Source organism: Cebus imitator, unplaced genomic scaffold, assembly GCF_001604975.1.
Source record: "Cebus imitator isolate Cc_AM_T3 unplaced genomic scaffold, Cebus_imitator-1.0 Scaffold18, whole genome shotgun sequence".
In the NCBI taxonomy this organism is placed as follows: domain Eukaryota; kingdom Metazoa; phylum Chordata; class Mammalia; order Primates; family Cebidae; genus Cebus; species Cebus imitator.
This window is the reverse complement of record NW_016107333.1, coordinates 3,114,122-3,185,555: the sequence shown is the minus strand read 5'-3', so window position 1 is coordinate 3,185,555 and position 71,434 is coordinate 3,114,122. Positions and strand designations below refer to the sequence as shown.

General features: G+C 48.2%; 1 protein-coding gene and 1 long non-coding RNA gene across 2 annotated transcripts in view; both read left to right on the top strand.

Annotated features, from left to right (window-relative positions):
* The first annotated feature begins 20,286 nt into the window (after positions 1-20,286).
* On the top strand, positions 20,287-37,245 carry LOC108291618. Its single transcript, XR_001819969.2, has 3 exons — positions 20,287-20,413; positions 32,751-32,848; positions 36,068-37,245. It is a non-coding gene; the product is annotated as an uncharacterized LOC108291618 (long non-coding RNA).
* Positions 37,246-66,796: 29,551 nt separating this feature from the next.
* Positions 66,797-71,434, top strand: part of SLC32A1 (solute carrier family 32 member 1) — a 5,161-nt gene continuing 523 nt past the window's right edge. Inside the window, exons 1-2 of the mRNA XM_017512035.2 lie at positions 66,797-67,676; positions 70,041-71,434. The exon at positions 70,041-71,434 is cut by the window's right edge and continues 523 nt beyond it. Of these exons, the coding sequence (XP_017367524.1) occupies positions 67,287-67,676; positions 70,041-71,228 (1,578 nt within the window). The 5' untranslated portion in view covers positions 66,797-67,286 and the 3' untranslated portion in view covers positions 71,229-71,434. The remainder of the gene's footprint in view (positions 67,677-70,040) is intronic.

Genomic DNA, 71,434 nt, shown 5'->3' with positions numbered 1-71,434 from the left:
CCTTGCCAAAACCTACATTTTCTGACACCTTGATCTTGGGTTTCCTGCTTCTAGAACTGTGAGAAAATAAGTTTCCATTGTTTAAGCCATCCTGTGGTGTTTGATATAAGAGTCTCAGCAAACTAATACAAGCTAATCCTAGCACTTTGGGAGTCCAAGGTGAGAATCACTTGAGTCCAAAAGTTCAAGACCAGCCAGGGCAACATAGAAGACCCTGTCTCTACAATTAAAAAAAATTAAAACTTAGCTGGATGTGGTGGCACATGCCTGTGGTCCCTGTTACTCAGAAGGCTGAGGTGGAGGATCATTTGAGCCCAGGAGGTCAAGGTTGCAGTGAGTCATGGTCACACCATTGCACTCTAGCCTGGGTGATGGAGAAAGATACTATCAAAAAAAAAAAAAAAAAAAAACGCTATGGTCGCCGGGCGCGGTGGCTCAAGCCTGTAATCCCAGCACTTTGGGAGGCCGAGGCAGGTGGATCACGAGGTCAAGAGATCGAGACCATCCTGGTCAACATGGTGAAACCCCGTCTCTACTAAAAATACAAAAAATTAGCTGGGCATGGTGGCGCGTGCCTGTAATCCCAGCTACTCAGGAGGCTGAGGCAGGAGAATTGCCTGAACCCAGGAGGCGGAGGTTGCGGTGAGCCGAGATCACGCCATTGCACTCCAGCCTGGGTAACAAGAGCGAAACTCCGTCTCAAAACAAACAAACAAACAAACAAACAAACAAAAAAAAACCCGCTATGGTCAGTTACTGCTCAAGGCTGCTTTGGGGGTGGTCATTTCCCTGCATATCCAGCCCGTGTGTGTTGGGGGGAAGACCCCCTCCTTGGAACTTGCTGGAGCACACTTAAGTCACAAGCTTGAGAGATTTGGATTGGATAGACAGTATTACCTCACTAATTTAGAAATTCAATTAACTAGAGTTACATTCTCAGTAATTTCCACAAACCCATGAGGTTAATGTAGGGTGCCATGTGCCTCATTTGACCTTTGATCCCTCAGTCCTTCTCCCAGCCCCTAGCTCCCCAACTCCAGCCTCCCTTTGCTGCAAGGCACCGTGTCCCCAGGAGACACCGTCGAAGGGGTTTCACACCCACCACGGCCCCTCATCACTAGCAGGGGCCACCCAGAAGCCTAGCCCTAACTCGCATGAAGCAGAGACAGCCCCCTCCCAGCCATTCTGCCTGCCTCCTTGTTCCTCCTCCCCTCCCCTCTTTGGCCCCAATGTCCTCTGAATGTGCTGTCTGCTCCTGCATCAGAGCCTCTGCGTGCATTGGTCCCTCTTCTTAGAATGCACTCCCACCTCTCCAGTTTCTGCCTGTTGAAAAGTTTCACCATGCAATCAACAAAAACGTCTATCGAGAGCCAGGCACTGGGGATGCAACATTGAATCAACACAACACAGAACTTCCTTTTGGAGTTTGCACTCGGGTAGAAAAAGAAATCAGTCATCACACAAATGTTTCTGTACTTACAATACAGTAAATGCGATGAAGGACAGGGAGCCACTAACACATGGCGGGGCGGGGGGGACTGGACTGGGTCTGGAGTTTCCCAGGAGGTTTCTGGGGCAGTGACATCCAGCTGAGACTTGAGAGGCGAGCGGGTAGAAGGGCATTCCGGATAGAGGGACAGCATGTTGGCGCTGAGATGGATTCTGCACAGCTGGGGTGGCTGGAGTTGAGAGAGGGCAGGTGGGCAGGGGCTGCAAATGGACCCTGAGAGATTTGGGAAGACAGGAAAGGTTTCAATCTACCAAGTCTCCCTGCCTGGGAATTCTGAGGCCACCCTAGGTTTACCCTCAGCTCCCCTAAATCCAGCCCCCAAATCCTCCTTTAGGAGACTGTGTTGCTCATCTGCTCCAGAGACTGGCTTGAGACTCACTGTCCCAGGCACTCCAAAGGGGTCTCATACATTCTTCAAGGCCTAATTCAAGTTCCTTCTCTCTGAGAAGCTTTCTAAGCTGAAGTCAGAAGAGACCTCCACCTCCCAAGTCCTCTTTAGCTCTTGGCTCTTTGGCATCTGAGAGCCCTGGGATGGGGGTGAATATGCCTTAGTCTGCCACTTTGAGCCAAGAGTTCAAAGCTGCAGTGAGCTATGATCACATCACTGCACTCCACCCACCCTGGGCGACAGAACAGGACTCTGAGTCTTAAAAAAAAAAAAAAGAACCCTACACTCTATGGCCTCCTGACTTAGACCTGCTTTAGCCCCTAAGGAGAGCTAAAGAGCCAAGAGCAATGGCTAGCATCTCCTGTGTCCCAGCGTAGACCAGGAACTGTGGGAAGAGCTTTTCAGGCTTCCTCCCTTTCAACTCCATGAAGTGGGTTTCCTCCTGCTTTGCAGACCTGGATGCCCCATTTCCTCTTGGCCTGGGTGCTGCAGAGACCAGCCCCTGGGCCTGGCTGGCTTCTGTCTTCTTCACCATGCTTGGTAAAGGAAGTGAAGTACAAGGGCAGCCTAGGCTCTGGCTCCAGGGACAGTGGAGGACGCTGCCTGGTACACCTGGCTGTGGGCAGGTGTGGGCCAGCACCTCCAAGGGCCCATCATTCCTGTCTGCCTCTCACACTTGGAGATCACAGGGTATGTCAAATTGAAGCTTTTAGGGATCCATAAGGGACTTCATCCACAGACTTGCAGGGAATGAGGGTGAGAGGGGTGTGGGGTCCTCTTGTCTTGGTGTTTCAAGGCTGGGGTGATAGAAAGGACAAATGATTCCTGGCAAACCCATGCTGCTGTCCCCTGCCCCCTTCCCAGGGCCGCTGAGACGGTGGGAGATGCCTTCTATTGAGAACTCCCCACCCCCATCCCCAACCACTTTGCATTCTAGGGGAGGGGAGTGGGAGCCACCAGTTATTGTTCCTGAATACTGGCTGGCAGGAGGCCCAGGGAGGGGGGTCCCCAATAGAAAATCTGCAGCTGTCTGTCTTTAAGGTAAAATTACCGTAATTACCCCAATTACTAAATCCATCAAGAGCTTTGGACCGGAGGCCTGGAGAACAATTGGGCCCTGATGGATATGAGGAGTATGAGTCACGGGGGTGGGGGCACAAAGCACATGGGATGAAGGGGAGTGGGGGCGGCAGCTGATGTTAAACCATGGGTGGGGATGGGGAAAGGCAGAGAGATTATGATTAGCCAAGACCCCACTTTCCTCCATCAATGAGACTTTTCTTCTCCATTGGAAAGAAAAAAATACCCGAAATTCTGCCTGCCTTTTCCTTTCACAGAATCCTGCACCCTGGTTGGGCGTCGTGACTCACACCAGGAATCCCAGCACTTTGGGAAGCTGAAATGGAAGGATGGCTTGAGGCCAGGAGTTTGAGACCAGCCTGGGCAACAGAGGGAGACCCCATTTCTTCAAGAAATTTAAAAATCAGCGTGGCGTGGTGGCACATATATAGCTATAGTCCCAGCTACCCCGGAGGCTGAAGTGGGAGGATCACTAGAGCCCAGGAGTTCAAAGCTGCACTGAGCTACGACTGCACCACTGCACTCAGCCTGGGCCACAGAACAGGACTCTGTCTCTTAAAAAAACCAAAAGAACCCTACACTCTATGGCCCCCTGACTTAGACCCGCTTTAGCCTCTAAAGAGAGCTAAAAGTTCAAGAGCCAGGAGCAATGGCTAGCATCTCCTGCGTCCCAGCATGGACCAGGAACTGCGGGAAGAGGTTTTCAGTTTTTCTCCTTTTCAACTCCATGAAGTGAGTTTCCTCCTGCTTCACAGACCTGGGTGCTTTGGAGACCAGCCCCTGGGCCTGGTTGGCTTCTGTCTTCTTCACCATGCTTGGTAAAGGAAGTGAAGTACAAGGCTGGCAGATTAGGTGGATTACTGGGAAAAGCATCTAACAGGACATGTCCCTTCTTTTCATTTCTATTAGAATTTCACTACATTAGAAGAGCAGTTAAAACATTCAGATTCTTCCTCTCAGTTGATCTGGATTTGTAGTCTAAGGAAATAATCTCTAATTGTGGAAAGGCTAGATCATGAAGATAATTCTTTCAGCATTGTTTATTGCTGGCTGCACAGTTTAAGAGAAGGCCCAGTCTGCCAATGTCTCTGTACTCCATTGCCAGAAGGAGTTTTGTCTGCAGGACCCCAAGAATAGAAAAAAGAGAGAGATCCCCTTGGCAGAAGTAGACTTAGACTGGAGTTGGGAGGCACATCTGGGTTTCCACAGAAGACACTGGGACCAAAGCCTCCATGAATTATAAAATTTAACTATGACCTGGCTTGTCCTTGGTGCCTGTATCTCCAAGGTGACTCTGCAGGGCTTATAGGTGTTGGTCTAGGATTTAGGATGTCAGGGTCCAGGCCAAATAGCATCCTAACTCATCATAACTAATATGGTTAACATGGAAAACTGTGAAACAATTTAATGTCAAAACATAGAGGCCAGCGTGGTGGCTCATGCCTGTAATCCTAGCACTTTGGGAGGCTAGTCTGGAGGATGGCTTGAGCTCAGGAGTTTGAGACCAGCCTGAGCAACATAGTGAGACCTCGTCTCTACCAAAAGTCCGAAAGCTAGTCTGGCATGGTGGTGTGCACCTGCAGTCCCAGCTACTCAGGAGGTGGAAGGAGGATCACTTGAATCTCTGAGTTTTAGGATACAGGGGGCTATAATTGTGCCCCTGCACTCCAGCCTGGGTGGCAGAGTGAAACCCTATCTCAAAAAAGAATGGAAAAGTAATGAAAAAAAAATAAAGCAAAACATAGAGAGACTGGCTGAATAGATGAAATTTTGTGCAGGCTTTTAAAATAATGAGTAAAAATATTCCTTTGAAATCTGGGAAATTACAATAGAATGTTTATTGTAATGCTGGTTTTTTGTTTTTTGTTTTAAGACAATGTCTCACTCTACTGCCCAGCCTGGAGTACAGTGGTACAATCACTGCTCACTGCAGCCTCGAACTCCTGGGCTCCAGTGATCCTCCTGCCTTAGCTCCCTGAGTAGCTGGGACTACAGGCATGCACCGCCACACCCAGCTAATTTTTAAATTTTTCGTAGAGATGGGGTCTACCTCTGTTGCCCAGGCTGGTCTTGAACTCCTGGGCTCATGTGATCCTCCCATCTCGGCCTCCCAAAGTGCTGGGATTACAGGTATAAGCAACCATACCCAGCCAATAATGCTGGTTTTAAATTTTTTATTTTATATATTTTAATTTTTTTGGAGACAGTGTCTTGCTCTGTCACCTGGGCATGAGTGCAGTGGTGTGATCATAGTTCACTCTAAACTCAAACTCCTGTGCTCAAGGGATCCTCCTGCTTCAGCCTCCCAAGTAGCTAGGACTACAGGTATACACCACCATACCCCACTATTTAAAATAAAAATTCCCTCTTGTAGAGACAGGGTCTTGCTATTTTGCCCAGGGTGGTCTTAAAATCCTGGCCTCAAGGGATCTTCCCACCTCAGCCTCCCAAAGTGCTGGGATTATAGGCTGGTTCACCACGCCTGGACTGTAACGCTCTTTTAATAGTGAAAAGCTGAGACTGAGTGTGGTGGCTCATGCTTGTAATCCCAGCACTTTGGGAGGCCTAGGCAGGAGGATCACTTGAGCTCAGGAGTTTGAAATCAGCTGAGCAACAAAGTGGGAACTCCATCTCTACCAAAAAAAATTAAAAATTGGCCTCAGATGGTACAGTTGGTACCCAACTGTGGTCCTAGCTATTCAGGAGGCTGAGGTGGGAGGATCCCTTGAGCCCAGGAGGTCGAGGCTGCAGTGAGCCATTATTGTGCCACTGCACTCCAGCCTGAGTGACAGAATGAGACCCTGTCTCAAAAAAAAAAAATAGTGTAAAGTTTAAAACAATGTAAATATTCAAAAATTGGAGATCCATTGAGAAAAGTAGGGTTCACCTATGCGATAGAATTATGTGTGCTGTTAATAGTCATTAAACGTGATAAAACAACAAAAAAGCAGTGGTGCAGAAAGATACTCATAACACTTCAAAGTAAAACACTTTATTATGAAAAATTTCAAACAAAAGTTAAAAGAATTATAAACACCTCTATACCCACTACCTTGATTCTACAATTAACACTTTATTATTTTTGCTTTAAAATACACCTGACCATCTATCCATCCATTTTTTAAAAATACATTTTAAAGGTAACTTGCCATTAAGTTCAAAGTAAGTTATTCACCCATAAACACTTCAGCATGTAATGATATATATTTTACTGGGCATAACTTATATGCAATAAACGACATCTATTTGGGCCCATAAGTACACACTCATGAAACCTTCACCATAATCAAGATATGGAATAATTGTATCACCTCCAGAAAATTTCCTCATGCCCTTTAGCAATTCATCTCTTTCTCTCTTCCTGTCCCCAGGAACAGAGAAACATAGGGGCCACATGGTGGCTCCTGATATGTCTTTCTCCCTAAGTGAGGAGACCAGTGTTCCACCCGGGTCTCCAGGAAACCACTGATGTGCTATTTGTCACTAGAGATTTGCTTGCATTTTCTAGAATTTTATATCCATGAAAGAATGTAGATGCACTCTTCTTTGTTCTGGCTTCTTTCACTCAGCAAAATGCATTTGTGATTCATCCACACTGTTATGTAAACAGTAGCCAGCTTTTTATGGTTGAGTAGTATTCCGTTATTTGGATGTGAATGTTTATTCATTAGTCTTGTTGGTGACATTTGAGTTGTTTTCAGTTTGGGGCTATCAAAAATAAACTTTCTATGAATATCTGTATACAAATCTGTATATATAAGTATGTTTTCATTTTTTTCTGGGGTAAATACCTAGAGGTACGGCTGGGCGAGGTGGCTCATGCCTGTAATCTCAGCACTTTGGGAAGCCGAGGAGGGCAGATCATCTGAGGTCAGGAGTTCAAGACCAGCCTGACCAATGTGGTGAAACCCCACCTTATACTAAAAATACAAAAATTAGCTGGGCATGGTGGTGGTGGATGTTTGTAATCTCAGCTACTTGGGAGGCTGAGGCAGGAAAATCGTGTGAACCAGGGAGTTGGAGGTTGCAGTGAGCAGAGATCACGCCACTGTACTCCACTCTGGCGACAGAACAAGACTCCATCTCTAAATAAATAAATAAATAAAACAAACCAATTAAACAAAATACAAGTTGAAATTTAAAATGAAATGTTCTCATGGTGTCCTCTGTCTACAGCCCTGTGATGGGACCTGGGGATACTGCCATAAACCAGACAGAACTAGCTGCCCTTCAGAGCTTCCAAGGCAGCCACACAAGTTGCTCTTTTTTGAAATTTCATGATTTCCTCTTAAATATTCACATGAAATTGACATTTTACTTCCCTCTGTAGCTGTGCTGGTTTTGTAATTTTAAAATGATGTTTTTCATGACAATATGAATGGAATTAACGTCACTACTGGATTGCCCAGTTGAAATGGCTCAAACAGCAAATGTTATGGTATGTATATTTTTATTGTGGTAAAATATACATAACAAGAACCTTACCATTTTAACCATTTCCGAGTGCACAGTTCAGTGGCATTAAGGCTATTCACATTGTTGTGCAACCGTCACCACCTCCAAAACGTTTTCATCTTCCCAAACAGAAACTCTGTACCCATTAAACTTGAACTCTGCTTCCTTCCCTGCCCCCACCCCTGGGAGCCATCCTTGTACTTTCTGTTCATTGTTTTCTATTTTTTATTTTTTTAAATTTTTTTGAGAGGGAGTCTCGCTGTATTTCCCAGGCTGGAGTGCAGTGGCACAATCTTGGCTCACTGCAGCCTCCGACTCCTGGGTTCAAGAAATTCTCCTGCCTAAGCCTCCTGAGTAGCTAGGACTATAGGTGCGGGCCACCACATCCAGCTAGTTTTTTGTATTTTTAGTAGAGATGAGGTCTCACCATGTTGGCCAGGCTGGTCTTGAACTCCTGACCTCAAGTGATCTGCCCACCTCAGCCTCCCAAAGTGCTCAGATTATGGGTGTGAGCCACCATGCCCAGCCTGTACTTTCTGTTTCTAGGTATCTCATATAAGTGGAATCATATAAAATGTGTCCTTTTGTGTCTGGCTTATTTCCTTTAGCATACTGTCTTCACGTTTCATCCATGTTGTAGCATGTAACAGAACGTCACCCCATTTTATGGCTGCATAATACTCCATTGTACGTATATCCCAATTTTCGTTGAATCCACTAATTCTCTGTAGACATGTAGGTCATTTCCACCTTTTGTCTATTGTGAGTAATGCTGCTATGAACGTAGGTGTACAAATGTCTGTTTAAATGCCTGTTTTCCCTTCTTTTGGGTAGATACCCAAAAGTGAAATTGCTGAATCACATGGTTAGTCTATGATTAATTTTTTTAAGAAAACACCATGGTTATACTATACATTTTACCACAAAAAATATTTAAGTCCAACATTAACTGTCACGTTTTTTTCCTGTAGATTTCTTTGAATAATGTGGACATTCCAGGAAGGGGCACCTGTGGCTTCTGGCACTTTCTGGTACTCTGCCAGGTCACTGACATACCTCTTTGAAAAGTATGGCTATCACATTCATTCCACAAATATTGGCTGGGTATCTGCTATGTGCCAGGAACTCTACTAGATGATATGAAGATGAACAAAACTGGACAGAACCCCGGCCTTCATGCCCTTCCTGCCCATAGTGGAGGTAGAGATCGATCACGACATCTCTGTCCCGAGGCACTAAAGGCCCAGCAGCCCATTCTGGGAAGCAGCATTTCAGTTGGCAGTGGGGATGCTTCTTGGTGGGCTGGCCCAAATCCCAGTGTCCCTTTGCTTTTCTGAGCCTCGGTTTTCTCATCTGTCAAATGGGAGTGATCACTTTCCCTCAACCTCTTATTGTGGCAGGATGGGGTTCTCTGTTCCTCTCACCCTCTTCTTACCTCCCTCCTCTGTGAGACCAGCAAAGGCAGATTTTCAACACAATTTTGCAGATGAGTAGACTGAAGATCAGGAAGACAGGGCAGAGTCTTCACCAGCATCTTTCCCAGGATGGTCTCTGTCCCTCACTAAGTCACTGGATCTGCCTCCCCAGCCTGGGGGCACTGCCACCCCTCCAGCTGGGCTCCTACCGAGTGCCAGTCAATATGTCCTGGTGTCTGAGGGCAAAGACTAGAAGTCAGGCAGGACCCTCCCAGGGCAACTCCTTTTTACCTGTGTCGTCCCACCAGGCGGTGCTCCCTGGGCTCCAGTGGGGACGGGCAGGACCTTGCCCTCCAGGGCACTCCGCTTCCCCAGCCTTCAAACGAGTTCCCTGCCCGTGTTGCACTCTGTCCAGTTGGAGCACGGGTCCCAGAGCCCCACAGACCTGGGCTTAGCTCTTAGCTGATCTGTGAGACCTTAGCTGGGGGTCTCTAAGTCTCATTGTCTTTGCCTATAAAACCACTCCCTCAGGTGGATAAGGAAACTGTGCTCACCTGGTGGAACACTGCTGCATTCACCAACTCAGGCTGCCATAACAAAACACCACAGCCTGAGTGGCTTATGCAACAGAAAATGTATTTCCTCCCAGTTGTGAAGGCTGGAAGTCCAAGGTCAAGGTGCCAGCAGGACTGGTTTCTCCTGAGATCTCTCACCTGGGCCCGCAGATGTGTCTTCACATGGCTTTTTCTCTGTGTGCATGCATTCCTGCTGTCCCTCCCTCTTCCTATAAGGACACCTGTCCTATGAACCAGGGCCCCAAACTTACAATGTTCCTTTCACCTAATTACCTCGTTAAAGGTCCTATCTCCAAATGCACTCACCTTGGGGGTTAGGCTTCAACCTACAAATTCTGAGGGGGTGAGGAAGACACAATTCAGTCTATAACTACTCAGCAATTAAAAGGAACAAGCCAATGATGAGCAAGAGAAGCCAGACACGAAACGTAGACACTGTCTGATTCCATTTATATGAAATGCTGGAAAAGTCAGAACGAATCTACAGTGACAGAAAGCACAGCTGTGGTTGCCTGGGGCTGGGGGAGGGGAGGATTCTTGGGGCAGTCCGTGGGAGGACTAACTCCAAGGGGGCTTTCTAGGGGTGATGAAAATGTTGCCTCTTGATTGTGGTCATGGTTGCATGGAAATATGCCTTTGTCAGAACTCATTGAACTGGATGCTGAAAATAATATGTAAATTATTCTTTGCTAAAATAGAATTAAAAACCCTACCTCAAAGGGTTAAAAAATAAGACTCAAGTTAGGTGGCTGTTAGGAGTAAAGGAGTGAATGCCTGCAAAGTGCTTAGCTTGGAGCCTGGCAGGTGTATGTGTGCAAGCAAATGGTAACCATGGTAACCTGAAAACAAGACTTTTGCCCAGTGAGCGGGGCAAGAAAGAGAAATAAACACAGAGGGCAAGGGGTGGGGAGCGACGCTTCTTCCAGGCCCAGAGCAGACCTGCGGGGGCTGTGATCTCAGCCTCCTGGAGTCAGCGGGTCACTCTCCTGGCCCAGGGGAGGATTCCCATAATGCCCCTCAGCATCTTTTGGGTCCTAGGGGCAGCCACCTGCAACTTAACCTCTGCTCAGCCCTGATCCTGTTTTGTTTCATTTTGTTTTTCCATTCATTCATTCACTGGACATGCACACTGGACCACCACCTAGCACAGCAAAAGGCATCAACAGCTGTTTCTGTTTACTGAATGCATCTTACGTACTCAGTGCTGGCCATTTTAGGCTGAACCAAATGAAAGAGTTGAGATTCCACAGTTTTTACCCACAGAACACAGCTTACTACGGTTCAACCTAATACATCATCTTTTTCATCGTTATGACAAGTCTGTAGAGTAGATATGATTATTCCCATTTTGTGGCTGAGAAGATGAAGTTCACAGAGGTGAAGTGCCTGGCCCAAGGTCACACAGCTGTGAGTGGCTGGACTTGAACACAGGTCTGACTCTGAATCCCATATGTTACATGTTCCTTGTCTTTAAGGTGTACTGGTCTAGTGTAGGGATGAACACATTCAATATGGCCCCAGCGTCTCACCCCCTCGCTCACTGAATCCCCCTCAGCAGGCTGCCCTCAGCTGTTCAGACACTGGACGTGAGTCTCCTTGGTCTTCCAATGATGCCAAAGTCCTGCCGCCCTACAAACAGCTCCCTGCCCACCAGGACATCTTGCCTTCTCCAGGCCTGCTTCTCCCCGGACCTCGGGGGTTGTGTGATCAATGCTGGCTGGTTCCTGCTGAAGCTATACTTGTGTGTCTCCGTTGCCCCAGGAGTTGGCCTCATTCTGCCCATCTTGTCCTCACTCCAGGCCCTCCTCTTCTTAAAGACTCCCTCTGAGTTCAGGTTTGTCTTTAATTCACAGCTCATTAGCAGATCAAAGAGGACAAAGACACCCTGAGTCTAAGGGACCCTCAGGCAGCCCCCTCCTCACACTGTAACAAGGTGCCCCCTTGGCAGGAGACAAGGGGATCCCCCTGGCTGCTCTTTGTGAAGCAAGGAGAGGGGGCTGGGACCTGGCTCCAGGCTCCCCCATTTATAACAGGGCCAGAGGTTCAGCTGGCAGGGCTGAGGCAAAGGCACTGGGAAGCTGTCAGCCCCTCCTCCAGAGCCTGAGCAGGACAAGGACAGTTAATTCCTCTGGTGTTATCAGCTGGGCACAGGCTCTGGTTGCATAGCAACCCAGATTGCTCTCTGCCTTTAGTGCTCCAAAAAAAATGCATTTTCTCCAACTCCATGAAATGGAAATGGGCCTTGGGCAGCCCAGGCTCCCTTCCCCTAAGTGTGGCTCATTTATAGGAAGCCCCAACCCATACCCTGCTGTGGGATTCCCCACGCTTAAGGCCTTCATCCCCCTCTTGCCTCACCCATACCAGGCTGGGGGTAGGAATTCACCTATCACCCTACTGCTGCAGTGTGGAGCTGGGTCAGAGGTGAAGTCTCAATTTGTTCAAGGGGATACTGGACAGGCCTGGGATCTGGGTAACAGGGCATGAACTAGGGGGGCCCAGCCAGTTCTGGCAATGCAATTTACTTATTCATTCACGAAGAAATGTTTATTGAGCACCTACTGGGTCCCATACTCAGATTTGGTGGGTTAAAGATGGCTGCCAATTCTTTGCCACCCCTTCCATGGAGAAGTGGAGTCTATTTCCCTTCTTCTTAAATTGGGGCTGGTTCTGTGGTTGGTCTGGCCAGTGGAATGTGACAGTAGTGACACTGTATAACTCCAAGACTGAGCCGTAAGAAATCAGCAGATTCCGCCGGGCGCGGTGGCTCAAGCCTGTAATCCCAGCACTTTGGGAGGCCGAGGCGGGTGGATCACGAGGTCAAGAGATCGAGACCATCCTGGTCAACATGGTGAAACCCCGTCTCTACTAAAAATACAAAAAATTAGCTGGGCATGGTGGCGCGTGCCTGTAATCCCAGCTACTCAGGAGGCTGAGGCAGGAGAATTGCTTGAACCCAGGAGGCGGAGGTTGCGGTGAGCCGAGATCGCGCCATTGCACTCCAGCCTGGGTAACAAGAGCGAAACTCCGTCTCCCAAAAAAAAAAAAAAAAAAAAAAAAAAAAAAACCGCCAAAAAAAAAAAAAAAAAAAAAAAAAAAAAAGAAATCAGCAGATTCTACCTTTACAGCTTGAAATGCTCCTTCTTGGAACCCAATCACCATGTGTGAAGAAGTCTAAGCAGCCATGTGGAGTGGCCCTCTGTAAGTCTGTATCATTTGCCAGTTGCTTGGGTAAGGCCATATGATATCATATGAAGCAGGAGAATCCTCCAGCTGAACCCTGACCAAGTCCTTGACCCACAGAATCATAAGCAAACTTTGGAGTAGCTTATTATACGATAACAGATAATCAAAACACCAGGAGAGCTTAGTTTTCATTCATAGAGTCTCAAATATCAACACACATGGTTTAAGTACCTGATGCATGCTAGGCCCTTGCCAAGCTCCAAAGCAAAAGGCCACTCACGCTGGGGAGCTGGAGGCATCAGGAGATGACACAGAGTCAGAGAGCAGAACCAAGAGCCCAGAGATAAGAGCAGACAATTAAATGGAAACCACCTACAGTTAAAGGGGTCACAAATGAAGGTAGGAAAGGCAGTTTCAGTTGCTGCTCAGACCACACAGTGTTAAATTCAGGTAACAACTCTGCATATTTGGAAGGATTCTGAGGTAAAGTCCTAGCTCTGGGGTGATGGATTCATGGTGTCTACAGTGGGTGGGGAGAGGAGAATTCAGGGACTTGTGTCATGCCTGTGCTTCTTGAGCCCATGCTGTCTGCTGGCGTCTGGGACTAACTCTTCTGCACCTGTATTGGAAATAGATGTCGGAAATAGATGCTCGGTGCCACAAAGAAAAATTAGCACTGAGACAAAGGATCTTTCAGCAATGCAATTTTTACTTCCTGTACCGCAAGAAGGGCACTCTCACTAGCCATCATGCCATGAGAGTACATGAACAAAGGAAAACACACAAATTTATCCCTTACCCATTTGGGGTCATCCTTACTGCTGTATGTGATCTCCATTGGCTGAGGCCAGACCTCACAATCTAAATTAAAACCTGACTGGCTCACAACTTAAAACTTTTCTAAACAGGTAAAAGCAATGGAGAGCTGGGACATGCCTGTGAGCACGTCCAGCACAGATATCTTGGTTAAAGTACAAGGACATAGAATGTACTATGTGCCTGTAAGCATGTTTAACAGCTACATAGGATCAGACTTAACAAAGAATTATTATGATTTAACAAGAAAGGAAACTTTAAAAAGGAGCTTTTCTACTTCCCACAACCTGTTTAGACAAGGAGAGCGGCTGGAAACAGGTTGTTCAGGCAGGATTTGTGGGGGCTGGAGCAGAGAGGACCCTAGGTAGGTATTCATACTTTTCAAACTGGAGTTACAGACCTCCTTATAGACCCGCAGGACAGCTGCAGACGGTTTGTTTTTAGTTTAGTTTAGTTTAGTTCAGTTTTTTTTTTTTTTTTAATGTCTCCTAATCAATTTAGTTCAAAAGTCCATCATCTTGTTCTGCGTTCTTGGGTCAGACATTCACCTGGCTCTTTTTTTTTGAGACGGAGTTTTGAGATGGAGTTTTGCTCTTGCGCCCAATGGCACAATCTTGTTCACCGCAACCTCCACCTCCCGGGTTCAAGCGATTCTCCAGCCTCAGCCTCCCGAGTAGCTGGGAATACAGGTGCTCACCACCATACCCAGCTAATTTTTGTATTTTTTGTAGAAACGGGGTTTCACCATGTTGGCTAGGCTGGTCTCGAACTCCTGACCTTAGGTGATCCACCCACCTCGGCCTCCCAAAGTGCTGGGATTACAGGCGTGAGCCATACCCGGCCTCTTTTTGTTTTAAATTTTTGTTTTAATACTGATGTTTGGGATCTACCCACCCACCCCCTTTGCGCCTGCGCGTCACTATGTTACAACTCCTCAGGTGATTCTAACATGCAGCCACAGTTGAGGAAATAGCTGCCTAACCTTTGGAGACACACAGCTGAGAAAAGGAAAGTTTCGATTCTCAAGAAGCAGTCTAAGTTTGGGGTGGGGAGTCGGGGGTAAGTAGGAGGCAGTTGTGTGCTGATAAATGTTTCTGTGTTCAGGAAAAAGAAGCCTGATTTCTAGCATTTGCTGATTTCTGTGATGTAAATACTTTCATTATGGCTGATTTCAAGCCATCAACTCCATGTAACTGAATGCTGGGTTGGGACGAGAGGCACAATGGGCACACCACATCACCAGAGGCAGGCACAGCCACAGCTCATGACAAGGCTGGGTGAGAAGGGCTCTAATTACTTTGCACTGGGCCAGGATCAGACCAGCAGGCTTGGCACCACATGGGAGCTGGTGAAAGGTGCGGAAGCTCAGGTTCACTCTGGACCAACTGAATCAGCATTTGCGCTTTAACCGATCTCCAGGCGATTCGTAAGCACGTTCAAATTTGAGAAACTCCGCTCCAATAAATAGATCTGTAAAAACCTTTTCTGAGTCCAGGTATGGTGACTCATATCTGTAATTCCAGTACTCTGGGAGGCCAAGGTGGGAGGATCACATGAGGCTCAGAGTTGAAAACCAGCCTGGACAACAACATACTGAGAAAACCTGTATCTACAATAAAAGGAAAAAAAAATTAGCTGGGTGTGGTGGTGCATGCCTGTAGTCCCAGCTACTCAGGAGGCTAAGGTGGGAGGATCCCTTGAGCCCAAGAGTTTGAGGCTGCAATGATCAATGATTATGGCAGTGTACCTCAGTGTAGGCAACAGAGTGAAACCCTAAAGAAAGAAAGAAAGAGAGAGAGAGGAAGGAAGGGAGGGAGGGAGGGAGGGAGAGGCGGGCGAGAGAGAGAGAGAGAGAGAGAGAGAGCCCGCGAGAGCAAGCAGATGGAAGTAACCATACCTAGAAGGGTCAGAGAAGCCTTCCTAAGAAGAGTGGCATAAGAATTGGGTTTCAAAGGATGAATAGGAGTTTCCCGTACAGATAAGAGGTAAAGATGGGAAAAGGAATTGTTGAGAGGGATCAGTATGGACAAAGGTATGGAGTGGGGAAAAGGTGGTGCGGAGAGGGCATGAGGTGCAATGGCAGGAGGGAAGGGTGGAGAACTGGGTTCCCAAAGTGTGGCCACCTGATCAGCAGCATCTGCACACTGGAAACTCATGAGAAATGCAAATTATGAGGCTCTCTCCTAAACCTACTAAATCAGAAATTCTGGGGGCAGGACTAGAATCTGTGTTTTTTTTTTTTTTTTGAGACGGAGTCTCACTCTGTCTCCCAGGCTAGAGTGCAGTTGCTCACTGCAACCTCTGCCTCCCGGGTTCAAGTGATTCTCCTGCCTCAGACTCCCGAGTAGCTAAGATTACAGGCTTGCGCCACCAGGTCTGGCTAATTTTTGTATTTTTAGCACAGATGGGGTTTCACCATGTTGGCCAGACTGGTCTCCAACTCCTGACCTCAGGTGATCCTCCTGCCTTTGGCCTCCCAAAGTGCTGGGATTACAGGGGTGAGCCACCACACCTGGCCTAGAATCTGTATTTTAACGAGTCCTTCAGGTAATTCTGACTCACTCAAGTTTGAGAACTTCTGGGCTAGAAAGAGCCAGAGCGTCCAATGCATTCTGCGTGGTTTTCAGGTCTAGGATTTCAGGCCTTGTCTTTCGTGGAGACCCCTTGATAGGTCACCCCTTGACAGGAGCTTACAGCTCAAGGGCTGCTCTTTTCCTTGGTCCCTTTTGGCCTCACCTGACACTAATGTCTGTCCTGGTCTCTCTCCCACTGGAGGACACTTCTGCCATGTGTTACAGCATCCGTCACGACACAATTGTGGGCACTTCCCTTATCCATGTGCTTGGGTTGTGTACAAGTGTCACATCAAATCACTCCTACAGTTAGTTCAGGCCTAAGTCCTGATTCCTTTTTTTTTTTTTTGAGACAAAGTCTTGCTCTGTCACCCAGGCTGGAGTGCCGTGGCATGATCTCACTGCAACTTCTGGCTTCCAGGTTCAAGCGATTCTCCTGACTCAGCCTCCCAAGTATCTGGAATTACAGGTGCAGGCCATCACAACCAGCTAATTTTTGTATTTTTAGTGGAGACAGGTTTCACCACGTTGGCCAGGATGGTCTCAAACTCCTGACCTCAACCTCAGAGTCCTGATTTCTGAGAGACAGACAATGGCATATGCGTGACTGACCAGTGGGCTCTGCTGAGCACCGATGCGTTTGCTGATGGGACAGTTATGGAGAAGAAATCCCCTGAAAGCATCCTCCACCTCGAACTCATACTCACTGGTGACCTTGGCTGAAATGCCACTTTCTCTGCATGGCCCTCTCCCAGCCAGCCACTCCCCATCACTGTGTCTCCACAGCATCCTCAGCCCTCCGCATGACCTCTCAAGCTGTTCTCTAATCGCTTGGCTGTCACTCCAGCACAAGGCCAGGACCTTGTACATCTTGGAGTGACATCCCAAGCACACTGCCTGATGTCACCCCCATTCCAGCAGCTCACTCTGATTGAGCACTTACTTCTTGCAAGCATCATGCCATGAGCTTTACCCGAGCTGTGTCATTTAAACCTGAGAACTGCCCTATGAGATGGGTACTATTGTTGTCATTCCGGTTTTACAGATGCGGAGACTGAGGCACAGAAAATAAAATACACTGCCCAATGCCACATGGCTGGTGAGCCGCAGGCAGACTGCCTCCAATAGATAAACACATATTGTTGTTTTTGTGTTTGTTGCAGGAAGGGAGGGAAAATGGGAGGGAAAAGTGAGATTTCCTGAGCATCCTTATTACCCATGAGGTTCACAGTGCCCTCCCAGATTCCTGGCTATTGTCCCTTCACTTTGAGGGACATTGGGGAAGGACCTGGAATTACTGACCCTTGTCTGGGACCAGTGGCTGCTTTATTTAGGGCACAATGAGCCCGTGTCTCTGCCGTGATTCAGCCATGGGCCCAGGGATCTCCAGGGAGAGGGGACTGTCCGCAGGCCCTGGCTAGCAACTCTCCACTAAGAGAGCTTTTCAGCTCCGGCTCTCTCAGCTGCTAGCTGCTGTGGCCATTAGCGCTGAAATTAGCATTGTAATTGCCTTTTAACTATTCATAGCTATGAAAGAGATCAGACTGGCTCCGCCTCTCCCTCCCTGCCTAGAGAGTAGCATTGGCTTCCCTCCCTGGGTCTAGGGATCACTCCCTGTCCACACTCCCAAAAAGGGTACTTCACACCCCTGAGCCTGTTTCTTCGTCCTTCAAGTGAGGGTGATAATCCAAGCTTCAAAGGCTTATTGTGATGCATTGTAAGGATACGTATTCAAGTCCACGCCATAGGAGGGGTTAGTGCTCAGGTCCTCTTGACTCTGAGCTTAGGGCTCTTCCTGTCCCACCATGTCAATCCTTAAAATTTGCCTTTCCCTGCCAATAATGGCTTGATTATTTGTAGGCTGGGCAATCATGCTTGTAATCCCAGCATTTAGGGAGGCCAAAGGCAAAGAATCACTTGAAGCCAGGAGTTGGAGACCAGTCTGGGGAACATATCAAGACCCCATCTTTCCAAACAATTTTAAAAATTAGATGGGCATAGTGGCGTGTTCCTGTACTCTCAGCTACTCAGGAGGCTAAGGTGGGAGGATTACTTGAGCCTGGAAGTTACAGGTTGCAATGAGCCGAGATCACAAACTCTGTACTCCAGACTGGACAATAGAATGAGATCCGTCTGTTATAGGTAGAATTTTTGATGCTGCAAAAGAAGTAGCACTTGAATATAAATTTCCTCAGCAAGGCACTACTTCTGTAGAAGGGTGTGGCTCACAGATGGAATAATGGTGAGCACACACCTGAACAGGGAGGGGCGGGGGTACTTATGCCTGACGGGGGTCACCCCTATTGGCTAGTGTTAGACCGCACAAGCTAGGCTAATCTTGATTGGCTATTTAAAAGAGAGCAGGGGTCTGAGCTGGAGTGGCAGGGTGGGTGGCTTGGCGGGAAGGATGGTTAAGGGCGGGTCAGAACAGGTAGCCAGGGGTGACCTAGGTCAAAGAAGGTGACTGAAGCAGGTGACCGGGATGAGTCAGGACGGAGCTGGGGGCTGGGGGAACAGATGTGAACTACTGATTAGAACCAGTGGAGAAGGTTGCTTACTGGAACTACAAGGAAGTTAAACTTTAAAATAGATAATTAAAGAATAAGAGAGCTGAACATACTGATTCTTTGAAGAGAAACTTGGGGTTCAGTATGTCTAATATGTCTCAAATAAAAACACAATCATATGAGCTGACAGTAGACAAGACCTTGCCTAAAAACGTTCAGTTTTGCCATCATAATTAGAAGATTTTTACTATAAAATAATCAGGCCTCAATGAAGAGAGGGGACTTACTCCAAATGGGTTGCAACTACCGGGTCATCTAGTTTGTCTCTTAAAAATATGAACACTAACTTTTGAGATGCAGTAGTGGTTGAAGGGACTGATGATGAAGCCCAGCTGCCTGGTTCCAGTCCAGTTCTGCCACTCCCCCCAGGGTGACCTTAGGCCAGTTACTTAACCTCTCTGTGCTTCGGCTTCCTACTCTGCAAAATGAGGATAACAATGCCTTTTCTATGTGTGTGTTCTGAGGTGTGAATCAGTCAATGTACGTGAAGCACCTGGCACAGCAGTAAGACATAGTGAGAGCCAGGTGAGTGTTTGCTCTTATTATTCATTAGGCATCTTTATTCACCTGCTTGTGTGGCTTCTAAACTGCAGTTTGGGGAGAGGCTTCCGCAATCATCATCAGCAAATTGTTTTTGGGCGAGTTACCATCACATGGACGCACAGTGCTTTCTTACCCTCAGTTTCCACTTGAGTCTGAGTCAGACCAGGAGGGGAGAGCCCCAGGTTGACTCCCTTTAAGATGCAAAAACTGAGGCTTGAGAAAATCAAGTGACTTTCCCAAGACACAGATTATAAAAAGAGGGGCCTGGCCTTGAATTCAAGTCTGCTATGCTGGGAACCAAGTAGCAGGCCCTTCAGCTGGCCCTGCATCTTCTCTGTCCTCCCCATAACCCCGTTTAATGCAAACACCATATTCTTCCCTCCAGACCGAGGCATGATACCTAGCAGTGCTTGAAAGCACAAACAAGCTGAGATTGTTGTGAGGATGAACTGAACTAACATTTATATGACCAGTACAGGGCATGATAAGTGCTAAGTTAGTAATATTTATGATGATGACTATCACTATTATTATTTTGTGACAGGGTCTCACTCTGTTGCCCAGGCTAGACTGCAGTGGTGCACTTAAGGCTCACTGCAGCTTCCACCTTCCAGGCTCAAGTGATCCCCCCTCCTCAGCCTCCTGGGTAGCTTAGACTACAGGCACATGCCACCACACCCAGCTAGTTTATTTATTTTTTTGTAGGGAAGAGGTCTCACTGGGCTGCCCAGGCTGCTCTCAAGCTTCTGGGCTCAAGGGATCCTCGTGCCTCAGCCTCCCGAAGTGTTGGAATTACAGGTGTGAGTCACCTCGCCTGGCCTGTTCTTATTTAGCTCAGAAAATCAGCCCTAATGACCTCACCGGATACACCACTTCCAGCCCTACACAATTTAGGCCTGATTCCTGCTTTAAATATGTAAATGCTGCTGTGAGAAAGACGTCCTTGGGAGGGAGAAGGGATGGGGGTCAGAACCTAAGACTTGCCAGGCACTCAGATGAGGACTTGGGAAAGCTGTGAAGAGGAGGTCCCTGCCTGATCTTATGAAGTTTATGGAAAACTACCTGATTACAGGATTTAATTCACGCCTTGAAAAAGAAGGCAATGAACAGGACGCTACCATACAGAATAACGGAGGGGTGGGAGCTCCACTTCTGATTAGAAGGTCAGGGAGGACCTCTTGGAGGCGGTAATAGTTAAGCTGAGAACTGAAGGAGCCAGTATGTAAAGACTGGGTCGACAGCTTTCCAAGGCAGAGGGAATCAGGAAAATGATGGGCTTGTCGGAGGAACAGAAAGGACAACGAACTTGTGAGTCACACTAAGGGACGCCGTGGTGCGGGATGAGGCTGGCGCCCGATCACTAGGGTCTTATCGGCCACGGTGAGGAGTCAGGGTTTCATGCGCCCATGGAGTCAGAAAAAATGGCCCAACGCCAGTGCCCTAAGTCCGGAAACATTCAAAGCTGGGCCCAGGGTGGCGGGGTCCGGGGCCTTTGGGGGCTCGAGAAGGACGTTACGTTCAGGGCTACAGGGTGCAGTCCTGGGGCCCATACCCCTAACCTCCAGCCTAGGGCCGGCAGCGCTCGACCCCTTTTCCGCGCGGGCCCTAAGCTCAGCTCCCTCTCAGCTCCCCGTGTGCCCGCAAGCGGGAGGGAGGGAAGACTAGCGCGCCCTGTCGGCGGTGTCGCCGCTTTCCGCCATTGTTTAGTCGCGGTGCTTTCATTTCTCTGCAATCAACAATTTTCTGCTCGGCTCCGCGCCGACCCACGAAAGCGGTGCTCTTCCTCGCCCCCCTGATGACCGCAGAGCGGGAGCCGAGCAGCTGCTCTGCAAGTAAGCGCCAGGCGCCCGCTGCCGCCCACCCACGCCAGGCCCCGCCCCGCTCCAGGCCACGCCCATTAACACAGGCCCCGCCCCTACACAGCCAGGAGTTCCCGCTTCACTCCCAGATCCCCGCTGCGCCCCGCCCGCTGGCCGCGCAGGCGCAACCAGCACGGCGACTGCCGGTGGTCGGGTGTTTCCGTGCCCCGAGCGCACCGCTCGCCCAGCTGCGGATCATCATCGCCCTTTTGTTCTCGGTCGCCCGCTCGCCCCGCGCTAGGAATGCTAACTGTAGGCGCCGCCAGCCCCCTTTTCCTGCTTCCCTGGGTCGGAGTGGGAAGGGAGTTTTAAATTGAATTGTGCTCAGTCTGACTCCTAGCCCAGTCTTCCCAGCGCCATCCGTTCCTTCATCCACTGCGGACACCCATATCTAAGGTTCGGGGATGATTTCCGGGGCACCCTCAAACCCAGCCCGAGGGATCCGGGAAGGCCTCCTGGAGGAGAGTCCACGAGGCCCGGTGCCGAGGATGGGATGGGGTTAGATCTTGGAGGGCTTTGAATTCCCGGCAAAGGATCTGGGATGGTTCTTGAGGCCAGCAGGGATTTTCAGGGAGATTGGGGGTGGGGGTGGGCAGGGGGTCTTGGTCACTTGTGTTTTACAAAAGTCCCTTTGGCTCTGGGAGGCGGAGACTGAGACTGGAGGCCGGGGGACCAGGGAGGAAAAGGTTACTGCCGTGGTCCAGGTGGGAAAAGATGTCGGTGAGGTCTTGTGGGGCAGAACGCAGGAGAAGACTATTGAGGGAGTAAAATGTACAGAACCAGTGGCCAGTTAAGTTTAGGGGTGAAGGGGAAAATGAGGACACGCCTAGGATTCTGACTTCCGTGACCATATGTGGGGGGCGTCTCTCTGAGAAGCGGGGAAGGAATGAGGGTTGCTGGGTTGAGCAGATGACGGAGCCCTCCTTCTCCCATCCGCTTCCTAACATTGTACTTTCCACACGTGCGTGAGTACGCCCTCATTTCACCCATGCCTCTGTTCAGCGGCCCCTCCTCTGAGAGGCCTTCGCTGACCACCTTTTGTAAGACACTCCTCGTCCTCTTACCCTAGCCACTATTTCTTCCCAGCCCTGACAGCCTAAAGTTGTATTTGGATTTGTTTGTTGGTTTCTTTTCTGTCTGCCCCACAAGACTGTGAGCTCCTTGAGGACGGGCTTTTGCTTGGTTCTTTGCAGTATTTCCAGGACCTGGAGCACCGTTGCCTAGTCTCTGCTGAAAGAAAGAAAAAAGAGAGACAGAGAGAAAGGAGAGGGGAGAGGGGACAGAAGAGAGGAAGAGAATAAGGAAAGAAAGAAAGAGGCAGTGCAGGGTCCAGGCCTTGCTGGTTCATCACTGCATTCCAAGCTCAGCACTAAATAGCAATTTGTTCAATAAATGCATGAAGGGATGGATAGTTGCTTCACAACCTAGTAGATAAAATCTAGGCCGAGTGTAGTGGTTCACGCCTATAATCCCAGCACTTTGGGAGGCCAAGGTGGTGGATCACTCGAAGTCAGGAGTTCAAGACCAGCCTAGCCAACGTGGTAAAACCCCATCTCTACAAAAAATACAAAAATTAGCCAGGTGTGGTGACGTGCACCTTTAGTCCCAGCTACTCAGGAGACTGAGGCAGGAGAATCACTTGAACTCAGGAGGCAGAGGTTGCAATGAGCTGAGATTGCACCACTGCACTTCAGCCTGGGTGACAGAGCAAGACTGTCTCAAAACAAAACAGTCTAATAGATAAAATCTAGAGTCAAAATGTGAGCCGCAGTACCATGAGATACCATCAGGATAATGGATCAATGATAGCCCATGTTTGTTGAGTGCCTCATTCACACCAGGGCTGTGCTACCTGCACGGGTTATCTCAGTTAGTGCTCATGACAACCCTGTGAAGCAAGGACTTTTGGTGGCTCTGTTCACTCACATGAGGAAAATGAGGCCCAGAGAGGTTGAATAATGTGCCCAAATTCACACAGCTAGTAAACAGCAGGGCCAGGATCTGAACCAAAGTTGGTAGCACTATTACCAAGTCACAGCACAGCACATGGAGGCTATGTCTTGGTGGAAAGGGTCAAAAGTATTCTCACAGCCATCCCAAGGCTCCTCCTAACTTAGGTGATTTCTTCTCAAGGGGTCAGAGGCTCCATGTTGCCCCAGCCAGGCTCAGAACAGCAGCAGAAGTCTGGCTGTGTAGAGAGGTGCTGATACGAAGTCCACCTGACCAGTCCCGGACTGTGAGACCAGCACTTCATGTATGTTACAACATTCAGTCTTTACAGCAAACTTGGTGAGGCCCTTGCTATAGTCATTCCCATTTTCCAGATGGAGAAAGTGAGGCATAGTGAGGTAAACCAGCTTACCTAGGGCCACTCAGATATTGTGTGGGACAGCTGGTGTCCAAACACAGGCAGGCTGATTCCAGATCCCACTTCTGTGCTTCCTTTAAGCTGACCACAGCAGGAGGCTGGGTGTGGCCAGGCCAGCTCAGGCTGGCCATTCTCTGTGCCAGGTGGTGGCTGCCAGGCATGGCTGGAACAGTGTTGACCCTGTGGCCATCCTGCCTCTGCCCATTAAGGGGGCAGTCCTGGGAGCATCATAAACCCAGCTGAGGCTGAACCGACATAGCAAATCCACATCCTCCGTCCCCTGTCACTGGACATCCTGTATTCAATCACCCACATATTCATTTCTTCTAATCTTTCTTTTCTTGACTGTGATAAAGTTATTTTTATAGTGCTGAGAACGTGCAATTCATTTGAATTAAGTCTGCTGGAGTAGATCAGTTTGTGTTATAGAATCAGGGTTAAAAAAGAAGGTATATTTCAATGGTTCTTTTAACTGATTATGCTCCAGGAACTTATTATAAGAATCTCATTTGGGGTGTGTGTGTGTGTGTGTGTGTGAGAGAGAGAGAGAGAGAGAGAGAGAGAGTGTGTGTTACACCCACATCTAGAACCATGGGGTGCTCAGGAAGACCACCTAGAAGCCTCTCTATAGGTAGGGTCTGGACCTCCCTTAGAGAAATGATGAAGGGAACTCTGCTATTATCTCCATCAGGTGGTGGCTGCCCAACCTCTAGGGAATGGGGCAGAGCATTCACTCTCATGTAGGAGGGCCCTGAAAGATTTGGGTGCAGCTGAAGACTGTCAGCTCATGCTCAACCGTGTGCAATGGCAAAGAAAAGCAGAGTGATTTGAAGGCCTCCAGCCCCCCATCTGGGAGGAAAGGGTAGGCAGACATTGCCAGTCTGAGGGGTATTATGTGGTCGCTGTCTGCCCTTCCTGGGAGCTTTTTGAGGATAGTCCTGTTCATCACTGTCTGCCCAGTGCCTGACCCTTTGGAGGCCCTCAATAAACATTTGGCGAATGAAAGGATGGAGAGAGTGAGAACTGGCCATCAACACCAGCTCTCTACCTGAGCCAGTAGAGAAGTTGCCCCTAGGAAGGGTAGACCCAGCAAAGGTCTAGGGCATCAGGGTTTCCAGACCCAACAGGGGCCCCTGTGCTCAACCTCAGCATTCAGGCCTCAGAAGCAGCTGCCTTCAGGGGATTATGTGAGTTTGGACAATGAGCATTTTAGCAGTAACCAGTGAAAATGGAAGAAAACAGGATTCTCCCCACATGACCTGCTCTGTATAAATCCTTGTGACCGTTCTTCCACTGGCAGGGGTAGAGGTGGGGTGAAGAAGCTTCATTAGGACCGGTTAATTTACTTCTCGGCTAGGTGGATGAGGATTTAAAACATCACATTTGATTCAAAGAAATAAGTGATGGATGATTCTGGCTCCTAAAATTATGGGGTTAATTCAACTTATTTCAGGGGCATTAAGTGGGGTTGTACAAGTGCCCCTGGTCCTAGGAGAAGCTCTTTTAAGTTCTTCCAACTGTCAAGATGACTATTTCGTTACAACAGCTAGAATCTCTAAGAGGCCAGGTCTGCTAGGGCCTCCCAACTGATGGTGCAATGGACAACCTGTGGCTGAAGGGAGACTTTCTAAACCAGCCAGCCCAGGCCAGAGCTGCCCTGTCTAAGGATAGCATGTCACTAGTTCCCCCAGGCCTCTCTGCCTTAGCGCCAGTCCTCATCTCCTCTCCAGTGACCTCCTACTCTCTCCCTCTAGAGAGGCATTTCAGCCTGGGGTGAGTGATGGCTCTCAGGTATGTGATTATGCATATGTGTCCAAACACACCTGTGGGCGTGCTCTGCATTTGTATGTATGCATTCTGTATATGAGAATATGCGTGTACATGCACTTGTGTGCTCTGTTAGGGATGTGCTTGTGTGTGTGTGTCTATAGAATCTAGGTTCTGTGTATGTGTGTGCATGTGTCTTTGTGCATGTATGGACTATCACATATAGTCACACTATATGTGTGACTGTGTGACCACAGGACAGAGGGCCCTTTGATGATGGAGGAAACTCCCACACCACTTCCTCTGCACCCAGAGCAAGAATGCTTGTGGGTTGGCAATGGACTGGCCTTCTTTAGGAAAGTTCCACCCACTGAGAGGCCTAATAAGCCCTAGTCACGGCCTCACAGCAGCTGCTTCCGGACCTCAGAATTCTCCTGGGTTGTCAAGCTGTGGAGAAGCAAGTGACGCCCATTGCAAGAAGAAACAGTGACAATCTCAGGTACCCTGTCTGCCTGGCCTGTGGTTACTTAGGATTCTAGTGTGTAGATTGGGTGGTAACTTCCAAGCCATCCCCTACTTCTCTCTCCTCCACCAATGCAAGGGTAGCATGCATCAGGCAAGGTGCTGGCAGTTTTCGTCCTGGCTCTAAGTCCTTAGGAAAATCATGTCACTCTCTGAGCCTTAGTTCTGTCATGAGATAGAAAACCTCACAAGATTGTTGAGAATTACATAAAAATTAAATCCTGTGCAAAATGAGAAAATACCTTCTGACTGGGCACTTCCTGAGGACCTGGCATGTCAACTTATCTTAGTATCCTTGAGCTTTGCCTGGGATCTGATGTATAGCAAGCTCTTACTTCACATTTCTATGAACAATTTTGAAATATGAAAGCCCTTGCAGCTTCCCAACTAAATTCATGCACCCATTTATTCAGTATACTTTTATTGAGCATCTACTTTATGTTTGACCGTATTTGGGGTATTGGGAATAGAGCTGTCAATAAAAGGGCTTACTTTCTAGTGCACATTAGCATATTAAAGGCTCTGAGAAGTCCAGCAGTACTAGGTTTGTGATAAACTTTAACTCAGTATTCTCTGTGTTTATGTAATTGTGGAATTCCCCACACCCCCTTGAACTCCCCCTCCCCCACTTTTTTTTGCTAATATGCAAATTTAAGGCAGGTCATGGTGGCTCATGCCTATAATCCCAGCACTTTAGGCGGGTGGATCACCAGAGGTCAGGAGTTCAAGACTAGCCTGGCCAACATGGTGAAACCACATCTCTACTAAAGATACAAAAACTAGCTGGGCATGGTGGTGGGTGCCTGTAATCCAAGCTACTTGGGAGGCTGAGGCAGGAGAATCACTTGAACCTGGGAGGCGGAGGTTGCAGTGAGCCGAGATCATGCCACTGTATTCCAGCCTGGATGACAGAGTGAGACTCCATCTCAAAAAAAAAAAAAAAAAAAATTAATCCTGTCATATTCCCAACTCAAAGCCCCTTCAGAACAGCTATGGAATATAATAATTAAAACAACTATTCTGGAGCCAGCACCTGGGTATGTGATCCTGGGTAAACCTCAATTTCTTCATGTGTAAAATGGTGATAATGGCTAGGATTAAGTGAGATAATGTCCCATCTCCAATGCTCAGCATTGTGCCTGGCATTTAGTATAATTCATTTAAATAACACCTATCACACCAGGTCTCCTCAACACCTATGAGATAATGCCAATTGTCCTACATGATACCCAAGGCCCTAATTGCCTCCCCAGAGTTATCTGAACTTATTCTCCCACAACTCTCTTAGGAGCTGGTCATTCGGAACCATTTGCCAGTTCCCATGGATCCCAAACAGCCACCTGTTGTTTCATACCTTTGCTCTCATGTTGCTTCCTCTTCTTAAAATTTTCTGCTCAGTGTTTCCTACCTGGAGAACACACATTCATCTCCCAGACTCATCCCTTCATCACCTCCTCCATTAAATACATACTCACTCCCTGATCTTCCAGTTCCAACTGATCCACCAGTGGATTGCATTTGCATGTGTTATCCAGGAAAGACCAGTAGAGGAATCACCCAGTTCATCTACAGAATCATGAGAAAATAATATGTCATTATTGTTTTAAGCCTTTACGTTTTGGAGGTGGTTTGGCATGCAGCAGTAGACAACTAATGCAAGCTCCTTGAGGCCAATAATAACTAACTTCCACTCATGGTCACCTCGCCCCTTGTCATTCAGAGGAGTACATGGGGACCCCTAGGACTCTTGGTGAAGCCAGGAGAGAGTGAGTGCCGTTGGTTATCTCCATTCCAGACTAGAGTGGGGATAAATGAGGGACTTCCCCTAAATCATCAATGGGAGGACCCTAGGCAGAATGAACTGACTGAGAACCTACTGACAGATCCTCTAGAGACACTGGGAGTTGTCCAGGGTGCTGAGTTGTCTGTTTTAGGGGAACACAGTGCCATGCTCTGATCTGCCCACTCCTGGGCCAGGGTCACCCTACTCAAGACCCGCCCTGGTAATTGTTATGCTGACATCTGAGAGAACCAGCCTTATGGTGGGAATAGAGGGTTTGACATCTGTTCAAATGGAATTGAAATCGATTCTTATACCGTCACCCTTCCTTCTCCCTTCCACCCTCCCTCCCAGGAACCATCTGACCATTATAATAAAAATCCAGCTTTATGTAAATACCCTATCCTCCAAGTAATAAATGCCATTAGCTGAGCCTGGCTGAGCAATTGCGTGCTTTTAAATATCCATTTGAAGATCTTTGAAAGCTCTCTCGAGGCTCTTGCTCATAATTCACTAAGTGGGAGTTGGTAATAACTGTGTTAAATGGCCAGGCCCTGCAATTCGCAGGAGGTGTATCTGTTTGTGTGTTGGTGGTGGTGGTGGCAGGGGGTGCTGGGAGGAGGATGTCCTTCCTTCCATGCTGATCGGTTACTTATTTTTAAGAGTCTCACTGGGGGCTCACAGTCCTTTGATGAGCTACTAATGAAAGAGCCAGATCTAACAATTAATTTCCCTAGAGTTATTATTTATTGTTTTGGCAATATTTCTCTGAAAAGCCTTAATACTCACCTGGCTTCCTGATGGTTGAGGAGAGTCGTGGGTTGAGAAGAGAAATGAGTTTTACCTATTTATTCAGCAGTCATGAATTGAGCATCTATGTGTGCCAGGCACTGCACTGGCACAAGATACACCCCTGCCTTCAGAGAGCCTCCAGTCTGGTGGGGGGCAAGATAGGGAAGGGAGCAGGCAGTAACAATACAGTCTGATACCTATGATAGAAGGGACAGTGTAGGGGACTATGGGAACCAGGAGTGGCATATAACCCAGATTGAAAGAGTCAGGGAAGGCTGCAGGAGGAAGAGTCCTTAACGATGACCTAGAACTAACAAGATAAAGGAAAGGGAAAGGGACATAGGGAAAGGAAATACTGTGGGAAGAAAGACCAGCAACTTCAAAGACTCTGAGAAGAGAGAGAGCTCCATAAAATGTTGGTGAGGTAGTGTAGTACTGAGAATTCTGTCACTATTGTCACTGTAAATTTGTAGAGCCATTTGGGAAAACAGTTGGACACTAGTAAATTTGGAGATACACAAGCCCTGTAACCCAACAATTCTGTTTATTTCTAGAGATACTTCTGTATACAATGTTAGGAGGTATATACACAACAATTAGAGCAGTATGGTCAGTAAGAGGCAATGACCAGAAACAACCAAAACCCTATCAATGGCAGAATGAGTAACCATGGTGTAATCATACAACAGAATACTATACAGTAGTGAAAATGAATGAGCCACAGTATACTTAACAACACGGATAATTTTTATATTGACACAATTACATACAACATGACTTCATTTATATTAAATTCAAAGCAGACAAAGCTGAAATATTGTCCTGGGATACTAAGGTGGTAGAGATATAGAATGAAGCAACAAAATGATTGACCACAGAATGCAGAATAGTGTTTGATTTCATAGGGAGGAAGGGGTATGATTGGGGTGGATCACCTGGGGAGTTTCAGAAAATGTTTATGTTTTGATTCAAGTGGTAGTTACACAGGTGTTTAGAATTATTAAACAGTGCAGATTTATATCTTTTATATTTTCCTAGGTTTGTGATATATTTCAATATTTTTATTAAAGAGATGAAAAAGCATTGTAGCCTGAGTCACTGCGTCCTTCTCTGAACATAACGATGAGAAGCCTGGCACAGCAATGAGAGGGCTGTTCTCAGGGGACCCTCTGGTGCCAGCATCCTTCTTGGTTGTGTTTGTGTGTGGCAAATAGGCAACCTCACAATAGCAGTGCCAGGGGTCACATAGGACCTGAAGTCTTTTGGACACTTCTTAGATCATATCCATGAGATATGGCATGGCTTTGTTATCCAGAAGACCACCAGATGGTTAAATAGTAAAAAAGAGCTTTATGGGTGATATCAGTTTGCAAGCTGGGAAGAGAAAGTCTTCAACATGGATTAAAGGTGCTCTCTCTGTGAAGAGAGGAAGAACAGGTTGGATTTTCTGCCTCGCAGTGTCCGTATTACACGATAGAGTCATACATAGTTCAGCAGGTTTAGGGGGAAAGGTATCCATATTGATGAGGGGAGCTGAGCACGTACATGCACAGTAGGTAAATACATATGTAACATACATCTCATGTTCACTTTGGGGTGGGGTTTTAGCATTAAAATGAGGTATAAATTGGCTCTGTACATCCAAAGGTGAACTATAGGATAGAAAGTTTGTACACAGCCTCTATAAGCTAGCTGAAGATGGTTTAAGGTCTGCAATTGCTTATGAGAAAGAATGCAAAGTCAGTCGTCTGTTCAGTCAGAGCTATAATGGTCTGGGTTGTAAATCAGAGCTAGGAGGGATCTGATAGCTCCTATTGTTAGGGAGTTTAAAGCTAAAGGAATTTAGAAATGTTCCAGGATGGTCAGGCCCCGAACCCTCGACCCATAGGTTACTTTGTTTCCTTAACCTTTGGGTTCATCTTAGTTGATAAAGGGGCATCTATTTTGGCCTCTCAGATCTCTCCTTCATCCCCAGAGAACCCCAGATGGGCCTGGGTGTGAGTTTCACAGGGTAGAATGGAGTCAGGTGATGTTCTGGGAGAACCTGAGGAGAGAGAGAGCATTGCTTTGTCTTTCCACCTGCAAGTCCCCAGGATGGGCTAGGATTGTGAGGTGCAATCTGGCCCCAAAATCCAACTTCAGGGGCCCGGGTCTCTCCTAGGTGGACTCTGCAGTGGGTACACTAGAATGAACATTGCCATGAGGATCTTGCCTAGTTCTAAGTGACTCAGAATCTTTAACAGAAATGAACCTTGATGCTGATTTGGGGAAGAAGATAGGTGTCCCCAGGTTGTAGGAGCTGAAAGGGATCTCAGTGATCCCTCGTATCCAGCCCTTGAGACTTTTTAGCTTTTGATTAAGTCTCAAGTCAACTTTATAATTGTTCATTTATAAGAGTAATATATTCTTTCAGAACAAGTTATACAATGTGAAATTGAACATAGAAAGTATTGTGGTTTCCCTTATAATCTCACCTTGAAAAAAAAAAAACCAACAATATTAAGACTGAGCATGGTGGCTCATTCCTATAATCCCAGTACTTTGAGAGGCTAAGGTGGGAGGATTGCTTGAGCCCAGGAGTTTGAGGACAGCCTGGGCAATGTAGAGAGACCTGGTCTCTAAGAAAAACAGAAAAATTAGCCAGGTGTGGTGGTGTGCACCTGCAGTCCCAGCTACTAGGAGGCTAAGGCGGGAGGATCACTTGAGCCCAAGAAGTTGAGGCTGCAGTGAGCCATTACACACACACAAAAAATAAATAACAAAAGAAATCAATAGTCTGGTATATTTTCTTCCACATGTTATGCCAAGCCCATACACATATATATAAACATGGAGTTTTCTTCTTTTTTATTTCAAAAAATGGGATCATACTGTGCTCATTGCTCTGTGATTTGACATTGCATCTTATAATAGATCATGGACATCATTTGAGATCAGCCCTTCCAAATCTAATAGATTTTTTTCCAATAGCTGTGTAATATTCCCTAGTTTGGATGTAGCAGAATGTACTTAACCAGTCCCCTGTTGATACACTTTTAGGTAATTTCTATTTTTTGCCACTACAAATAAAGTTCAGTAAAAATTCATTGCTTGTATCTACATGTCCTGATGCATTTCTTTATGTAGAATAAATTCCCAAAGCTAAACTGTGAGTGAAAGAATGCACTTTCTTATTTTAATAAATCTTGACAGATTACTTTCTCAAGATGTAGTCTTTCATACTTTCACCAATGATATAGGACATTCTTACGTCTCCACACCCTGTGCTGGCAGTTATCAACTCACAAGGTTCTCTTCCCTCAATATGATGATGAGCAAATGAGCAAAGCAGAAAAATAGCAGAAATAAAAACAACACCAAAAAGCTTATTTGATTCTGATTTGTACTTATCTGATCACTATTAAGGCTGGTTATCTTCTCAAATGTTTGTTCATTGTTTATATTTTCTTCTCCAAGAAATGCTTATTCATATCACTTATTCATCTTTATATCAGGTGGTTTCTCTTTTTATTACTGATTTGCTGAAGATCTTTGTATACTAAGTGATTAACTGTGGTCTCTTGCGTGATCTTTCATTTATAAAGATAGAAAATGGTAACAGAGGGGAAGTGAGTTGTCCAAGGATACCAGATTGTAAGTGTCAGTGGTAGACTGGGTCATGCCTCTAGATTCCCTGTCCAGGGCTTAATCCCTGGCCTTTTCCATAGCTCAGACTCTTGTGGCCAACTTTCTGAGAATTACCAGAACAAATTTTCTCAGAGTATGAGCTAAAGACTTACCTCATCAGAATAATCTAGTGCTTCATTATAGTACAGATTCTGGGACCACATCCCAAACCTGTTTATTGAGTCGGAATCTCTAGAAGTGGGGCCAAGGAATCTAGATTTTAAGAGAGCATTTTAGGTTGTTTTCGTATCCACCAAAATTAGAGAACAATTACCCTGGAAACTCAAAGTCCTTGCAGAGGCACTGAGTGGGAAGAGAGGCGTAGGAAAATTAATGGGAACATTGTTTAGTGGTTCCCATCACCACCACCACCATCACCACCAGCTGAGGAAAGAGCCCTCAAGGTTGAAGCATCAAACCAGAGCTATCACTGGGGACCTTTTGGCCTAATTCTGCCCTTAAGCCACAATCAAGCCTTTGTGGCAATAGGGGTGAATCTAATATATCACTTTCTTGTCGGTATAAAGGTGTAAATGTCAATTTCTCCTCCTTTTTGTGAAGATTTGACAAAGCACTTAGAGCAACACCCATTTTAATCAACAAAGAAGCCATAAAGATCACAGGGCATCAAGTGTGCCATATCCTGTCTGAGCTTTGGATGGATTTGAAAATTGCACTTTTAATTAAAATTGGCATTTCCGCAGCTCAGATTGGAACTGGCCGTTTTGCTGGGGAATTGCAAACTGCGAGGCAAACAATCTAGCAGATTGTTTAAGATTGAGAGGGAGGTTTAAGAACGCAAAGAGGAAGGCTTGTGTATGAACAGGAGGCGCTTGTTTAAATAATGAAGCGGAGAAAAGATAATGTAAAAATGCCTTTGTCTATGTTTAGTTAGGTTTCCTCAGAGACCTTGATAATTGCGGCTGAGCTGTCCGAGGTGCTGACGGCTGGGCGAGAGGAGCGGTTGAATGTATGCACAACGCCCAAAGGTAAATGCCTGGTCTGCAGTTCTCAGCCCAATCAAGTTTGGCCTGCTTTATGGGTTTCTTTTCGGCCAATGACAAACAAAATTCCAGGCAGGTGATTACTAACTTTTGTGTTTTGAAGGAATGAATGATCACTGATCACCTACTATGTATAGTGTGTGGTGCTCTGAAAAATGGAAAAAATGTCAACCAGAATTATTGGATCCTTTTCTTGTGATGTTACAGTAAACCTCACAATTGATCTTGTTGTGAGATTTCAGGATTTTGTGAACCAGAAAAATTTTAGGCCATCAAGGACAATGCCAAGTGAAGACATTTAAGAATAACAACTATCACCTGTTCTCTCCAATGCTTGATAAAAACAAAGTGCATTTTAAAGCTTAATAAGTAGAGGGAAAAGACTTAATAAGTAGGAAAACCATAATCGCAGAATAAATAACAGTTACTTAAAATGGTTTTATAAAAACTTTCATTGTTTGACCTTATTTTTCTAATTTCACTGTACTTAATAAGTAGGAAAACCATAATTGCAGAATAAATAACAGTTACTTAAAATGGTTTTATAAAAACTTTCATTGTTTGACCTTATTTTTCTAATTTCACTGAAAAACACAGTAACCATCACCATGCATCATCATCAGCTTAAAAACTGGCATTTGGGAGCCATTGATCTGGGTCCTCAGGAAAGAAATAGAATCTCTCAAAAACATGGTAATTGCAGGATATCTGACTTCCGGCTATACATCTGATCTCCGGGGTCAGCCTCTTGTATAGTCTTATTAGAAAGTTTTTTCCATAGTGACAGTGCCTTAAATATGTGTGGGAAAATGTTGAGGGGATAGGTGGAAGGAATAAAATTGACACTTGTTGAGAACCCACTGTGTCCAAAATCTGAAACTGTTTTAAGATGTTACATTGACTTTATCACACATAATCTGGTTTTTACCCTCATTTGTTAGATAGGCATCATTAATACCCCAACTTAAGGATGGAAAAGGTGTTACACATAATAATTTACTTTATAATAAAAGAACTTTCAAAGATCAACTTAAAATGGAACAACTTGTCAATAAATGATATAAAGATAATTGATGAGAAAAAAATTATTTTGACCTTCACACCAGAGCAGTCATTAAATACTTCCCAACTGAATTAAGTGCCTCTGTGTAGATAATATAAACATATAACATAGTTTTGTCCTTTTTTTCTTTTTTTCTTCTAAAAAGGGTACATGTGCAGAACATGCAGGTTGGTTACATAGGTATACATGTGCCATGGTGGTTTGCTGCACCTATTGACCCGTCCTCTAAGTTCCGTCTCCTCACTCTCCACCACCCAACAGGCCCTGCTGTGTGTTGTTCCCCTCTCTGTGTCCATGTGTTCTCAATGTTCAACTTCCACTTATGAGTGAGAACATGTAGTATTTGGTTTTCTGTTCCTGTGTTAGTTTGCTGAGGATGATAACTTCCAGCTTCATCCTTGTCCCTGCAAAGGACATGATCTCATTCCTTTTTATGGCTGCAGTAAAATATTTTTAAAACATAGATAAAATCCTGAAAACATAATTTGTGTAGTCATCAGATCTCTAAGGTAAAAGGGCTTTTCAAAGCTTAGCAACAACTAAGACATTTAAGAATAGCATCTAAGACATTTAAGAATAGCAACTATCACCTGTTCTCTCGAATGCTTCATAAAAACAAAGGGCATTTTAAAACTTAATAAGTAGGAAAACCATACTCTCAGACCGAGGAACAGCTATTTAAAATGGTTTTATAAAAACTGAAAATTGTTTTATAAAAACAACTAAGACATTTAAGAATAGCAACTACCACCTGTTCTCTCAAAAAAGGAAGAAAGGAAGAATGAACAATATTAATTGCTGGGATGAAAGGATTCTATTAGACTTAAATCTCATTTTGTAAAAGTTGATATTTTGTAAAAAATGAACATTTCAAATTAAAACAGTGAAATCCATAGTGGTTACTTCTAGGGTAGAGCGGTTGACTAGGAATCTTATAGGGAAAATGTTCTCTATTTCCATCTGGGTAAAAATTAATTGAACTAGATATCTATTTGAAATAAGCACACTTTGCTGTGTAATTATACCTTGATTAAAAAGTAAAAACAGGCCAGGCGCAGAGGCTCAAGCCTGTAATCCCAGCACTTTGGGAGGCCGAGGCGGGTGGATCACGAGGTCAAGAGATCAAGACCATCCTGGCCAACGTGATGAAACCCATCTCTACTAAAAATACAAAAATTAGCTGCATGTGGTGGCGTGCGCCTGTAGTCCCAGCTACTCAGGAGGCTGAGGCAGAATTGCTTGAACCCTGGAGGCAGAGGTTGCAGAGAGCTAAGATTGTGCCACTGCACTCCAGCATGGCACCTGGTGACAGAGTGAGACTCTGTCTCAAAAATAAAAGGAAAAACAGAAAACAAAGTGAAACCCATTCTAAATGCACTACCTCTGTTTTGAACTACCAAGGAGAAGGATATCAGGTTCCAGGGCAGTAAAACCTCTTGAAACCATTGTGCTTTGTGTGAATGAAAAAAATTTGAAGATTCTAGTTGACCACAAACTCAAGAATGTCAATCATGCAACTCTATTAGTATCAAGACAGCACATGACCCAAGGTTTTATTGGTAAAGGCATAGTGCTACCAAAAAAGGAAGTAAGAGATACCTAGCTTAGGGCCATTTCTCTGACAGACTGGCTAATTTTTGAATAAATTAATGAAACTGATTGTCTTTCAAGACGATGTGTAAGGACAGAGGCAATCCAGCCTAGACTTTGGAGTAATACTGGCCTGGATTTCAATCCCAGATTTGCCAACTTCATGCCATGTGATTTTAAGGAGAAAACAATGTCATTTCTATGAGCTCAGTCTCCTCGTCTGTAAAACGGGCATAATAATAATAATATCATCACTGAAAGGCTGCTGTAAGGACTAAATAAGATACCATATGTAAAACTCTTAGTGTAGTGCTTGACACATTCCAGTTCTCTCACTTCAGTGATAGTTTTTACTAGTGGTATTATTAACGATGAGTTCCAGGGTGGGCCTTCCTTTTATGTCATCTCCATGGGATTCCTGAGGAAGTTTGTTTTCTGGGGAGTTGGAGAAGTTGTGCAATCTTTGCTAAGAAAACCAAGTTACATCCTGCCATCTGCATCTCACCACTGCCCTAGAGATACCCCAGATCTCTTCTGGTCTTGTTTCCCAGTGTGAACTGCTGCAATCAGTGGCCAAGGCTGCAAGCCAGGCAGAGAAGAGGACTGTGCAGAAAGCAGAAGATGAAGAAATTGGGAATCCTGCACAGCAGTGACAGGAGCTCATTGACTCCTTCTCCCCAAGGGCCAGATCAGGCAGCTAGAGAGGCCTGTCATTAACTCTCTTTATTATCTGCATTTTCTGCCTCACTGGCTCATCTGAGGCTGCAAATGGGACTCACTCCTTGCATGAGCCTTGCTTCATTGGCTTCTGGAACTGAGAGGAGTTGAATCACGGAAAACATTTATCAACTTGGGGGTTAAATGTGGGAGATAGGGAACTCGATGTGCACATAATACACCAAGTTGTATTGTCCTAGGAACTTATCCTAAAAGGATCATGGTAGTTTCTACCCTACTGTGGCTTCTTCTGAAGCCAGTATCTCCTACTACTGTTATTGAAGGATCAGCACTGTCCTTTCTAGCCAGATTCATATAATTCACCTCTTACATTTTAAGAAATGTGTCTATATGGTATTCCCCTACAAGAACAGGAGCAGTGTGGCATGGGCTTATAGTGATGTGCTGCTTACAAGTCATGAGACCTTAGACTCTCTGAGCTTCAGTCTCTTTATCTGTAAAATGGGGATGATTACCTGAGCCTTGAAGTTCTGGGTAAGGATTACTAATATCATCCTTCTTTGTTAAGCATTTACCAGACTCTAAGTGCTTGAACATGCGCTATCTAAATCCAGTCCTCAGAACAATGAGGTAAACACTATTATCATCCCCATTCTGTGGATGAGGAAACTGAAACACAAGTTAAATAACTTGCCCAAAATAACACACCTCTCTCCCAACCTTCCTGCAGGAAACTCATCTACTCCCATGACTTACAATATCAACCATAGACAACAGCTCCTATGTGTGTTTTTTTCAGTCCTATTCTCTCCTCTGAGGCCCAACTTACATTCCTGGTCAACTTGGAGGTTTAACAGATCTCTCTAACTTATTTATCCCAAACAAATGAAGACACTGAAGCAACATGCTCAAGGTCAAACAACTAGGGAGTCATCAAGCTAGAATCTGAACCTAGGTCTCTCTTTATCTGCAAAGATCACACAACTGGGCACATTCTCTCTCTCTCTATGAGTTGGTGCTCTCTTCTAATTACCCCTGTCAGTGAGGCATAGTGGTGCATGCCTGTAGTCCCAGTTATTCAAGGGGCTGATGCAGGAGAATCATTCGAGCCCAGGAATTCAAGGCTGTAGCAAGCTATGATTGTGCCTGTGAATAGTCATTGAACTCTAGCCTGAGCAACATAGCAAGATGCCATCTTTATTTTTATTCAAAAGTAAAAATAAAGAAATAAAAGAAGACCCCTTTCCATTCTCTAGCTCATACCCTAAGTCACATCTACCAGACTACTGTGATACTCACTAAACCATGCCAAATGTTCTCTCCCCCATGCTAAAGAGGCCCTGAGCATCAGCCTTAGGATGTGCTAAGAAAGAAGCTATCCATAGGGGCAGAGGGAAGCCCCAAAGAGGGCTCATCAGAGAAAGTCATGGGGAAGAAGAGCTGTGAAGACATCTAGTCTCCTTCCATCAAAAGCCCTTGTTCTGTAGCTCAGGAATTATGTCCTTGAGGACTTCAATGAGTGTGTGTTGGGTGGGAGGGCAGAGTACTTTAGGGAGGATCTCTGAGTTTCCCCAAAAGAGTTATGGTGTATGGCAGTTCTCATTTATCAAAGCTGTGTATGCCTTCCTCCATCTGCCAATCATCTACCTTCTTTCTATCCAGTGTTAAACGCCCTAGTAGCACATGCTCTGTCATCTCCTTCTACACCGAGTGTTATCTTCAGTGTGGAACACAGGCTCAGGCACTCTGATCAGGCTATGCTTCAAAGTAATGAAGCCGTTCTTGACTTCCAAAAAAATAGATGGAGAAAATTCATCCTTGATTAATGACATATGGCAAGTATCTGCCCTATGTGACCTTGTGGGGACTCCATGATTTCCCTCTATGGTCTAGAGAGAAAAGGGGATTTGCCCAGGGTCATTGAAGGTTGACAGCAAAGCTGGAGCTTGACTTTGGGGTCTTTGTGACTATTCTCTTTACCTCAGACCAGCCAAACACACACAAGGAGCTTTCCTGAGATAACCTTGCATTTGACAATCTTGGTAGTCCATTTTCAAGCATTCAAGTCTTCCCCAATTCTCGGGAATCAGCCACAGTGTGATTCCTCAGGTCCTGCCCAAATAGTCCCTTTTCTGCCCCATGGAGTCAAACTATGCCTTAGTTGGAAAATACAAAAAAGTGTTTTAAGCTAAAAAATGAAACCCAGTACTTTTCTTTTACAAACATAGGGGCATGTTAACCAGTAAGTTTAAGAAGCCAACTCTGTACTAAAAATTCAAAAAGATACTGGATACTTAAGGTGAGTGGAGAGGATCAGAAAGGAGTAAAACAGAAAAGAAGGTAAGCTGGGATCTACTTCCTCCTAAGGTCACAGGCATTGCCATCAGCTGGCAGTGGAACTTCAGGCTAGTTATTAAATCTCATTCATACTCTGTTTCCTCATTTGTAATATGGAGGATCTGAGAGCAACTATGTCACAAGGCAGGTGGGTGGACTAAATGAGTTCTAGCATATAAGTAACTTAGCATGGAACACAACAAATACTTATTTTATTATTGTTGTCACTTCTTCCAAGTTCTTTCTTTGGCCTCTATTGGTGTGCAGTATCTCATTGCTTTTTTTTTTTTTTTTTTTTTTTTTTTTTTTTTTTTTTTTTTTTTTTTTTTTTTTTTTTTTTTTTTTTTTTTTTTTTTTTGACAGGACTTTATTCTGTCACTCAGGCTGGAGTGCAGTGGCTCAATCATAGCTCACTGCAGCCTCGAATTCCTGGGCTGAAGAGATCCTCCTCCCTCAGCCTGCCAAGTAGCTAAGACCACAGGTGTGTACCACTATGCCCAGCTAAGTTTCTTAATTCTTTATAATTTATTTTTTGTGTTATTTTATTTATTGTTTGTATTTAGATAGGGCCTGCCTTGTCACCCCAGGCTGGAGTGCAGTGGCAGGATCTTGGCTCACTGCAGCCTCAATCTCCCAGGCTCAAGTGATCCTCCTCCCTCAGCTCCCAGTAGCTGAGGCTATAGGCCTGCACTACCATGCCAGGCTAATTTTTTTACTTTTTACAGAGACAGGGTTTCGCCCTGTTGCCCAGGCTGGTCTCAACTGCCTGAGCTCAAGCTCTCCTTCTGCCTCAGCCTCTCAAAGTGTTGGGATTACAGTTGTGAGCCATCATGCCTGGCCACATATTCTTCTTTTTCTAAGGTCATAAGAACCTTTAATCTCACTCACTTGCCCTTCCTTGGTCAAATAGTCTTTTCTTCAACCACTGGCCAAGTTGAAAGCGGAGACTAAAAAATACCACACCATTATTTGGCCTGCAAAGAAATTCTCCCTCCCCTCCCCTCCCCTCACCATTTCCTCTCCTTTTCCTTTTGCCTCTTCCCCCTTTCCCCTCCCTTTCTTCTCCCTCCCTCACCTTCTCCTTCCTTCTTTCTTTCCATCCCTGCTTGCTTTCGATTAAGGAAAGGCCTCACAGGACGCTGTCCGTGGTGCTGACTTGTTTTTCTCTCTTGTTCAAACTGTATGCAAATGAAAAGACCACATAGCTATTGAATGTTGAAGCTGGGGACATTCCCCAAGCTAATCTCTGTGCCTGTGTTGTGGCCAGGGCTCTGGCCATTCTCTGGCCACAGTGCCCCGGAGATGCTGATGCTGACCTGGACCAGAGGTGCTAGCCTGGGCACTCCCAGTCCCCACAGCCATTGACTAGAGCCCCAGGGCACAGGCAGCTAGCACTTTATCTGGGTGCCCCAGGGACTGCTATTGGCAAAGTGACGGCCCCACGGGGACCAAATGTGGAGGTAAAGCAGGATACGCAGGCTGGAGATAAGGCCAAGAACAGATTCCCTTTAGCGCTCAAGTGCTGTTCGTCAGAAATCGACAGCCCCACGGCCCTGGCCGGTGACAGACACAGGGTGATAACAATGCCATGTGATCAGCAGCCTTGGAGGACAGGCTGTCACTGGCTCCCAGAGATAAGGAAACAATGAGCAACCCCTCTGTCTAGGGAAAGGCCTGCATGGAGTCTCCCAGGGCAAAGCAGCAAGATCTAAAGTGTGTCTCTGACCCCTGGCCCCTCACCAGCACCGCCTCCACCCAGCAGGCCCCCAGAGCTCCCTCTTGTCACCCAGGGATTCCTGGCCTCCATTGTGCACCCACTATTCTGACCCCTGTTCTCTGGAGTTAATCATGTTATCTCTTAGAGCGCAGGTGTTAGTGGATGATAACAGAAACAGTTCCCTCCCTAGCTCGCTGTGCTATAGACACTGCTAAGGGTGGAGTGGGAGATCAGAGCTTTCTCCATGTGGTTTATGCAGGCCATGGACTCAGCACTAATAGATTATCTCCAGCCTTGGACTCTTGAGAAATCAAAAGGGTGGGTGTGAAGGGGCTCCCACATTTTCTAGTGTCTTCCCATTCTACCCCACTGGAGCAAAGCCGTTGATCATACACTTGGGCACTTATTTTGGAATGGGTTCCACTGCCCTGGATTGGCTATATCCCTTCCCCCACTGCTGCACACCGTTTCCCTACCATAGCCCCAGCAGCCATGAAATGGGCACTCAGCACACCCAGCCGCAGTTCCTTCCCTGGCCCCAGCTTGCTGAATGATTTAGGGATCATAGGCAACTCACTTCACTCTCTGGCCTCAGTTTCTTCAACTGTAAGTTGGGTTTACTCATCTGTAACTATCGGATCTGCCAGGTGGTATGAAATTCCAGTGAGATAAATATATGTGAGGAGTGGGTGGTGGGAGAGCTGGGATTTACCCCCCACTAACCAGGCCCACCAAGCACAGCATGAAGCACTGTTGGGTGTCGGCTTGGAGGTCTGCTCTGCCTGACACCCCAGGTGGCAAGAGCATCCCCCCCCCGTTCCCCTCCTGTTCCGTGCCTAGGCTGTGATTTCTCAAGGGCTCACCTCTCATACCCTCCTCTTTTCTTTCTTTTCATGTCTGTCTCTCCAATGGTTCTTGTTCTTGCCTTTTTGCTGATCTTTCACGTACATTTGCAAACCTCACTCTGGTTCCTCATTTGTTGCTGATGAAGAAAGAATGCAAAGGATTATTTATTTAGCTCATATTTGGCACCATTATGGATGATTTTGATGTTGCTTTGGACAACCATCCAAAATCCTGGCTTCATAGTTTTTTTTTTTTACCTCTTCTCAACTCCAATGACCTCCACCCCTTGTCCATTCAGTTGGTGCCCGCAGACACATTCTAGACTTTGTCTTCATCCACAATTTACCCATCTCGAAAATATATTAAACTTTCTGGTGTTAGCTCCTGTGTTATTCATTCTCTATTTCCACTCTGCCTTCTCGTTAGCATCACTAAGATCTCCAGTTCTTTCTGCCTCCATTTCCTACCAAAATGCTTGCCCTCTGCTTGGTCTGTTTCTTTTCTAACTGGCCAAGATCCCCTGACTCATTATGTCAAATATCTCCCTGCCCATGCCTCCTTTGTCCCTCTGCTGCCCTCTTTATTTACTCATTTATTCATTCATTCATCCAATACATTTTTAGGGCTGGTCAAGGGTATCAGTGGTATTTCTACAATACTTTTTTTTTTTTTTTGAGACAGAGTGTTACTTTGTCACCCAGCTGGAATGCAGCGATGCAATCACAGCTCACTGCAGCCTCGACCTCCTGGGCTCAAGCTATCCTCCCACCTCAGCCTCCTCAGTATCTGGGACTACAGGCATGCACCACCATGTCCAGCTAATAAAAATTTTTTTTTGGTAGAGACAGGGTTTCACTGTACTGTCCAGGCTGATCTCGAACTCCTGGCCTCAAGCAATCCTCCCACCTTGGCCTCCTGAAGTGCTGGGATCACAGGTGCGAGCCATTGTGCACAGTCCCAGTATACTTTTATTGTACATCTACTATGTGAGAGGCACAGTACTAGGATATAGAGAGACTCGTAAGCAAAAGAGATAATAGTCCTCCTCTAGAGCTCTAGAATTCAATTCAGTCTAACTCACTCTTGGCTACTATATTTGGGGTGCTGAGTGTTCCCTATGAATTTCAGGTTTCTAACATTCTCTGGACCTTCATTGTTGCTGTCCAATCTTTTATTTTTATTTATTGATTTTTTTTTCCTGGCCAATCTTTTACATGGGTGGTACATTGGGTCAGCAGTTCTAGACATTTGTGTCCTGACATATATACAAACCTTTTTTTTTTTTTTTTTTTTTTGAGATAGGGTCATGCTTTGTTGTGATCCTCCCACTTTGGGGCCTCCCAGACTGCTGGGATTATAGACGTGAACCACTGTGCCCAGCCTACAAATCTTTTTATTTTTATTTTTATTTTTGAGATGGAGTCTTGTTCTGTCACCCAGGCTGGAGTGTAGTGGCGCAATCTCGGCTCACTGCAACCTGTGCCTCCTGGGTTCAAGTGATCCTCCTGCCTCAGCTCCCAAGTAGCTGGGACCACAGGTGCACACCACCATGCTTGGATAATTATTTTTTTCTTTCATTTTTATTGTTGGTAGAGATGGGGGTCTTGCTATGTGGCACAGGTGTGTCTTGAACTCCTGGCCTCAAGCAGTCCTCCTGCCTCAGCTTCCCAAGGTGTGAGGATTACAGGCATGAGCCACTGTATTCAGCCTTATGCTGTTGCTTACACAGGTCAGTCCTGATCAGTGTGAATGGGGACTACCCAAAGGCATGGATACCAGGAGAGGAGAATCACTAGGGCCATCTTGGACACTGGCTACACCTATGGGAGATGGTCCCAGTGGGGGAACCATGATGTTTTTGCATAAGTTATTTGTAAGTTGAGACTTTCTCAGTCATATCTGCCTATGCTTTTGAGGGCATCTATTAGTCTTTAATTATTCATTTTACTTTGCATTCCAACACCACGAGGTTAGCTAGCAAAGTGTATTTATCTTCTGTTACAAGTGCAGGTGTGTAAGTTATCACTACATTGGGAGTAATGAAAACAGCCATCCTTTATGTAGCAGTTACTAAGTGCCAGGCATTCTTGTAAGCACTTTATATATAGTAATTCATTACACCATTAAAAAACCCTATGAGGTAGAAGTTATCCTTGCTCCCATTTTACAGATGAGAAAAAGAAGGTACACAAAAGCAAAGTAACTTCTGCAAGGCCCCACAGCCAGCAAGTGCCAAAGGAGGGGTTGAACTATAGCAGTCTAGAGAGTATGTGCTCTTAGTCACCACCCCTGACCATCAGCAGAAGGGGTTGTAGATGGTGTGGAACGCAGATGTACCCAAGTTCTCCTGGGAGTATTTAGAGAGGGTCAGTGACTGAGGGCCAAAGAGCATCGACTTCAAGGGCAGAGCATGGGAAGGAGATGAGAAGAGGTGAACTAAGAGGTAGGAAAAGAAGCAGGAGATGAGTGTATGCTGGAAGTCAGATGTGAGAGGAGCAAATGTGGGCAAGAATGAGCGGCCCAGGCCACAGAGTCACTGAGCAGAATGAGGATGACATTGAAGGCCCTGGATGAGGCAGTTTGGTGGAGTGGTGTGTGGGAGAAAAAAGTGGGCTTTTTTTCACCAGATTAAAGTGGGCTGAAAGTGGATGGGAGGTGAGGCGGCAGGTGTAGACCACTCTTGGGACAGGTCAGCTGTGAATGAAGTGGGAGGCATGGGGCTAGTGGAAGGAGCAAGAAAGCCCCCTCCCTGCCCCCCACAGGACACAGGGATGGATCCAGGACAGATCCCAGCCTGAGCCCAGGCCTCTCACCCAGGCAAAGCCGAGCAGAATCTGCCAGGCAGAGGCTTTCTCTTCCCAGAAGGAAGCTCCCATCCCAGTAAGTGCCAAGTGAGGCCTGAAGACACAAATATTTGTTCGGCTTCTGCCCTTCTTGTTCAAACGGCATTCTTTTTGGGGATGAAGGCTGGCTACTGCAGCGAAGAAGGGAGAAGTCGGTGAGGGTGGGAAGGAGGAGCAAGTGCTCTGGGGGCCACTAATGAATCCCCCAGGCTCTGAGCTACTGGAATCCATTAGCTCATGAAAGCAGCTAAATAATACCCCAGCTGCTTTAGGAGACATCTGTTCAAATAAAGCCAACCTTTCTCCTCGAGATGAGACTTCATCCCACTCCCTGGTGCCCATCCTGCTCTGTCTGACTGCGGCTGAATCAGGGGTTGTATGATACTGCCTATCTGCACCCGCACCACGAGACTGTGTGTTATTGTGTGAGGGTGTTTTGTTATGCCATGACCGTGTGTTATTCTGGAGCTATCCTCTGTGTGGGTTTCTTTTTGCCAGTGTGTGAAAGTCCACCTATGAACGGAATGACTCTGTGTTTGTGTGTGTGTGTACACATGTGTTTGTGACACAGTCTCGTTGTGCAGCTGTATTATGTGGTTTGTGACTGTGTCACCCTAAGGCTACACGTCTGGGACCATGTATTGCTCTAAGAGTTTCTTTCCATGCTGTGACAATTTGTGCCTGTGAGGATTCTGAAGCTGTCTGGATGCAGAAGAAAAGGTTGTGAAGTGACATAGTACATTACTGTGTGTCATTTGGTAGTCCACTGTGAGAGGCCTCCTCTGTGTGTGTGTGTGTTCATGTGCACAAACACTATAAATTTATCAGTGACTTTGCTCATAGCAAAGTATGCTGTCTTGTGTACAGAGGTTCCCATACAAGGATGTGCCTGTGTGTTACTCTGTGAATTGGGTATTGTGCTACACACAGTGAAGTCATGGGACACTGTGTATTAGTGGGACACTTTATTGTGACTACTGTGTGCAGAGAAGGACCTAAATCTCTGACTTCCCCTCGCAGTGGACAGATGTGGCGAATGTGAATGATGGTAGGTGGGATGGGGCACCACTTCTCAACTGTCGGATAAAGTCTAAGCCTTAAATCCCAGAAAGGATCAGTCCAGGGCAGAGGCGACACCCAAGAGGCAGCCAGTCCAGTAACTGGGCAAAAGAAGGAGCCTGCAGTGAATCAAGGTGGTCAGCCGCCAGCATCCAAGCCCAAGGAGGCAGGTGGACAAGTGGGGGCAAGGGCAAAACCTGGGGATTCCAGAACCTGCAAATCTCTGCTGCTGCCATGATGAAGGGTGGTTAAACTAGCAACATCCACATGCATCAGAAGCACTGGGGAATTTTATCTAAATGCAGATTCCTGGGCCCATAACCAAAGACTCCAATTTACTAGAGCAGGAGCAGGGCCCTGGGATCTATGTTTATACCAAGACTCCTGGCCAGTCAGGGGACCGCACTTTAAGAAACACTGGATCCCAGGAACCACAGGGAAAAGGTGGGGAACATGAGGCATAGTAAAAATCTAGAGGGGAAAAGGAAGAAAGCAAGAGAGGACAAAAAGGAGAAAGGGAAGAGGAGATGGAGAAAGTGATGAAGCAGGCATCATTGGTACCCTGCCCGTATCTCCTGAGCACTGGTCACCACAGTTTGCACCTGAGTCCTATGGGGTCTGCACCTGAGGACTCTTAGATTCTGTTGGATTCTCTCTGTCTTTCTATCTTTCTCTCTCTCTCCCCTCCTCTCTCTCCCCATTTCCCCACTGGAATCATCTGCAAAATAAGCCATCAGCGCTCACATTCTTGTCTCAGTGTTGGCTTTTCGGGAATCTTAACCTGAGACAGGTGAAGGGAAAAATTCCCACAGCTCAGCCTGAAGCACCCAGCTGACCAGCTAGAGGAACTAGGGTGTGGGGTGGGACTGCCAGGCTGCTCCTCCTATTAGCTGTTTAAGTCTCTCCCCAACTTTGGGAGGTTGCAACTGCCTGCTCAGGTGACCTGCTTCCTCTCTGGTCTTTTGGATGCCTGATCATTTTGATTGATCGTCGGAAGTCTCCACTTCCAAAGCATTGTTCTTGAGGCCACAGGCTGTTGCCCCCATGCCTGGCAGCCAGCAGTTCCACTCAAAGGCCCCTTAGCCCCGGCCTGGGGAGGCGACAGCTGGCCTGGGCAGAATCTGCTGAAACCCTCGGCAGCTCCAGTTCTGGAGGCCTCCTTCCAGTGCCATCTGGATGGAATTCCTCCGCTCAGACTGTTTGGAGCAATGTCTGCATGGTCAGATGTTGCTGCTCTTTGATAAAGCCAGCCTCTCTCTCTTGGGCAGCCCCACCATCTGCTTTAGCTATTTCCTGCAGGAATATACTGCATAAAAAAAGACCCCTCTGTGGTGGGACCCAGCTGCCTGAAGGTCAGCCCCTGTGAATAGAGAGCCGGGGCTTTGTTGGGAAGTCATTTTGATGACAGCCTCTGACAAGTGCCCAGCACTTCCCAGCATATAAAGCACCATTCCAGCCTTTCCCCCAGTATTGGAAAGTGGGGATTTTGGATCTGACCCATGGGTCCGTGTGTCTTCACTAGAATAGCAAATGAGTTTCATTTTGAATGGCACCCTGATGATGGTGGCTCCCCAGGGCACCACAGTGAGGATTCTGAAGCTGTCTGGACTCAGAAGAAAAGGTTGTAAAGTGGCTTGACACAATGTCCTGGAGCCTGGAGTGGGGAGCGGTAGCAGACTGATGCCCTCAGCCACCTCCAAGTTCTTATCAAGCCTGGATGGACAGTCCCAGGGCCTGCTGGTAGCTGCCCATCTTGGATCCTCACTTCACCCTTCTCAGCCTGAGGTCTTCCTCTGCTGCCACGAGAGCTAGCGCAGTCTACTCACAGGGCAACCTGGAAGTGCCAGAGATTTAACAACCCCCAGGGTGAAGGCAGCCTCAACCTATGAGGGATGGTGGGTCCACGGATGATCCAAGTTCCCTGCCCCTTGCTGGGCCAATTCTGAGACACATTCTGTCTGGGCGTGGTGGCTCATGCCTGTAATCCCAGAACTTTGGGAGGCCAAGGTGGGCGGATCACAAGGTCAGGAAATCAAGACCATCTTGGCCATGGTGAAACCCCATCTCTACTAAAATACAAAAATTAGCCGGGCATGGTGGTGCGCACCTGTAATCCCAGCTACTCAAGAGGCAGGGGAATCACTTGAACCCAGGAGACAGAGTTTGCAGTGAGCCGAGATTGTGCCACAGCACTTCAGCCTGGCAACAGAGCAAGACTCTGTCTCAAAAAAAAAAATAATAATAATAAAAAGACTTGCAGTTGCCGAAATGCACAAGGTCTTTCCCATCGCTGGACCTTGCTAGAATGCCCCTCCTTTACCCTTTTCATCTGAACAACTCCTTCTATTTTCTCAGGACTCAATCCAAGTTTCATCCCTTCCAAGAATGCTTCTGAGACCCCCTCGAATTGGGACATCCCTTTCCCCTATTCTCTTGGCCACAACACTTTTCTAGGGGACTATATCCCCCCCCCACATAACTCTGCACTGAAGCCACCTAAAGTAAGCCCAGCTCCATGAACTTGCTCCAGAACAATACCTGATGTTTAGAATACAATGTGACTTTATCTTACCTTCCAGCTCTATCTTCCACACCTGCTTTCTGCCTTCTCCAGCTCCCTCCACACTTGACATCTCCCATTCCTTTGCCATGAGTTTTCCCCTTTCAGTGAATGAGAAGTGATCCAGGATGGTCCCATGACATGTTAGCATGTGCCCTGTGCAGAGAGGGGTGGAAGGGACTTTCAGATGCCTGGAGGATGAGAACCGAGACACGTGCCTGGGAGTGAGATGAGGCTGCAGGATCCTGGAGCTCCTAGTCAGACAGGCCTGGGTTGAAACTCAGTGGTGCCACCTACTAGTTATGTGACCTTGGGCAAGCCATTTCAACTCTATAAGCCTTGGTTTTCTCCTTTGTTTTTTGTTTGTTTTTGTTTTGAGAAAGAGTCTCACTCTGTTGCCCAGGCTGGAGTGCGGTGGCATGATCTCAGCTCACTGCAACCTCCGCTTCCTGGGTTCAAGTGATTCTCCTGCCTCAGCCTCCCTAGTAGCTGGGCTTACAGGCATGTACCAGCGTGCCCAGCTAATTTTTGTATTTTTAGTAGAGACAGGGTTTCACAATGTTGTTTAGGATGATCTCAAACTCCTGACCTCAAATGATCCACCCACTTCAGCCCCCGAAAGTGCTGGGATTACAGGAGTGAGCCACCATGCCCAGCCAGTTTTCTCATTTGTAAAATGGAAGTATGAATACCTGCTTGGCAGGGGTGTCGTGAGAGCCCAGTAAAATAATGGACACAAAATGGTTAGCATGTAACTGACACTTTGGGAAAGCATCACCAAATTGCCATAATCATTGTCATGAAACAAGTCAATCAGAAAACCTCTGCCATTTTTCCAGCCATAGCAGTGACAGGGGAATGGAATTTGTGCTCAGACCTGACAGTGCCTGGCTTGCCAGGATAATTCAGGATCCTCCAAGACCCACCTCTGGGCGGTTTAAGACTAGTCAGTTGCAGTTTGGCAGTTTTGTGTTGAGGATCCAGGTCATAGAACCCCAGAGGTGATGAGACCGTTGTTCTCTATGGCCCAAGACAGGGTCATGGGAGACCCTGGCCTTAGGGTTGCAGAGGAAAAGCCTCCAGTTTCAGCCTTTATCTCAGGTGTCCTCATCAGAGCAGTTCTTAGTGGCAGAATTTTCAGGACACCAGCCTTGGCCAAAAAGCAAGTTCCAAGGTGAGGATGGAGGATGTGAGTTCAGACATCCCTCAACCAGCAGTGGCAGAGCAGATGGGGGTGCCACTCAGGCACCTCCCAGCCCTGTCTTCCACACATGCTTTCTGGCCTCTTTGGGTTTTAAGTAACAGTATTTTTTCCTTAATCATACTAGAAAAAAGCCCCACAGAGAATGATGATGTCTACACCTGGGTCACCTCTCAGGGTAGGGTGGGGGAAGGGGCAGATAATTCTCCAAGAGAATGAATTTCAGGGGTACCAAAAGCACAAATCCACAAGAATATAATTGCCCCCACCCCACCATTTTATAGAAGAGAAAAGTGGTTGCTCAGAGATGCTAGGTGCCCTGCCCAAAGTCACACAGCCAGTAAGTGGAAAAGGCAGGACTAACACACAGGGTTCTTTTCTTTTCTTTTTTTTTTTTTTTTTTTTTTTTTTTTTTTTTTTTTTTTTTTTTTTTTTTTTTTTTTTTTTTTTTTTTTTTTTTTTTTTTTTTTTTTTTTTTTTTTTTTTTTTTTTTTTTTTTATTTTTTTTTTTTTTTTTTTTTGAGATGGAGTTTCACTCTTAGTGCCCAGGCTAGAGTGCAATGGCGTGATCTTGGCTCACCTCAACCTCCGTCTCCCAGGTTCAAGTGAGTCTCCTGCCTCAGCCTCCCAAGTAGTTGGGATTACAGGCATGCGCCACCATGCCTGGCTAATTTTGTCTTTTGAGTAGAGACAGGGTTTCTCCATGTTGATCGGACTAGTCTGGAACTCCCAACTTCAGGTGATCTGCCCGCCTCAGCCTCCCAAAGTGCTGGGATTACAGGTGTCAGCCACCGTGCCTGGCAACACCCAGAGTTCTGAAGCTTTGAGCTCCGGATGCTTTTCTCATCCCTAGTACTGCTTCTCAGAGGCTAAAGCAAAGTGATCCTTGCTACCTCCAAGACAGCCCCCGCAGCAGAGCACTCTGAGGGGGTCTTTAGTAACGCTGGTGAGGACCTCGATGTGGACAGATGGGGCTTCTACTGCTGCCAATTCCCTCCTGAACTGGCCTGGGTATGGATTCAGAGTTGACAATGGGGCAGGACAAGCAGGGACTCTCCCCTCCCAGTCATCAGCCATCCCATGCCCAGGTGCAAGCTGTCCTGTGTCCTCCCAGCCAGGCAACAGCAGGAGTCCAAACAGGCAATTAATTACTGCCTGGCTGCTGCCGGCTCTCCTCCTCCCTGCTCAGCCGAGTGTGTAATGGAAATGGAACCAAAACAGACTCCCCTGCCCAGAGGGACCCTGGTATGCCCAACAGAGGTTGAGCTCCAGGGAGGAGGACCTGAGACGCGGAGGTGAGTTTATTAACACAATGAACTTCCCTGACCCCTTCTCCGTCACCTTTCCCTGCCTTTTGGCTGCAAAAAGCAGTCTTTCCAGGACTCTGATCCCAAATAATTCCTCCTTGGCGGCCTGAGGATAGTGGCATTGTTGGTATTAATTTTAGATAATATTAATAACAGTGAAGTAGGCAGTGTACTACAGAATTCACAGGCATTGACTCTTCCAATCTTCAAATCAGCCTTTGATGTAATTTTTATGCCCATGTCACCAATGAGAAAGGTGGAGAACCAGAAAGGTGGAATGGAAATGTCTTGATTTCCCTTTACTTTATTTACCGTCACTTTGGAAAAGTGTTTTCTTGCTAGATACTGAATTCTTGGTTGTTCGGATTTTCTCCAGCCAGTACTTTGACTACGTCGCCTTAGCACTTTCTGGTCTCCATTGTTTCTGTTGAGAAGTCACCTGTTAATCTTCTTAGGTTTCCCCAGTATATGATGAGTCATTTTTCTCTTAGTGCTTTTGAAATTTTTCAAAATAATGTAGTGGTCAGAGTACAGGCTCTGGAACCAGACAGACCTATTTAGGTCACTTACTAGTTGTTTGGCCAAGGCAAGTTACTTAACTTCTCTGTGCCTCGGTTTCCTCCTCTGCAAAGTGGTAATGATGGTCATATCTACCTTGTAAGGTCACTGGGACAGTGTTCGATGTGAAGCCCAATCAATGGTAGCTCTGTGTCTTCAGAGGGTAGGTGCTGTTATCCTTGTGCTACTAGTTTACATTAAAATAGTAAATGATTCAGTGTACAAACTACACTCCATGCACATGACAAACATCACAAGTGACTAAGAAACTTTTCTTCAGGAGAACATTCCCCTGGGGGAAAACCAACCAAACAAACAAGAAACTTTTCATCCAGAAGATTTCAGGCCACTTTGAATCCTCTCGCTCTGCCTTCTGCATGCCTTACCAGGTAGCAAGCTCAGCTGAGCATCGTCTTCCGTTCTTTATATTAAGAACATAATGGGAATTTTTATTTATTTCTGGAAGAGCCATTGACATTCTGATGATGAATATTCTTTTATAAAACTTAGACACACTTCCCTGTAAGAGATCCTTAGATGTTCCCCAACCTAGTTAAAAAAAATCATTGCCCCTAGAACTGGGCATGGTAGCTCACACCTGTAATCCCAGCACTTTGGGAGGCCAAGGTGCGTGAGAAACCAGGAGTTTGAGACCAGTCTGGCCAACACAATGAAATCCTGCCTCTACTAAAAAATACAAAAATTAGCCGGGTGTGGTGGTGCGTGCCTGTAATCTCAGCTACTCAGGAGGCTGAGGCAGGAGAATTGCTTAAACCTGGGAGACAGAGGTTTCAGTGAGCTGAGATCATGCCACTGCACTCCAGCCTGGGTGACAGAGTAAGACTCTATCTCAAAAAAAAAAAAAAAAAAAAAAAATCACTGCCCCGGACTGGGGGAAACTCATCCCCCTAGACATCCAGATGGTCAGGCTGGCCAGTGTGTGGCCAAAGAGAAGAGGAAACCCAGTTGAGACTAATGGCATCGAAAAGGCAAGGTACAGACACTAAAATGAGGCAGGAACTGCCCCTCACTCATTCATGGCTTGCTGGGGGTACCCTGTCTTCCCCCAGCCTCTGAGCCCTGGGGAAGGGGGAGCCTAGCTATTTCATTTCTGTAGCCCCTGCACCTGGCAAGGGGCCCAGCACAAAGCAAGAGATTGGTGAATACTGAAAAAAGGAACCAGCAAATGAATGAATGAATGGCATAGCTATTTGGGGAAAGATACCAAGTATAAAGCTATAGAGAAAAGAAGAAAGGAGAAATACAGTGCTGTCCATTCTCAGCTCCTTACACGTGCTGAATAATCTCTACATTCTGCTCTGAACGATCTCAAAAGACATATTGCTAAGTGAAAAAAAAGCTAAGTACACAATAGGGTGTAGAATCCTTTATCTTTGTTTTTAAAAAGTGAAGAGAACAATAAGAATATACATGTGTATTTGCTTATATATTAATAGTTGCACTTGTGGTATACGCAGATGAGAGGCTACTTAAGAAACCAGACACTGGCCTGTAATCCCAGTACATTGGGAGGCTGAGGTGGGTGGACCACTTGAGGTCAGGAGTTCGAGACCAGCCTGGCCAATATGAGGAAACCCCGTCTCTGCTAAAAATACAAAAAATTAGCTGGGCATGGTAGCATGCTGCTGTAATCTCAGCTACTCAGGAGTCTGAGGCAGGAGAATCTCTTGAACCCAGGAGACAGAGGTTGCAGTGAGCTGAGATCACACCACTGCACTCCAGCCTGGGCAACAAGAGTGAAACTTCGTCTCAACAACAAAAACAACAAACCAGTCACTGTGTTTAGGGCCAATCAGAACATGGGTGGATTGGAAAGAATTGTTACAGGGAGACTTTACCCTATATGCACTTTATATATTCTGTAAATTTCTAAATCATGTGAAGTTAAAAAATAAATCAAGTAAAGGAAAACAAAAATATTGAAAATTTCTGCTCCAAGAAAATGTTGAGTAAGATCCACCCTGGCTTGATGGCTGGGGAGGGAAGGGAGTGCACAGTGAATACCTAGTTACAGCCCGCCTTCTCAAGGAGTCAGTATAACTAAGGGCTTGGAGTTCTCCAACCTATTGATCTTGGAGCAGAAAACATTAGCTGAATTCCCAGGGGACTTGAGCTTTCCGAAGTTGTTTCTCTAAATTCCACATCTCTCTTGCTGATAGCCGGTAGCCTCTGCACGCTCCCATGATGGCTGAGGGGTGCAGTTGGTGTGGGCTACGGGGGCTAGAGACGTTAGGAAAGACCTCTTAGAGGGGCTGGAGACCACTCTCGGGTGGAAGGGGAAAAGGAGCCCCAAGGCCTGGATACAAAAGGCAAATGAGGTAACAACAACAACAACAACAAAAAAAAAAGGAGTAAAAGAAAAGGAAGCATTGTCCCTGCTTTCTCCTTGTCACCTCTCTTCAACACCCACCTCCTGAGAAACATCACAATATCCAATATCTTGTAGAGAGACTCTATAAGCCGTGACATTGGGGTAGGTGTAATCCCTCTGACATCAGGATTATATTTGTAATTGACAGATGCAGGCTGGGCGCAGTGGCTCACGCCTGTAATCCCAGCAGTTTGGAAGGCCAAAGCTAGTGGATCACTTGAGGTCAGGAGTTCAAGACCAGCCTGGCCAACATAGTGAAACCCCATCTCCACTAAAAAACTAGAAAAAAAAATTAGCCAGGCATAGTGGCATGTGCCTATAATCCCAGCTACTCGGGAGGCTGAGGCAGGAGAATCACTTGAATCTGGGAGGTAGGGGTTGCAGTGAGCCCAGATAACGCCACTGCACTCTAGCCTAGGTGACGGGGCGAGATCCATCTCAAAAAAGACAAATGCGGAATAGCACAAATGCTTTCAGGGAGCCCTGGACACTGAGAGTCTCAGAACAATGGGCTGGGAGGACGGGATTAGGGGGAAATCTACAGCACCACACCTGTATTCAGAGTTGATTCTGGAGCCAAAGGAAGGAGCCAGCTCATGCATGTGGCTGGCCCAACTCTGAGGGGCTTAGGTGCTGTCCCGGCACAAGAATCTCTCCTTGTCTTTGGGATCTAGACTCAGAGACCCCACAGTAGGAGGCCTGTGTTCTACAGAGGGACACCTTCTATAGGAGGCCTTTGATGAGCACATTCATTTGGCTTTTACACCTGAGACGGCTCCTAACCCTTTGATGACATCCATGCTGATAGACAAAGCAGCCCAGGCTGTAAGTCCCCAAGAAGAAAACCCCATCCCTTGTCTGCAGCTGCAAGGATCAAGGGCAGAGGGAGGTCTCCAGCAGGCTGTACAAAGCTCAAATAACTTTGACCACTGCCCTGGAGGCTGGTGACAGGCTAGTCCAGGCCATGGCCTCCTTTGCCATCAAACACCCATTTCTTAACAGGATTTGCTCATCCTGGGAAGAGACATTTTTCTTTGGCCTGACCTCTCTCAGGGATTCCTGACTCGTGTACCCACCTGCGAGTACTCCCATCCTCTTAGGCTGAATATGGTCAATGTTGGTAAAAGTAAGTACGTATACCAACAGCAATAATAACAAGATTATCAAAGCTGTCATTTACTGTGTTTACTAAAAGGCACAGGACTTTACCCACATTATCTCATTCAATCCTCACAACAACCCTGTGAGGAATGTACTATTATTGACCGATTTATGAATTAAGAAAAGGGCACAGAGAGGTAAAATAGCTTCTCTTGGGTCTCACAGCTGGCAGAGGTAGTGCTGGGATTCAAATCAAAGCAGTCTGATCCTAGGATGGGTTCCATTAATGGCAATGTGACACCAAGCTCTTGCTGGCTTTCTTCCCTGACCAGCCTTTCCTCCCAAACTCCCTGCATCAGATGTGTCTTCTCCTGGATCCCTATAATTGGCTGTGGAACCTCAGAATCATCTCTGATAAGTAGTTTGGCTTTGGTGACAGACAGACATGGGTTTGAGTCTTGACTCTGGCTCTTGTTGCTGTGTGGGCTTGGGGAAGGTGATCCTGCTCTCTGTTTCTTGGTCTCTAGTTGTGTGAAATGATCTGGCAATATCTGGTGGGCTTCTGTCACTGCCTGCCCAGTGCCTGTCCTTACTCTGAGAACTCTCTTCCCACCCCCATCCACAGGGCCATTGTTGAGTTGCCACAGTCTTATATGACATTGACACTGACATTGACTCTGACTGTTAGACTGTGGCAACCCAGTGATTGCATGGTTTTTTGTTTTTGTTTTGTTTTTGAGACAGAGTCTCACTCTATTGCCCGGGCTGGAGTTCTGTGGCGCGATCTTGGCAGAGGCAACCTCCGCCTCCTTGGTTCAAGCAATTTTCCTGCCTCAGTCTCCCGAATCGCTAAGATTACAGCCATGTACCACCATGCACGGCAAATTTTTTGTGTTTTTAGTAGAGATGGGGTTTCACCATATTGGCCAGGCTGGTCTGAAACTCCTGACCTCAGGTGATCTGCCTACCTCAGACTCCCAAAGTTCTGGGATTACAGGTGTGAACCACTGCACCCAGCTGATGATTGCAAGTTTACTGGAGTTGGGGGAGGGGGGCGGTGCTTGATTTGAGCTGGCCAAAATCCTTCCCCTGGACTTTTCAAGCCAAGCTTATGACAAACAGCCAGTTCCACTCCAGCAGTAATAACTATGAGATGGGAGGCTTGGGGGCGGCTAGCGTCATGTTTACTTCAATATGGAAGAAGTTCACAGCAAAAGAATGGATGACATGCTGAGAGCACAGAAGTGAAAAGAGAGGGGTCTCTGGTCCTGGCTTTCCTGAGGCCATGCTCCTGAGGTCTGCCCCTCCTACTGTTACCTGAGACCACAGCATTCTTCCCGTAATGTCCTGTTGGACCTATGCTAGTGGCTGAGGTTGAAGATAAGATGAGATAATACATCAGGGGCACTTAGTACATTAGATGGAGAAAGTAAGTCCTCAATGAGTGGTAACTGCTATGACTTTTTTTTTTTTTTGAAACAGAGTCTGGCTCTGTCATCCTGGCTGGAGTGCAGTGGTTTGATCTCAGTTCACTGCAGCCTCTGCCTCCTGGGTTCAAGTGATTTTCCCGTCTCAGCCTCCCATGTCACTAGGACTACAGGCACCTGGCACCATACCTGGCTAATTTTGTATTTTTAGTAGAGACAGGGTTTTGCCATGTTGGCCAGGCTTGTCTCGAGCTCCTGACCTCAGGTGATCCACCTACCTCGGCCTCCCAAAGTGCTGGGGTTACAGGTGTGAGCCACCAAGCCCAGCCTATTATGACTATTATTAAGACAGTACAAGCCTGGGCAACATAGCAAGACATCCATCTCTACAGAAAAATTTTTAAAAAATTAGCCGGGTGGAGTGGTGGACACCTGTGGTCTCAGCTGCTTGAGAGGTTGAAGTGAGAGGATTGCTGGAACCCGGGAGGTGGGAGCTGCAGTGAGCTGTGATCGCACCACTGCGCTCCAGCGTAGGTGATGGAACGAGACCCTGTCTCAAAAGAACAAAAGAGCACAGACTCAGCTCCAATTCACATCCTGAGAAGTAGTCAATGGAAGGAGAGAAGATTAAATTATATGTTCTGTTTGCCACTGTGAGCTGTGAGTCCAGGAAGGCTCCTTGGGAGGAACGAGGGGCTTGAGAAGAGGGTGGAAGGCAACTTGGCAGGGGCTGGAATGGGAGACAGTTTGCTGAAGCGGAGGGCTGGACTCAGACCCAACTCCCCTGCTCCAGGGCCTTGGAGGCCAGGCCTCCAAGGGGTACTCAGCATCTCTATGACAGCGTTCCTCGCTGTCAGCGCGGCGGTTTGTCCACAGGCTCGTGGACAGCCTCCTTTATAGCAGCCTTTTGCTGAGCACCAGGATAGAAGGATGAGAAAGACATCAGCCACACCTTCATGGATGTATAACATGCCAGGGCAAAGCACAGAGGGTGGCAGGAAGACATAGGAGGGGCATACTCAAAACTTGGGGAATCAAAGAGGGCTTCCTGGATGGAGTGACATCTAAGCGATGACCTAGGAATGAATGAGGATAGTAGCTAATATCCCTGAAGGATAGATTGCATGTGAGGTGTTTTAGATGCTTTGTGTCCTTGAATGTAATCCTCTCTGCCACCTCGAGAGGGAGGACTGATTATGTCCATTGAGCAGATGAGGAAACTGGAGCTCTGCTGGGTGAAGTGCTTCCTGGTCACACAGCTACAAAGTGGTGGAGCCTGGATTTGAGTTCAGCTCTGCCTGCTTTACATTGCATGTTCTGAACCACAGAAACGAGAGTAAATAAGAGTCAGGGTGGGAAGCAGATCATCCCTGCAGCTGGAACTAGGACGATCCATTTGAGATGCTGGATAGGAGGCTGCTGAAGCAGGCAGGGGCTAGGACATACCAGGCCTTGCAGGCTGGGTGCGGGGGGAGTTTGCGCTTCATCCTGGGGGCAGCTGGATGATGGAAGAGGCCAGGGCTGGCTCTAGAACTCTACCAGGTAAGCATCCTGCCCACAGATGCAGGCTGGAATACCAGTGCATGGGCCTGTGGCTCATGTGCCCTGAGTAACAGGCTGCCCCCTGAGTCTCTCCTGCCTGTTGCAGCCCCCCTCTTGGCCAGGCGCTGGAGGAAAGGAGCCCAAGGACTCAGGCCCTCTTCATCTGGAGCGGGGAGCGAGCTGAGGATTCTCAGCCAATCATCAAGCTGTCCCTAAATTAGCTGTAATCACCCCTGATTGCTCCTTTGTCGCTGGGCTGGCTCTCAGAGCCACTTCCATCTGAGGCTGTGGGGAGGGACCCTTCAGATCAATGTGCAATGTTGGTTTCCTATTTTAGAATAAACACTTGTGGTGGGGGGCTGGGTACCTCCTGAGCACTCAGAGATCCAAAAGACAGGCACAGATGAGTGTGGGGGTGAACAGAACCAGTCCCCACAGTGGCCAGGACTTGACAGCTGGTGAGGCACTTCTCTGACCCTTGAGGCAGGATCCTATCCCTATTTGACAAATGAGTAACAGGCTGAGAGAGAGGGGTTAGTGTATGTAATCACAGAGTGCAGGCAGTAGAGCTAAGGAACGTTTCATCCATTCATTCACTTGCCAAATATGTATTGAGAACCTGCTATATGTCAGGCACTGTGCTAGGTGTTCAATATAAACCCAGAACTTTTCTGATCATGACAATGATAAAAATAGCCAGAGTTTATTGAGCATTTACTATGTGCCAGGTGCTCCACTACCTACATTCCATGTGATGTCTCATCAATCCCCCCAACAGCACTGTGAAGTGGAGTGAAGCAGGCACACATATGGGGAAGGAAGCATTTCTCTCTGTCTCCATCCCAAAGGTTGGCATATGCCAAAGGTGACTCACAAATAGTGGCATTTGAAGGAGACAGGAACTGAAGAGCTGAGGGGGTGAGAGAGAGGGTCCAAAGAGGAGGGGTGACCTCAAGGTGGTGACCACATGGTGACTACAGGGGACCCAATCAAGGAACTCACCCTGCAGAGGGTGGGAAGCCCAGGGGACGTGAGTAGGCACAGCCACAGATTCACTGTATTGGGAGATCCAACTTAACACAAGTAAAAGCCTCCTCTACACTTTCCTTTGAATGCCCGTGTGCAGCTCCCAGCTCTGACCCGTTTAACAATGAATGCCCCACCCCTTCCTCCCCGTCCTGGGGCAGGGTTCTAGGGTGATCATTTTTATCCCCATTTAATAGATGAGTAAACTGAAGCAGAGAGTCACCTCCCCAGGGTCACTCAACCAGCAGTGTCAGAGTTGACTCCAGAGCTGAACCCTGAAGCAACATCCCCCTCAGGCTGGTCCTGTGGTCATGAGTCTAGCCTGGGGACCCCTCGATACCTGCAGGCAGTGAATGAAACAACCTCAGCCCCTCACTGAGAAACAGCAAGCCCCTCCCCCTCCTGCATCTCACCCTCCCCACGGCCCAGCTCCGCTCAGAGCTATTAACCAGGTCACGCTGGCTTGTCCCAGTCCAACAGTTCCCTTAATTGCCTTTTTATAGCACGTCGTACAACTGTTCATTACGCTGTCATATTTCCCCTCGAAGGCAGCAGTGGGGGAGCCAAACTGAGGATGGGGACCCACCCAGGTGGCAGGGGCTGTGTGTGGGGCACCAATGTGTGAAGCTTATTTTCTACTTGGTCAGAACGAATTAAATGTGTGCTTCTCACACTTGGGTAATGCAGGAACCACGTTTAAAGGGAAAAAAAAAGTCACAGCCCCCTCGTCAACAATTGACAAATCATCTTTATTACAATTTTTTAAAAATACGTACAGACAGAAAGCTAGGTATCAACTCCTTATCCTTTTAGCTCTACACAATTGGAAAAGCAGAGGCAATATACCAATGCAGCACAAACAAAGCCACAACATCAGACATTTCCAAAGAACGCGAATAATTTAACGTGATGGATAGTGTGTGGCTGAAATGAAATCGCACTTGCACAGTGAATATGGTTCAGCATTTAGCCCCCCTCTGTTCTTTTGTCATAAGGCACATGACAGTTAAAGCAGTATTTGGTCATCTAGGAGACCTAGAATCTGCTGGTAGGTTTTTTATATATAATATAATGTAAAATTGGCTGGGTGTGGTGGCTCATGCCTGTAAATCCCAGCACTTTGGGAGGCTGAGGCATGCGCATCACTGCAGGTCAGGAGTTTGAGATCAGCCTGGCCAATATGGTGAAACCCCATCTCTACTAAAAATCCAAAAATTAGCCAGGCATGGTGGTGTACACCTGTAATCCCAGCTACTCAGGAGGCTGAGACAGAAGAATCACTGGATCGCAGGAGGCGGAGGTTGCAGTGAGCCGAGATCACGCCACTGCACTCCAGCCTGGGCAACAGAGTGATTCTGTCTCAAAAAAAAAAAGAAAAGATATAATATAATATAAAATTAGCCAATTCTGAGAGAGAATTAATTGGTTAATTTTATAACCAATTCTCACACCCTAGGTTGAGAAACAATAAATGTCCCAGGAGCTTTTTTTTCTTTAAGACACAATCTTGCTCTGTTGCCCAGGCAACGTCCGCCTCCGGGGTTCAAGCAATTCTTATGCCTTAGCCTCTTGAGTAGCTGGGACTACAGGCACACGTCACCAATTTTTGCATTTTTAGTAGAGACAGGGTTTCGCCATGTTGGCCAGGCTGGTCTCAAACTCCTGACCTCAGGTGATCCGCCTGCCTTGGCCTCCCAAAGTACTGGAATTATAGATGTGAGCCGCTGTGCTGGACCAATCATTTATCAGCTGTGCAGGTCTAAGCCATCCTGTGGGGAAAAGCCACGCGTTCTTGGGGCTGGCAAGCCAGGACACAGAGCCCAGACCAGTAAGGCCAGATCTCACCCAGACTTTAGTGAAATCCACAAGGTCTTCTGAGAGAAGAGCACCTACTCTGTACCTGGCCCTATGCCTCCCACCTCCCTGTCCCAGGATTTGCCTATGTAGTCAGGAGGGAGACAGGGGTGCCCCAGAGTAGATGTATATACAAGTCAGTGCAGAGAGAATGCCTGGGAACTGACACAGAGAGATGTTTGGCCAGGGGGAGCCAGGTCTGGATCACAGTTCTTCCCTGGAGCCCAGAGACCCAAGCCCTGCCCTGCAGACTCACCAACAGTGCTGAGGTGATAAGGACAGCTCATCCTGTGTTCGACTCCTGAATCTGTCACTATCTAGCTGTGAGACCATGGGCAAGTCGCTTAACCTCTTTGCACTGCAGGGTCCTCACCTATGAAGCAAACATAAAACCAACCCAATGGTGTGAGGCTTGTCCATGCTGGTGTGACCCAGGGAATGCACTTAGCCTAGAACCTAGCAAAGAAGAAGCATTTGGTAAATGTTAACTTCGGTATCTTACCCCATTCCAGCTTTCAACAGAATTCGAAGAGAAAAACACATCTAGATTGGGTTTTTAGGCTGGAGGCCATGGACTCACCACAGGTGGGCTTAGGGGCTTGAAAGCTTGTGCAACATTGTGTGTGTGTTTCTAGAAGAAGAATCTGCAGCCTCACCAGATGTCCACGGGGGCTGTGACCTAGAAAACTCTTTGGTCTCTGAGCTAGGTCAGGGCTGGCAGAAGCACTCAGTCTCAGTTCAGGCTGCCATGATAAACTAACATAGCCTGAGTGATTTAAGCAACAGAAACTCATTTTCTAACAATTCTGGAGGCTGGAAGCCCCAGGTCACAGTGCTGGACCAACCTCACTTCCGCAGGATTCGTTTCTAGGGAGGGCTCTCTTCCTGCCTTCTCCCTGAGTCATCACGTGGCAGAAGGAGAGAGAGAAAGAGGAGAGAGGATGCTTTATTGTCTCTTCTTATAAGAACACTGATCCTATCAGATTGGCACCCCACCCTTTTCACTGCATTTAACTCTACTTCTGTAGAAGCATCTCCAAATATAGTCACATTGGTGGTGAGGGCTTCAACATATGGATCTGGGGGTCACAATTCAATCCATAGCACTCAGTGAGATAGATTATTCTAGATCTGGGTACAAGCAAGTTTTGACCAGCAAAGGCTGACCCTTGAGGTTTCTAACTAAAGCAAGGACCCCCTGCAGTTCACCTGGCCCCAGTGATCATCAGTCCTCCCAACTGTCCCCTTCCCTGCTTGTGCCCATTCAGTTATCCATTCCCCGTGTCCATTCCTGCAGGCCCTGCCTCCAGCTCCTGAGATGACAGTGGGCTAGTCTCAGAATTGTGAGAATTTAAGGAAACAGTCCTGAGAGTGCACTTTCGACAGTGCCTGGCACAGAGAGGGCACTCAGCAAAGGCAAGCTCTGTACCTGGAGAGTATAGGAGGTCAGACACACGGCCCCTTCGCACTGTTGGAGTCCAGGGTCCCTGTCCCAGGGTTCACTAGAATCAGAGCCCCCACTATAGCTCTCTCTCCCGGTTATAACCAGTGACCCACAGATTCCTAGAGACCTAGAATCTGCTGGTAGGTGCTGAGTGTTCTTGCAAGGAGTCCCTGAATCTGCGTGTGCACTCCAAGCCCTAGATGAACAAAAATCACATCCTATACACCTATGTAGGACTGACTTTCAACTACGTAAAAGATGATGTGAGCATAAAAGACAGAAGAGCTACAGTATTTGTAATTCAGAGCTGGACTTTGGCTGTTGTGTGTTTCTTGGGAGGGGAAAATGGTTTTGTGACATTGGCTTAAGTCATCTCCATGAATGAGTGTTTACTGTGTGTTGCGGACCCAGTGACGGATAAGGCTGACATGCTCCCTGCTTCCCAGCATAACTGGAGCTGTGTTCTCAGAAAAGGACAGGAACCATTGGTCTAACCCACCAAGCCAGGTCCAGGGCTCCTCCTTCAGTTCCAGGAAGCTTCTGGTTTTAAAGGCTGCTGAGGGCAAGACCTGGGTCCTCATGCCTCCTGCTCTCTGACCCATGCTCAGAGCTGTCAGCCCAGAAAGTATGAACCTGGAACCCCAGAAGTCATGAAATGCAGCCTCCCTTACCCTGAGGGAAGACTTCTCTGGACATTGTCTCTGATAGGCCATCCGGCCTCTGCCTAGACACCTCTGGAGATGGGATGCTCACTACGTGTGCAAGGAAAACTGCTACTATCTATACAGTCACGAAAGTATTTTAGTATGTCTTACCCTGAGCTCACAGGGGCAGCACCTACACGGTCCACGCCGCCACCTGATTTGACCCTGAAGGGAGAAGTACCAGGGTCTTTGTTCCATGTATGGGCCCCCACCTGTCACCTCAGCCTTGCTGCCCTCTCCTCCCTTGTGCCCAGGGACACAGCATCAGGAAATCGGGCTTTGGTTTGGGGGAAGGTGAACTTGGCTCCCTCCAGCTGTAGGGAAACTTCACCAATGTCCCAGCCCCAGGATACTTGGGGGTGGGAGTGGTTTATGAAGCCAGTGCCTGTCCCCTCAGCAGGAAAAGCCTCACAAGGCAGACTTTGCTCTGGAAAAGGAGGGCTCTGAGCCACAGGGGAGGGGGAGGGGGTCTATCTGTGATCATTCAGCCCCGAAATGATGCTCATGATGTTGGCTTTCCAGGCCATTAATTCAAGGGCTCCATGCCCCCCTTCCCCCAACTTGCTGTCTGCTCTGGGAGATAAGCCCAGTTCTATTTAACCCTATTTACTCCCCCAAAGTTTCTGTTAGCCAGGCATTTAACCCCCTGGGCACTGAGGCATCAAAGACAGAGAGATTGAGCTCATGCGTCAGGAGGGGTTGTGTGCATTTCACTTGAGCCCTGGCATCAGGGAATCTGATCCAGGTCCTTTCTGATCCACAATCCTGATCCAGTAGTCCATCCTTCACAGGGCTCTGCTGAAGTCCTGAGAGAAGGTAGAGACACCCCAGGTTGGGTATCAATAGCGCCTGCTATTTCTCCACATACCCTCTCCGTCCCTAATTTCTTAGTCACAAGATCTGGGCTCTGGCATTGGCAAAAGAGGAAGGCTGTGGCATCTCTGCCTCTTTTGTGTCCCACTGGCTGGTGGCTGCGTCCGGCATGGCCTGCTTCCATCTCCCTCTCCCTACTTGGTCCTTTTTATATCTCCCCTGCCCCTTTCTGCCCTTTGTTCGCTCCTCTTTTCCCTTCAGTGATCACGCAAGAGTAGTCCTGTTGGTCTCAGTGTGACTTTGTGTGTGTGTGTGTGTGTGTGTGTGTGATTTCTTGTGTGCGGGGGCTTGTGTGTATGTGTGTGTTTACCTGTCCTTGCACTGCTGTATGTCTTAGCCTGTTATCCAGGTGCCTCTGTCCATGCAGAGGGACTCACCAGTGTCTGTTCTGATTCCTTTGTGTGGCAGGCAGTCTGGGTACAAATCTTGCATGTGTCTGTCTGTGTGCTGGCCTGTCCTTGCTCTGTCAATGTCCTAGAATGCTCTGTTCAATCTACTAGAATCTGTATGTTATCCTCATGTCTTTGTATATCTATCCATCGGCTTGTCATGCTCTGTGTGAATGCATGTATGTGCTGTGCTTCAACTCAGGGACTGGCCTGTTGCAAAATCCTCTCCTAGGGGACCCCTCTAGAGGAGCTATTTGTGAGAATTTGGAGGTCGATGGCTTCACCAGATCAAAGCCCAGCTCACTACCAGCAAGGGAAGTCATCCTATTGGTCCCCTGGACTCTGCCCTCTGCCCTGCTCCTGACCTCCATTCCCTTCTCTCCAGGTCAGCTCAGGACTGCGAGGAGTAGGAGCAGAGAGTCACAGGGCAGAAACAGAAGAGTGTACATTCCAGCTCACTCAACTCCCAGATCAATCGCAGGCTTTTTCTTGTGCACTCCTATTCCTCCCACCCCCAATAACGAGAACTGACCATTGAGTATAGTAACTACAACAATAATAAAATAATTGCTATCACACATTGGGCATGCAGCATGTATTAAGCATTTCATATTCAAGATCTCATTGAATTTTCTCAATAATTCTATAACATTCTAAAGGATGTTATTCTTATTTTCATATTTTAGAGATGAGGAAATGGAAGCTAGGAGAGGTTAAAGAAGTAGTCAATGTCACAGAGCTGGGGATGGGGTAGAATTATTCAATAAAGTGTGGGTTGCTTGAGAACTTGACACACCTGCCTTTCACCTGGGAAGAGGCATTTATTACAAACAGCAGGAAGAGAGGGAAATATGGGAGTTCCTTTCCCAACTTTTGGCATCTAATTGTAGCCAGGGGGATTAGAATCTGATTTTGAATTTCATCTCTTTGGGCAGTGAGGTGGCCAAATACCAAACGGCAACCAGGGAGAGAAGATGAGGTAGTGCAGGGAAAGGCATCCTGGAGAGAGTCTCAGGATTCCTGGGGTTCTTGCCTGGCTTTCACCTGGATTCTGTGTGACCTTGGGCAGGACACTTCCCTGCTCAGGCCTGAGTTCACTTGTCTGTGAAACTAGGTTAAATGTGAGGCTCTGTTGGGATGTTTGGGGAGGTTTAAATATTGCAGAAAGGAAAATTGGACCGAGGGCTTTCTAAGGTCCTAGACCCAAGAATTGGAGTGGGGAGCATAGGAAGACACCATTCTGTGTCATCTTGACAATTCCTGGAATAGCCAAAATAGAGTCTCATGCACAGAAAGGGCTGTGAAAAGGTTCACTGAATGAAAGAATAAATGACCCCATCTCTCACTGATGAAAACACATCACAGCCTACCTTGGGTCCTACAGCAAAGAACACCATAAAGGAAAAGAAAAGTAAGCACTTTAGACTCACTTGTCAGAGAAGGCATCAGTGGTCATCTTAAGGTCTGGGTGAGATGGGGTGGAGGAGGCACTAGGGAACCCTACAAGACCCAGACTTTGCCCAGATCATCTCACGTGGGCCAAAGAATTTCACCAAGAACAGAAGGGGAGAAGATGGTAAGTAGGATGTGGAGGTCTTTGTCTATAGGAATCTGTAGGGAAAATTCTCTCTCTCTCTTTCCTGTATCTGTGAATTGGGGTGGACCGAGGGTCTCTGTACAGGGCAAATTTCGGATGGGGAATCACTTCTATTTCAAAGCCTCCTTGGAGGAGAGGATCTCTGTGTTTGGAGGAAGAATCTCTTTACTGTCTTTGTTCTGGGTCTTATCACTTGGTGTGTCTGCATTTGGAGGAGGGTTCTATGGAGAGGCTTTTTGTTTTGTTGTGTTCATTTTTTGGTCTTAGTAGCTAGTGGCTAAGAAGACAGTTTCTGTCCTGGTTTCCACCAGGCAGGAGTTAGGGCTTTCCAGAGCTTCTGGGGAAATTAAGGGGGTACCTGGGGAGAGGTTAGGAGCATCTCTGTCCAATGTGGTGGAGCTTCCCTATCTGGAGAGAAGCCTCCTCCGGGAGACTGGGAGGTGCTTGGGTGGGAGGAGGTGGCAGGAGGTGGGAGGGTGTAGAGAGGGAAGTCTTGTCCTGGGCAGCTCCAACTCTCTGCTCAAAGCCCTCGGGCTGCCCTACTTGTGCGCTGACGTGAGCTAATCTAGAAATACTGCAGCGAAGGAGTGAACTGGGGTTCCCAGGGAGAAAGGGCCTCGGGAGACGGGAGATTGGGAGCCCCTTCCTTTTTTGTTTCCTTTGGTTTCTCTGTCTGCCCCTGCCCCCACTTCCAGTCACAGCCGCTACATCTCCATTCAGGCTGGACTGCCAGGTGGAGCCCTGCGGTTTACTGTTCCGGAGGAGTCCTCTGTCAGCATCTCACTTGGGGACCTACACTGCGACCCATTCAGAGCAGCGGACCATCATGGAGACTACTACAAAGGAACTCACACAGGAACAAACGCAGGCAACCCCATTCGGGAACACATACGCACGCAATCCAACGCACCAGCTCCGGCACACAGACTCGAATGCGGACAAAACCACACAGACACAGAATGCACGCAGTTACCAAATCTCACATTTGGAGGCCACACTGATCCAGCTTCAAACAGTGTCTAATAGAGCATCAGTCTTTGTCTCTGGATCTCCCCCTTACTCGAGCTCGCACACCCCAATCAACAGAAACAGCCCAGGCTCTCACCGCCTGCAGACGGCCGCCGTCGGAGCAGGGACCCAGCGCTCCGCGAGCCTCGGCTTCCTCCACCCCACTGCGCCGCGAGCCCTCTCAGCTTGGGCATTTGCAGACCTACTAGGAGGCTGCCAAGAGGTGTCCTCATAGAGTCCTGCCTTCTTCCATACCCCCCAAACGAAAAGAAAGCGAAAAGCCAACCTTCCATTCTGCACACATTTGGAGAGTGGTTGGTGGCGAGCGACCTGCACAATCGCTTCCCTCGCGGCATCCCTGGACAGGCGGAGAGAGGCCGGATGACCGAGCCCGAGGCTGAGCTTCCTTGGGAGCGATCCATGCCAACCACTTCTACCTTCAAGGGGGACTCGCGGCCAGGTTTAAGCGCGAAGGATGCGTACCAGGGAAGCTGACTTCTAGACGACCCGCTCCGCCTGAGACGGGCAGCTCAGTCCTGCGGGCTTTCGGGGTGCCCAGACCAGTCCTTAGCCAGAGGATCTGGAACTGCACAGCTCTGGGACTCTGGAGGGGGTGGTCCGGGGGCGGGAGGCTGCAAGCATTAGTCCACGCCGGCTCCCTCCCTCCCTGCGGAGGCGGCGAGGTGGGAAGGGCCAGGATGAGAGCTTAGCCCCTCCCCTAGAAATGCAGCACTTCGCCCCCCTCACCACCCCTGCCTTCGGCGCTCCCTCTTTCACGCGCTCACTCCCGACTCCTTCCCAAGGGCACCCTTCTCCTGCCCCCAGCTCACGTCTGAATCCTTCGGCACCCCCTTTCTCTCCTAGCCCCTTCCTCATATCCCCTGCCTCCGGGTATTTCCTCTCTCCAACCCCCCCACCCACTCACCGCCTGATTCCGAGGGGCGGGAGCGCATTGGGCCGCGCACGGGTGGGGGCGCCGCGCCAGCTTCGCGTAGCTGCTCTGACGCCGCTACCGCCGCCGCTGCCGCCGCCCTCCGCAGCCCAGCCCGCGCCCCACGGCAGCTCCGCAGTGCACTAGCCACCGCCGCCGCCGCCGCCGCTCCGCCAGACCTGCTGCCAGCTTGCCCGGTCCAGCCCTGAGCGAGCCTCGAACGCCAGCCGAGAGGGTCATGAGCCAGAGAGCCCCGCGGCGCTGCGGGGAGAGCAAGCGGAGATAGCGGTTTTGCGCCCCCCGGCCCTCGCGGTCTTGCATCGCGTCCCCCGCATCCTCGGGTCTTTCTGTCCTTTCCGCCGTCCCCACCGCCGCCATGGCCACCTTGCTCCGCAGCAAGCTGTCCAACGTGGCCACGTCCGTGTCCAACAAGTCCCAAGCCAAGGTGAGCGGCATGTTCGCCAGGATGGGTTTTCAGGCGGCCACGGATGAGGAGGCGGTGGGCTTCGCGCACTGCGACGACCTCGACTTTGAGCACCGCCAGGGCCTGCAGATGGACATCCTGAAAGCCGAGGGCGAGCCCTGCGGGGACGAGGGCGCTGAACCGCCCGTCGAGGGAGACATCCATTATCAGCGCGGCAGCGGCGCTCCGCTGCCGCCCTCGGGCTCCAAGGACCAGGTGGGAGCTGGTGGTGAGTTCGGGGGCCACGACAAGCCCAAGATCACGGCGTGGGAGGCAGGCTGGAACGTGACCAACGCCATCCAGGTGAGCGGGGGATTCCCAGTTCTGCCTGCCCTCCCCCTTCCTAGCTCAGGGAGCCAGACTCTGCTCCCAACAGAGGTCCCGTGATCTCGGCCTCGAGACCCCCTCCTGTACCCAGGTATCTCCGTTTCTCCATCCCTCCCAGCCCTGCTCGGGGACCTACGCCCCCAGGCGGTGTCTCCCGCCCTAACGGACAGTCCCTCCCACGGCACCAGCTGCAAGACCGCTATGCTGAGATTCGGTCTAAAACACCTGTCCCGAGATACTGAAAAAGTGAAGGAAATAGGGGGAGGGTGAGGGCAGGGATGAGGGAGAAAGAAAATCAGGATTGGAGGGCACGGTATGGCCTTGGACTCTGGAATGGATTCACGCATGCATTTTTGGGAGGAAAGAAGAAGGGGAAATCGCTGAGCTGGGAGTCTCCTCCCCCCGCATACACGCAGAGACACGCACACGTACACAGGCAGGCACACCGAAAGCCCACAGCCCCCCTTCCCACGAACAAACGTGCAGGCAGGCAAAGGCGCACGACATGGATCTATATATAGACCACAGTACTATCCCCAAATGTACCTGCGTATACCCCTACATCTCCACGAACAAAAGCATGTACCTGCACATACCAAACACACGAATACTCGCTTGAACATATGCACTCACACACATGTACAGACGCATGCAGACAGGAACCAGCCTGCTCCCTCAGGTGCGGCCCTGTTGGAGACATACAGGTGTACACCCACGAATGCACACACATGCTCCCAACAAGCACATTTAGTCCGCAAGAATCCCGCATTACCTGCGCACAGGCTGGCCCCTCTCGCCCGAAATCCCGGCTGCACCGCAAAGAGGAAGCCGGCTCCTTCGCGGGTGACGGGTGACGCTGGCAAAGCCCTCTCCGAAGGCTAAGAATGGCCCCTGCTCTCTAGGCCCGCGCCTCTCCCCTTGTTCCCAACCCCCTACTCCCCACCAGGCGGCGCAGGACTCCTCCACCCGGAGCAGGTTTGGAGTATCGGCAACGACCTCGGAGCTAGCAGGGGCTGGCAGGCCGCGGTTTTCTGGGCCAAAGGAGACTTCAGCTCTAGGCATCCCCGAACCCTTACAGCTTGGCCCCGCGGGGTCCCTGGAGCGCATTATCACGGGGGCCGCGGAAGGCAGGTTTTCTGGGAGCAGGAGGCCTCCCCGGGACGGGTGCTCGACGTCTTGGGCTCAGCAGGACTCCACCGCGCCCTGCACACCAGATGGCCTGACACAAGGCGCTTTCCGCTCCGGGGCGCGGGAAGACCACCTTGCTGGACCACTGACCGGGGGCTGCTCCCGCCTTCGCTGTAGCCCGCGCCTTTCTGGGGCGTCTTTCAAGTCTCCGTTTGGTAGACCCCGAGAGAGGCCAGGGCAGGAGGCTGGAGGCTTGCAGGCCTCCAGGACCCCGGATTTCGTTAGTTCTTAGTCCCCATGTGGACTCTAAACCCTACAGCCCTGTCCGCCCGATCCTGAAGCTTTTGGTTCTAGACTCCCGCTCGGCTCGGCTTTCCGACCTCGCAGGTGCCTTCCCGCCAGGCTCCTCCTCCTGCTTCCCTCCGCCGCCTCCGCTTAGTCCCCTTCCTTAGGTCTCGCCTTCGCCCCACTCTAACTCCAGCCTTGTCCTAAAACTCTCAATTTCCAACCCTGCCTCATCCTCCCCGAGCCCTGTTCCCCAAAGCATCTTCACATTGTCTCTGTTCTGGCCTCCCAGATGCTTCGCCCACCTTTAGCCCCTCTCCCTCTCCACCCTGTCTCCTTCTCCCTCCCACTGCCGCCGTTAATGTTTCCTCCTCTGGTTTGAGCCTGAGACTCCCGAGTTTCCCTCTTTAGTTCCTGCTCCCCCCATTCCAGCCCTACCATAAATCCTGTGCCTACTCTTCCAAGTGGCTCAGGCCCAGCTCGCTACCTTTCTTAGCGCCCCTTTCCGACCACGCTTCCTCCTGCCCCTTCTCATCACCTCCCCGCACTCCTCATTCTGGTTCTGTCCCCAGAAACCATCCCGAAGTATCCCTGCTTTCCCCTTCCCTTCTGAGGCTTCTTCCTATTCTCAACCCTCTCCCACCCTAGCCCTCTCGCTATCGCCAGCCATCACCGCAGCTTTCCTTCTCAGATCCGTCCATACATCCCTCCCTCTCCACCTCTAGCTCGACACCCGGGCTCTCGGTTAGCTCACCTACATCTCCACCGCAGCCTGCCCTAAACCCCTCCTCCCCGGCGGCTCGGACCCAATTCTCAGAGTCCTTAGCGCCCCCTTCGGGCCACAGCGTTAAGCCACGCCCCCCCAGGCCCCCCTTGGGTTTCGGAGTTCGCTGAGCGTCGGCGTCTGGTTGCCTCTCCGCCCCACAGGGCATGTTCGTGCTGGGCCTACCCTACGCCATCCTGCACGGCGGCTACCTCGGCTTGTTCCTCATCATCTTCGCCGCCGTGGTGTGCTGCTACACTGGCAAGATCCTCATCGCGTGCTTGTACGAGGAGAATGAAGACGGCGAGGTGGTGCGCGTGCGGGACTCCTACGTGGCCATCGCCAACGCCTGCTGCGCCCCGCGTTTCCCCACGCTGGGCGGCCGCGTGGTGAATGTGGCGCAGATCATCGAGCTGGTGATGACGTGCATCCTGTACGTGGTGGTGAGTGGCAACCTCATGTACAACAGCTTCCCGGGGCTGCCTGTGTCGCAGAAGTCCTGGTCCATCATCGCCACGGCCGTGCTCCTGCCTTGCGCCTTCCTTAAGAACCTCAAGGCCGTGTCCAAGTTCAGTCTGCTATGCACTCTGGCCCACTTTGTCATCAATATCCTGGTCATAGCCTACTGTCTATCGCGGGCACGCGACTGGGCCTGGGAGAAGGTCAAGTTCTACATCGACGTCAAGAAGTTCCCCATCTCCATTGGCATCATAGTGTTCAGCTACACGTCGCAGATCTTCCTGCCTTCCCTGGAGGGCAACATGCAGCAGCCCAGCGAGTTCCACTGCATGATGAACTGGACGCACATCGCCGCCTGCGTCCTCAAGGGCCTCTTCGCACTCGTCGCCTATCTCACCTGGGCCGACGAGACCAAGGAGGTCATCACGGATAACCTGCCCGGCTCCATCCGCGCCGTGGTCAACATCTTTCTGGTGGCCAAGGCGCTGTTGTCCTATCCGCTGCCATTCTTTGCCGCTGTCGAGGTGCTGGAGAAGTCGCTCTTCCAGGAAGGCAGCCGCGCCTTTTTCCCGGCCTGCTACGGCGGCGACGGGCGCCTGAAGTCCTGGGGGCTGACGCTGCGCTGCGCGCTAGTGGTCTTCACGCTGCTCATGGCCATCTATGTGCCGCACTTCGCGCTGCTCATGGGCCTCACCGGCAGCCTCACTGGCGCCGGCCTCTGTTTCTTGTTGCCCAGCCTCTTCCACCTGCGCCTGCTCTGGCGCAAGCTGCTGTGGCACCAAGTCTTCTTCGACGTCGCCATCTTCGTCATTGGCGGCATCTGCAGCGTGTCTGGCTTCGTGCACTCCCTCGAGGGGCTCATCGAGGCCTACCGAACCAACGCGGAGGACTAGCGCGCAAGGGCAACCCCCTGCCGCGCTTCGGCGCCCTCCACCTTTTCCCTTCACCCCGCCCCACCAGCCCGGTGCGCCCTGCCGCCGCGCTTGGGAAGCCAAGCTTTAAACATCTCTGGTTCATAGTTTCTGATTATTCGGGGATGAGGGGGTGGGAGGGGATAGGGATTCACGATCCATCGCGTCTGCGTTTCTGTTGTCCTTTC